At 47.5% G+C, this 51,240-nt stretch overlaps 3 protein-coding genes and 1 pseudogene across 6 annotated transcripts; all 4 read right to left on the reverse strand.

The window, feature by feature from the left end:
• Positions 1 to 217: 217 nt before the first annotated feature.
• On the reverse strand, positions 218 to 5,832 carry CFP (complement factor properdin). Its single transcript, XM_032842925.1, is given in 10 exon segments — positions 218 to 449; positions 1,886 to 1,997; positions 2,153 to 2,344; positions 2,551 to 2,611; positions 2,613 to 2,725; positions 2,923 to 3,114; positions 3,247 to 3,417; positions 3,855 to 4,030; positions 5,485 to 5,635; positions 5,716 to 5,832. Coding segments are annotated over 10 exon segments (1,395 nt in total). The 5' UTR covers positions 5,777 to 5,832; the 3' UTR covers positions 218 to 283.
• A 5,539-nt stretch (positions 5,833 to 11,371) lies between these two features.
• ELK1 (ETS transcription factor ELK1) lies at positions 11,372 to 24,865 on the reverse strand. Of its 3 annotated transcripts, none has more exons than XM_032842882.1 (6): positions 24,725 to 24,865; positions 16,437 to 16,680; positions 13,535 to 13,984; positions 12,465 to 12,911; positions 11,694 to 11,795; positions 11,372 to 11,608 (listed from the first exon to the last, which is right to left on the reverse strand). In XM_032842882.1, the coding sequence occupies exons 2-6, from the start codon at positions 16,644 to 16,646 to the stop codon at positions 11,510 to 11,512; spliced, it is 1,308 nt and encodes a 435-aa protein (XP_032698773.1). In that variant the 5' UTR covers positions 16,647 to 16,680; positions 24,725 to 24,865; the 3' UTR covers positions 11,372 to 11,509. The 3 variants fall into 3 exon arrangements, with proteins under 3 accessions (XP_032698773.1, XP_032698772.1, XP_032698771.1); XM_032842881.1 differs by having other exon boundaries at positions 16,437 to 16,710; XM_032842880.1 differs by lacking the exon at positions 24,725 to 24,865 and adding an exon at positions 17,317 to 17,447 and having other exon boundaries at positions 16,437 to 16,710.
• A 1,213-nt stretch (positions 24,866 to 26,078) lies between these two features.
• Positions 26,079 to 33,928, reverse strand: UXT (ubiquitously expressed prefoldin like chaperone). Of its 2 annotated transcripts, XM_032842959.1 has the most exons (7): positions 33,864 to 33,928; positions 33,580 to 33,686; positions 32,503 to 32,584; positions 32,296 to 32,363; positions 31,937 to 32,044; positions 26,398 to 26,461; positions 26,079 to 26,178 (listed from the first exon to the last, which is right to left on the reverse strand). In XM_032842959.1, the coding sequence occupies exons 2-7, from the start codon at positions 33,675 to 33,677 to the stop codon at positions 26,125 to 26,127; spliced, it is 474 nt and encodes a 157-aa protein (XP_032698850.1). In that variant the 5' UTR covers positions 33,678 to 33,686; positions 33,864 to 33,928; the 3' UTR covers positions 26,079 to 26,124. The 2 variants fall into 2 exon arrangements, with proteins under 2 accessions (XP_032698850.1, XP_032698851.1); XM_032842960.1 differs by lacking the exons at positions 33,580 to 33,686; positions 33,864 to 33,928 and adding an exon at positions 33,138 to 33,314.
• A 13,180-nt stretch (positions 33,929 to 47,108) lies between these two features.
• On the reverse strand, positions 47,109 to 47,993 carry LOC116858278 (annotated as a pseudogene).
• Between the last annotated feature and the right edge of the window lie 3,247 nt (positions 47,994 to 51,240).

A 51,240-nucleotide genomic window follows, 5' to 3' on the forward strand; every position in this document is an offset into this window, starting at 1 on the left:
TTCTGCAGAGGGACGTGCTGGGCGCCCCGCGGCGACGCTGCGCAAGGGGTGGGGGTGGGGGAGGCAGACCCTGGAGCTAAGGCAGCGGCACAGGGACTGATACTCCACTTCACTTTTGCCAAACTATGACCACAGTGGAAAATACTGTTTTCCACAGCAAGCCACTGTGACCCTGCTTGTGCTGTACCCTTTGGCCTAGAAGATGCTATTGCCCCACTCCTGGGGAAGTGGCCCATTTATTGAGGTCTGGGAGGGCAGGGTGTCAGAGTGGGAGAGGGAGGTGTTAGAGCTTCTCATCCGCAGGGTCTTTGCAGGCAGGCACGTGTAGACATGGCCGTTCCTCCTTCACCACCAGCCTCTGCCCCTGCAGAGGTTCGCACCGCGGAAATGGTGTCCCCCAGAAGGTCACGTTCTTCTCACCCTGACCTTCGACCACGGTAATGGTGGGCCTGGGGCATTAGAGGGGGAATGGAAGGGAGAAACTCAGGGAAGGCAAGAATGCATTCGACAAACTCTTATTGAGTGCCTACTGTGTCCAACACTATTTGTTAGCTATGAGATACTGGGCAATTTCTTTTCTTCCCTGTACTCATCTGAAAAATGGGAATAATTGGAAGAATAATAAGACCCAGCTTACTGGGCTAAGTGAGGATAAGCGAGTTCATTTTGGTCAAGTGCTCAGGGTGGTGTCTGGTACACAGTAAGTACTCAATAAATGCTAGTAATTGTTATTAGTTAACAAGAGCTACCTTCTCCTACCTCCAAATCCCTTTACATCTCTCCCTATTGCTCACTGGGGAAAAAACAAAACAAAACAAAATGCCTTGCCCTGGTATTCAAGGCCTTGTTTTGGGGCCCACATGCCTGCCCCAAGTCAATCTTTCTCTCTTCCACTCTATCCAGACTTAATCCCACATCCAGAATGGTCTGTGCCTGGCTTGTTCCTCCCACGAGACAAGCATTCCATTCATTCACTCTCACCCCTGTTCCCTCAATCAAATCCATTCATTTCTCTACTCTGTCAAGTGCTTCCTGCCTCCACTCAACACCTCTAACTCCTCTTCAGGACCCAGTAGAAACCCCAGAGCTGGAGACAATTTCCCAGATGGCAGACCTTCCATGAATTGAAAATCTCCCACTTCATCTAGTGGCTTGACGTATGTGGAAATAAAGAAGGGAGGAGTGAGTGTTTTTCCGCTCTCTAACACCTGGGCCACCAGGAAACTAGCTTTGGGAAATGGTCACCAGGGTCCAGGACTCTGCTCACACAGTCTTGACACTGGGAATGCCTTTCCTGACCCCTTTCTGCAGGGTGAGACCCGATCAGCTTCCTGGCTCTGGAGCAGGGTGTCAGCCCCTTTTCCCTGTACCAACTCTCCGCATCTGCCTTCTGGCAGGGCCCTGCCAACCAGGAGCCCTCAGGGAACCCACAGAACCTGGGTTCTCTGTGTCTGCAACTGTCTCGGAAAAGGCCTCAAGCGTCTTGGGGTGGTGAGACGTTGAGTGAGATGCGGGGGTACTGAAGGAATGAGGCCTGAGTGACCGAAGGAGCAAATGGAAGTGAAGTGTGGGTAACCGAGAGGGCCAAGTGCATGGTCACAGGAAGGACTGAGTGAGTGGCCGTGTTGGCTGAGGGACTGAATGAGAGACTTCCGGAAGGGCACAGAGGCCACCCGTTCTCCCCTCAGGAGCCTCTTTCTCGGCTGCTTCTTTAGTGTCTCTCCTCTTGGGCAAGAGGAAGATAAATGATACTTGTCAAGGCAGGCACCTTAGACCCAGTGGCGGATGTCCTGGTTGTGGGGAGCTGAGCTGACTCTCCCACCCTCCCTGCTCACATACGGATCTTGTGACCCCCTTCCTGGGCACCTTCTGCCCCCTGACTCACGCGAAGTTGGGGAGCTCGGCCGTGCAGCGGCGCTGGCGGGTGCGAACGGGGTTGGGTCCGCACGGAGGAATGCACAGTCCCCAAGAACTCCATTCCGACCATGAGCCTTTCACTGCAATGAGTCAGAGTGAGGTCTCAGTGGGGTGGTGAGAGGGAGAAGGAGAGAGGTGGCAGGGACCCGGTGTCCAAGGGAGAGGCAGAGCCACCCCCCCCCCACCACTACACAGGCTGCCCCATCCTCACAGTGGAGTCGTGGGGGGCACTCACATCTACAGCGCTGGATGTCATAGCAATGACGGATGTCTTGCTGTTCCCCGGGGCACCGCCGGCCACCAAAATTACGGCCCTTGCAGCTCCTCCAGCGTGACTGCTGGCCTGGGATCTCCATACAGTTTATACTGTCTATATTCCTACGGGTGCAGGGGCTCCACTCCTCCCAGGAGCTCCACTCTCCATCCACTGCAGAGACAGGGAGCCAGTGAGGGGATCTGGAGGAAGGAATGACGACTGGGGGAAGGGGCGGCAGTGAGGAGAGGTGGGGGCCGAGGCATTGGGGCTGGGAATGGGGGCATTTGAGGCAGGAACAAGGCATCAGCAGTGGGAACTGGGCAGCAGGGGTGGGTGAGGGGCTTAGGCACAGAGACGGCGCATCTCGAGCTACTGACCAGGGCAGGACACGGCTGTGTTGCAGATGTGGGTTCGAGTGGCCTCACCAGCACAGGGGGGGGCCCCCATGCTGGGGCACAGGGTGATCACACTTCCGGCTTTCCAGGGTCTGGCCCAGGCCACAGGTCACAGGGCAGGAGGTCACGGGACCCCATGCCCCCCAGCCCCCAGCCACTGTGGGGGTGGGGGATAGGTGTGAAAAGAAAGGCCACCTCCATCCCCCACCCCCCTCAGCCCCTAGACCCTTGAGGCAGACTGCCCCAAACTGAAGGGTTCCATGGTCACATGCTTGAAGATCTCTGTCCCCTGAGACAGCAGAGCATCTGTGCCCGAATCGAAAACAGAGCGTCAGGGGCCTCATCCCTGTGTACCTGGGCAGGGTGGCAGGCTGGAGCAGGGCCGGGTGTCGTGCTCCGACCCTGGGCATGGCTTCCCAGGAGGCTCCTTGGAGGGCTCAGGTGCAGAACACGTGCGGCTTCGTCTCTGGGTAGGTGCTCTGGGTCCACCATTGCAGGACCCCGAGCAGGGGCCCCAGGGACCCCAAGCGGCCCATGCCCCATGTACTGTAGTGGGATAGGGGGTGTGGGGAGACACCAAGTATGGTCACAGTGTGCTGAAGTCCTCCCACCCTGGAAGTTCCCTGCCGTAACCCCCCAGACCCGTCCCCGGTGCCCGCATTAGTGGCTTTCACTCACTGGGGCAGACCTGCTCAGTATCACAGGCCTCAGACTCCTGTGGCGTTCCTGGGCAGTGGCCCCCACACTTGGGGGCAGGTTGATTACATGCTCGCTGACGGGTCCGGGTCCCTTTGGAACAGGTGACAGAGCAAGGCGTCCAGGGCTCCCAGTTGGACCAGCCACCCATCTCTGTGGGAGAGAAGAGAGGGGACAGGAGGGAAGTGGGACCATCATTCAGGGGTCCTTGCTTCCTCGTGTGCCCCACGTCCTTTGCCACACACAATCCACCACCATTGCCTTCCCGCTGGTCCTGTTGCTTCAGCCCTCACCACAGACCATCCGCCCTCCTCCGGACAGTGAGAGGGATCTGTCACACCTAGAGTCAGATCACATCTCTCCTCTGCCCGCCAGCACCCAGTAAAAGCCAGTGTCCTCACCATGGCCCACAAGGATGGGGAGCGGGGGAGGGGGCCTCTCCTTGGACCTTGCCTCCCACCTCTCTCCTCCAGCCACACTGGCCTCTTCCTCAGCACTTCGCAAGCGTCAGGCAGCGCTGTCCTACCCTCTGGGCCCCTGCCCTGACTGTGCGTTCCCAGGGCCAGCCAACCCCTGCTGAGCCTCCTCACCAGGACAGCACGGCTGGTCCTCGCAGGCCTGCAGCTGCCACTCCAGGGTCCCGGGCTCCACCTTCTCGGCACACTGCCCACCGTGGCCTATGCAGCGCCGGTGCCGCAACTGAGATCCCTCGGTGCAGGTCACCGAGCAGGGGGCCCATGCAGACCACGGGGACCATCGTGGGAGCCTGTCGAGGGGAGCGCACGTGTGCTACCCTAGCCTGAGCTGGCCGGGGCTGTGGGGGGGGGCGCGGTGTACGGGACCGCGGGGTGAGGGCAGGCATAGCCAGATGTGCAGGAAAAATGCACGTGGAATGGATTGATCAGAGAACCTACCCCTCAGGGATGCTGGGGATCGAATGGGAAGAGGAGGGCACACAGTAAGTACTTAATAATACCACTGACCTTCATGATTGGGGACCTGGAATCCTTCGAAGTCCCCCAAGGCTAGTGATGGACATGCAGTAAGCAAATGTAGGACTAAGGGCCCAGAACTGCTTCAGAAATCTACCAGGCCACCACCATGCTTGGTAGCTGGCAAATGGAAACTTCTTAATAGGAGCCATGGTCCCAGTGAACTTAGAGACCCCGTCAGAGATACCCCAGGTCTGGGGCACCTGGGGAGGCGAGGGGTGGGTGTCTCAGTCAGTTAAGCGACCAACTCTTGATTTTGGCTTGGATCATGATCTCAGGGTTGTGAGATGGAGTCCCGCATCAGGCTCCACACTGAGCATGTGGAACTCTCCGTCTGCCCCTTCTCCTGCTCTCTCTCAAGAAAAAAAAAAAAATTTTAAGAAGAGAAATACTCCAGGGGCGCGTGGGTGGCTCAGTGGGTTAAGCCTCTGCCTTCGGCTCAGGTCATGATCCCAGGGTCCTGGGATCGAGCCCCACATCGGGCTCTCTGCTCAGCAGGGAGCCTGCTTCCCCCTCTCTCTGCCTGCCTCTCTGCCTACTTGTGATCTCTGTCTGTCAAATACATAAATAAAATCTTAAAAAAAAAAGAAGAGAAATACTCCAGATCTCTCCCCGGCTCCATGCACGGCATAATACTAAATATTGTCGACTGTTGACCTTACTAGGGGCCCGGGGCTGCCTTCCAAAACCCTCAAGCTCCCCACTCCCATGGTGTATCTGGGATATATGCTAAGCTGTGGGAAAACATGTCTGGCATACAGTAAGGGCTCATTACATGTAGGCTGGCATCATGATTAGGAGCCTATAGCCACCCTCAGAAATCCTCCACCTATCCCTGACCTCTGCAATGCTTCCAGTAGGCAGGAGGGGCTCAGTAAATGTTTAAGTTATGGCAGTGGTTCTCAAGCAGGGGTGACTCTGCCCCAGAGCAGGGTGGGGGGCGGCAACATTTGACAATATCTGGAGGATTTTGGCTGTCACCATCAGTTGGGGGGGAGTTGCTCCTGGCATCTAATGGGAGGCCAGGGATGCTGCAAAACACCGGCTTTGCAAAGCACAGGTCAGGCCCCCACAACAAAGAATTTTCTGGCCCTCAATGTCAGTAGAGCCAAGGCTGAGAAACCCCAAGCTCTGGTCACAATCAGAGCCTTGGAGTCACCCTTGGAAAACTCCAGAGAAGGAGAGGGCCCAATTCTGGGTGGCCTTTGTACCCCAGGCTCCCCCTCACCTGCATGCCTGACAAAGCTTGCTGCCGGGCTCCTGGAAGCCATAGGCAGGGTTGAGACAGCAGTCTTTCACACTGACACCTCCCCCCAGGAGGCCCTTGCACATGCCGGAGGACTCCTCATACTTGGTGTAGCAGAATACGGTGTTTGAGCCTGGAATAGGGTGGGGGGCACATCAGTGGTGTGATGGGTCCCGGCGCCCCTGCGGGCCAGCTGGACCCTCCTGCACTCACCTGTGGTGGGCAGCAGGATGAGCAGCAGCAGCAGTTGAGGAACGCGTCCCTGGATGCCCATGTCGAGCACTGCCACCCTACCGGGGAGGAGGCCTGGCTTTGTACGGGCTGACCTGGCTCTGGGATCCGTGGCAAAGAGGAACTGGACCAGGAGGAAGTGGGCGGGTAAAGGGCAGCTGGGAGTGGAGGGGGCGGGGGAAGGCGGTGCAGAGGGCGCCATGCAGGGTCCCAGCAGTTCCGACTTCTCTCCTGGCACCTTTGCCCTGAAGCCTTCTGCTCCCTACCAACTTCCTGTCTCACTCCTGGCCCGATCTTGCTTGTCACTGTATCCCCAGCAAACACGCCCTACCCACCCAATCTTTAGCACTCAATGTGTTCCCTGGGCACATTCTTACTGAGAGGAGATGGAGCATAAACGGTCCAGCTGTGTGACCTTGGGCAAGTCGCTTGAACCTCACTGAGCCTCAACCCCCCCCCCCCCCCCAGAAATGCGGTCTCTACCACAACGATGGGGTCAACCTCACAAGGGTGAAAGGAGCTCAGTGCGGTGCTCCTGAGTGAGTGGGGCAGGCACTGCTTCATCCCCTTTCCTGAAAGTGAGGTTGACTGCGGTCAGCAAGGGCAGGGGAGGTCAGCAGCAGGGGAAATGAGAAGGGGAACTGAAAAGAGTGTGGGGAGAGGGTTTGAGAGTGAATTGGGGATATCGGCTGGCTGTCCCAGGGCTCCAGCTGGGAACACCCCCTCCCACTGGCCTGGGGGAGGGAATCAGCTTGGCTGTGTTCTTTCAGAGTAACTGGGGATAGGGGACAACCCCCCCCACCCCCACCCCAGCCTACAGCACAGAGTTCGTTGCAAAGATTGGGAGTTTAAGGTTTTTTAAAAGTCCTCAGAACAGTGCCTGGCATGCAGTAGGTGCTGTGTGTTAAATACCTTCATTCAATACTTGCTAGGCCCCTACTGGGTGTCAGATGCTGTTCCTGGCACTGGACGGAACAGAGGGTAAGACGGTCAGAAATCCTGGCCCTCGAGGGGCTTATGCTCTAAAAGAGACAGACACAGAATGTCCCCTCTCTCAAGGCCTTCCCCAGCTACGCTTTTTGTATGGGACCCCTGTCACTCTGTAGTGCAGGGGCTCTCAAACCTTAGTGTGCCTCAGAATCATCTGGAAGGTATGTCCAATCACAGAGTGCTGCCCCCGACCCCCCGCTTCTGATTCTGTAGGTCTGGGGCGCGACACGAGAATGTACATTTCTTTCTTTTCTTTTTTTTTTTTTCCTAAAGATTTCTAACAGGCTCCTAGGGGACGCTGCTGCTGCTGGTCTGGGAGACACACTTCAAGAGCCATTCTAGCCACCAACACCTCTTATTCTTCGTAGATGTCATCCGTAAAGATGATGCTAAGTGCTCCTTCTTTTACTGTTCAGTCCTCTTTAGCCCCTTTCCGTGCAGGTAAAACCAAGCTCCACGGACCCACTCTTTTCTTTTTTTAAAAAGTAATCTCTACACCAAACATAGGGCTCGAACTCACAACCCCCGAGATCCAGAGTTGCACGCTCTTCCGACTGAGCCGGCCAGGAGCCCCCTCTTTTCTTGTTTCTTATTAGCCCTGATGAGTGGAACTCCAGAGCTCACTTTAAAACCAGGAATCTCTTTAATGAACAAAAAGGAGTCAAAGAAAGTTAGGAAGGCAAGGTCTTGTTTCCTCTGCATTCGTGGAGGGTGAGGTACTGTTCTGCAAATTAGCCCAGAGTAATAGACTTTGATTTGGTCAGGTTGTTAAAAGAGAATTTTTTCAAGAATGTTGGGTCTGTCGTTATGGGGCGATAAGGTGTGTTGACATCTGTATCCATTACACATGTACTGTTTCCTGATCAGACAGGCGTGTTTTTGAAAGTACACTTTGAACAAAGGGGCTTTGTTAAGATTCCAAGACTTTAGACCTCAGCGCTGTGTTATCCTGTGGAAAGAAATTCCCCCAGAAACCTGTGATTCCGGTTGGCTGTTTTTTCTAATTACTGGTTGTCCCGGTAATAATGTTATAATCAATACTTCCTTTGCGCCTAAACAGTATACCCCGAGAACTCCCCGTGGGAAGAGAACTGTTGGCGCGCGCTTTCCCTATGCTTGCGCAATGAAATGACTGCAGCTTTCTTATCTAAACAGCATGAGCCAAGTCTTTTCTCATGAAATTATTGCACTGATGATGACATACTTATCTGTTTCTTGTCCATTGGCCTCACTAAAACACCTGCTTGCCAAAGGGCAGGGGTTTGTGTCTGGTTTGGTAACTGCTGGGTCTGCCAGGCTCAATAAATAAGCACTGGACGGATAAACCACTCGTCAAAATTCTAGAGAGATTCCGATGCGTGCAACAAAGAAGAGTCTGGGTTGGAGGTAAAAAATGTGGGCTTCACTGGTGGGGGGATTAAGTTGTGTCTCAAGTGCTGGGACTGGACCGGGAAGAGAATCCTAGGTGAAGCCCTGGGAAACTCCAGAATTTCAAATTTTGGAGAACTGGGAGAGGACAGTCCAGGGGATGGAGGAGGAGAGACCAATGGAGGAAGTGGCTTCTTTCCCATGCCTGGCACATTCGATCTGTGGTCTCTCATACAGTCTCATTTGGTCTTGGTCATTTTCTCTTACTTTTCTTCCTTAACACAGTTACACACACAATTCTGGACCTGCAGCCTCTACCAGGAGGCTTAGGAACAGGCTCATATACATACTCAGTCCCACAGCCTCTTGGACTGGCCCTCAGTCACACGCTCATGGTCATTTTCTCTGTCATGGATTCCTGGTCTCCTACTAATAGTGTCACACACACACACACACACACACACACGTCTTAACAGCCTCCCTCATTCAGCCACGATCACTAACATCTCTTACCAGTTTCTTACATGCACACAAATGCAGTCACGCCTTTAGATGTTTTTACCACGCAGTCCCTGATTTACAGCCCCTGTTGGTCTCTCGGGAACTTTCTCACACACGAACTCAATCACCACCTCTCCTACTCCTTCTCACCCAGGCCCCCATCTTGCACACCCACAGTCCTGGTGGAAGCTAAGACACACACGCACACACCATCACACAGCGCCTCAGACGCTGCTCCAGTCACCTCATCTCACATCTCAAGTGGCGCAGCACACCCAGGCCTCATTTATGGCCTCTAAGTGTCTTGCAGAGACGTTCACACACACCCCCACACAACCAATCTCTCAGCCACTGCCTCGGTCGCCCATTCACCACCGTCGTCACTTTTCCTCAGTCAGCCTCTGCCACCTGTGGTCACTAATTCCCAAGCGCTCTGAGGCTCTCAAAGTGTCACACAGTCTTTCCGGCTGGCCTTGGTCCTTTACGCCATCGTTTCCTCAGCAGCAACACTTGAACACGACTAGGGCCTCACCCACTTCTCCCACACACCAATCCCCCCAATCCCAGGGTCTTGTCTTCTCTGTTCTTCCCACACATAAGGCGTCCCACTGAAGTCCCTCATGACATGTGTTGCATACCTGCACACGTGCCCACACTGCTCGGCCCTTGGTTCTTCTCTCACGTGGCATCATGCTCCTCCTTGGCTCTCACTCAGACACTTACGTGGTCTCTCATACTGTTTCGGTCACTCGGCCTTGCCATCCTTTTCTCTCATGCTGTCCCAGACCCTGAACCTCTGGGCCAGACTGGAGTAGTAACTGTAACCAATCTGCCACTGGTCTCAGGTATACACACACACACACACACACACGCTTACAGACTCATGCTCCCCCTGTCAGAGCCAAATTTTCTTCAGTTTCTCACACAGTCTTTGCCAGTCTCACATGAACGGTGTTCACACACACAGTCACGCATTCTTGATCTTGGGCCTCACAGCCATTTTCTCTCACACAAACAGCTCTTTTCCACAAGGCTTCTAGGACCTCAGTCACTACAACAGCCTTGCACGAAGTTTCACACACCATCCATCTCCCAAACGCAGTCACCTGCTTATTTATAGGCAACCTTCTCGCTGGCACTCGGTCCCTGATCATCTGTCTCCACCACACCTTCATGCCCGTACGGGCTCACATGTTGTTCAGGTCATCAGTCTGTCTTGCTCACCACCATCAGCCTGTCAGACGGTGTCAGGGGTGCTGTTCTCACTGCCTGTGCCTAAACGGACGTCCCGCATACCTCCAGACTCTTGAACCTTAATCGGCACTCGGTCTCACAATGATTTTCAGGCACAGGGCCATCATTTCTTACATAGGCCTGGTGTCATTTGTGGTTACAGCTGCCACTCACAAACACACGCGACTTCACACACACATACGCACACGCGATCGTAGCTTTCCACACCTTCTCTCTTCTTTGCACGCTGGGGCTACCCATCTGCAGTCTCCCATGCACGCCGTCACGCTCTCTCTCACGGTCAATTTCACACCCTCGCTGCCTTTCACAGAAGCTCACGCCTGTCACAGTCAGTCCCAATGGCTTCAGGGGAAAAAAGGCTAGCAGCCTCCAGCATCACCTTTAAAAATATATATTTACAGGAACAATTCCCCATTCTCTGGGACTCTTAGAAAAAAAAAAAGATCCATTTTTGGGAAAGTAAAACAAACAGTGGAGACAGGTGTAGCACCGTCCCCCAAATCACCAACCCCCAGGTCCCCAGGCCCGGGCTGGTCCGGTGCTGACAGGAGGTGAGCCCGGGAGTCCTGTGAACCCACCCTCTCCAGCCTGGAATTCAGATAGGACAGGATTTATGTCCCCCATTCCTCCCTCCCAACTCCAGGGACACTTAAAGGGTCCTTTGTACCCGCCCGCAGGAAATTGGGGGGGCTGGGAGGGAGGGAGTTGAAAATACACGTTTGGTATCAAAAATAAACACTTGGGGGTGGCAGGAAGACCCCCCCCCAATCCCTTCCTTCCCACCCACCCCATCTCAGATATAGGAAGAGATGCTCTCCTCTCCCCTATTGAAAAGCCCTGTTTAAAAATAGATTATACTATCAAAATGGCAAGGGGTGGGGGACAAGAAGACCTGGAGCACTGGCTGGAGGGGTCCCCCAGACGGGAACCAACTCCCCAAAAAAACCCTCCATTAGGAGGTAACAGGCAGGACCCCAGGAGTTTGGCAGACACAGGAATGGCTTCTCAGGGGAGGAGAACAAAAGGGGCATTCCTCCCCGGCCGAAAAGGTGGTATCTGGGAGAAAGGGGGGGGGGGGGGGGGGTTGGAAATCCCTACTTCAAGGGTGTGAGTCTTTCCTTGGCCAAGATTCCCAAACTGCTGAATGGCACAAATTCTTCCTGGGCCATTGGGTGTGGCCAGGAATAATAAACAACAACAACAAGCTACCTTTTTCACTCACACCCCAAAATGGAGACAGGGCTCCCTCAGTTTCCAAGGGCCGGCTGAGAAATAAATAAAGAAAGGTCCTTCTCAAGCCAGACCCCGATTGTCTCATCTTGGGAGAAAATGTGGAGATGGGGGAGATGTCCTCACCAACCCCTCAAAAGGGTTGGGCCAGGCTCCTCTCAGTGGCCTTCAAAAAATAAATAAATAAACCGTCCCCACCACTGCTGTAGGAGACGTGTAAGGGCGGCCACTGGGGAACTGACCAAGAAGAGAGAAGTTGTATGTTTCCTGTGGAAGGGTTACTAAAAGATCTTTCCTAAGAATCCCTACCCCACCACAACTAGAGCACAAGTCTGTCAGCTGAACTATGTTTCTCCTTGAGACGGCTGGCTGGAGAGAAGTTCAGGGCCATGGATGGAGTGACCCCAGAAGGGGGTGGTGGTGGTGGTGGTAATCATGGCTTCTGGGGCCCTGGGGAGAGCACCACGGGGGTTGAGAGGCCATCCACGCTGATGGAAGGGATGTGCACCTGGGCGCTGCCACTGGACGGAAACTGGGGACAGAAATAGGGAAAGATCATGCATGGGGGCCATGCTAGGGTCTCTCACCCTCTCCGACATGGGGGAAGGGGATCCTACCTGGAAGGAAAGCTTGGCTGGGCTACGGGGTGCAATGGGACTCAGGGTGCTCCAGAAGTGAATGCTGGGGGGCAGCGAGCTGGGCGTCAGCAGCACCGGGGTCTGTGGGGAAGGGGTGGTTGGAGCTCAAGTGAGTATATAGCAGGTGTGGGAAGATGGAAGGAACTTGGCTCCAGTTCCATCAGATTTCCCACTCAGCCTTCTGAGCTCACCCTCCCAAAGTGTACAGGCTTACCCCCGACTGCTAAGATCAAGCCCATGACACCTCTCCAATTTTACAGACAACCCCTCCCAGCTCCTGAGAGCCCACCTCCAGCTTCACTGGGCGAGACCACCTACAAGACCCCATCCGCATGTTGTTCTCAAACCTCATACGGCACCATCCCATCAGCTTAGGATCTGCCTCCAACTCTTAGATCCCACCAACCCATACACCTCACAGGAAACCCACTAAGGAAATCCCAGCCCCAAAAGCCCCATGCAGGATCCCCAAGCCATGCCCCAACCCAGAGAACAGTTTTGCCCTGTCCAAGGCCTCTCGGTTCCTGCCCACAAACCCCCCCCCCCCACCTGCCCATCATTCCAAAAGCCCACCCTTTGCCCCAGCACCAGGGCACCAGAGACCAGCTCGCCCTCCCCCGTTAATCAAGCCCTGTCCCTCCAGCCAATGGCACTCGGAGGCTCCACCCTCCCGCTCACCCAGAGATGACCGTACTGGCCCTTGCAGTCTAGCTCCTCCCTTGCCCGCCCCACCCCTTCACAGGCACTCACCAATGTGTGCGTAGGTAGCAGGGACGGGGTCAGCGCTGGCCCCGGCGCCTGCAGCCCAGAGCCAGTTCCCGATCCTGGAGTCCGTTCGGGTCCTGGCCCACCCAGCAAGCTGGGGCTGAGTGGAAGCTCCAGGTCCCGGGGCTTCCGGCCCTTCTGAGGCTGGGCAATCTCTGTGCTGGAAGCAGTGGAAGCCGGGAGGCCGCCCACCGGCGCTGCAGTCTCCATGACAACCGCGGGCAGCCGGGCTGGCACGCCCTCCGCAGGAGGGACTTCCGGCCCGGCCTTAGCGGCTTCCTGCACAAACCCCGCCTCCCCACCGACTGCGGCTTCCAACTCTTCCTTGGGCCCGTCCACTTTCACTTCCGGTGGCAGTGGCCTGCCCGACCCGGGCTCCACATTCAGCTCTTCTGATTTAGGATTCTGGGCCTCGGGTGGGGTCAGGATGACCTGGGAGAGGAGGGGGGGGGCGGGCAGAGGGGGCGCGTAAGGATTGCTGGGCTAGTGAAGCCAAGGACTTGTCTTGGAAGGACTTGTCCTTCGTACGGGGTGGGGCATGACTACACATCAAGACAGGTCCACCAGCAGGACGTGACGCTTTGCCGAGGATGTGAGGCTGCTTCTGGGGAGGCTTCTCTCTGCGGGACAGGGCTTCCCCTAAGGGTGGGCCTCCTGGGGATACTGCCCTCATTCATGAAAGCCATGGTTCTCAAAATTTTGCTTTAGGGACTAGCAGCATGTGCCTCATCTGGAAACTAGTTTAAAAAAAAAATTCTCGTGCTCGTCCCCTGATCCACAGAATCAGAAACTCTAGGGGAGGCGGATGGGCCCCAGAAATCTGTCGTTTCAAAAGCCCTCCAGGTGATTGATGAATGCTAAGCTGAGAGAACCTATGCATTAAACAAATACGTTCTTAGTACTTGCATGGCTCTCCTCCCCAACTCTTTCTCCTAGGGAACTTGTGTGTCCCTCCCTCCATGGTATCTAAATAGAATGTCTACGTCCCTTCTGCCAGCAGCCCTCCTCATCTGTATACCCGCCCTCCTACTGAATTTCCATCTTCCAGTCCTTACCTGCAGAGGGAGGCCAGCCTCCTCCGCCTCCAGGCAGGCCTCCAAGGGGCTGGGACTGGTGCTCCTGCTCCCAGACGGGGGCACTGCTGCTCCCGAAGGGGCGGTGCTGGGGAGCACGGAGGCAGGCCGAGGATGAGGGGGCGGCTGTGGCTGTGGCTGCAAGGACTGGATGGTGAAGGTGGAGTAGAGGCCCGAGCGCATGTACTCATTCCGGCTGCTGCGCGCCAAGCCCCCGGGGCCTGCCATTCCTGCACCCTTGGGTGTGCCTGGTTTCCCAGAGGCTGTGTCCCCGGGGGCAGCATGTACAGCAGTGGGGGCCACATTTGCCACAGTAGAGGTGACAGACACCTCGGGCTGGGGCGGGCAGTCCTCAGTGGAGCACCTTGCGACTTCAGGGTAGGACACAAACTTGTAGACAAACTTCTGGCCGCTCACTTTGCGGATGATGTTCTGGGAAGGGAGGAGATAGGATAAAGGGCCTTAGAATTCTGAAAGGGCTGCAGTGGAGGGAGGGTATGGAAGAGGGGGCACAGGGGTGTCTCCTAGGGTCTTTCTTGCCCCCTCCTGGCTTTTTACATATACACCATTCCACTAACACATCTGCCCCCAAGTAGGCACCCCCCCCAGCCCACTTCTCACCCACGTCTTTCCCAATTTGGGGGCTCCCCTCTTCCCCTCCTTCTGTTTCTACCTCTCTTGCCCATTGTGATTCCCCTCTCTTGTAGTTTTCCCAGTTTCTCCCCTTTCCCTCTTCTCCCTTCCACAACTCTTTCTTTAGTCTACTGCCCTTCCCTCCATGTCTCCTTCCCATCCATCCCTCTCCATGTCTTCCCGTCACTCTTCATCTCCATCTGTTCAGTCCCCACACTCCCTCCTCAGACACACACCCCCACACCCTGTAGCACCTCTCCACAAGAGGCCCCACCTAGGGGAGCCAGTGCAGGGACAGGCTCTTCTCCTGGCTCCCGGAACCGGGAGAGTCTGTGGGCTAACAGGGCCAGGCCTTGGGAGTAGCTGCCAGGACAGCTGGGGAGTGTGGCTGATGCAGTAAGACAGGAAAATGAAGTAACTGATGTAAATACTGGAAGAGACTAAATTAATAGAGAAGAATGTAGCAGTGAATTATTAATAAAGAGGATTATTTAAAGCTATCGATAGAGAGGTAGAACCAGGCAAGGTCACTAGGGAGGACAGGCTGAAGAGCCTCATTCTTTTTTGTTTTGGGGTTTTTTCTGAGCTGTCATAATTTATTTCTGGACTTAGCTGTAACTGAGGAGCCTCATTCTTAATACTGTGGTACAGGTTTAAGGGGTGCCTGGGTGGCTCAGGTCATGATCCCGGGGTCTGGGGATCGAGCCCTGCATTGGGCTCTCTGCTCAGTAGGGAGCTGGCTTCCTCCTCTCTCTCTGCCCCCCACCCTGCTCATGGGCTCACTCGCTCTCTCTCTCTCCCCCGCTCACTTGCTCACTCTCTCAATAAAGAAATAACATCTTCAAAATGTTAAAAAATATTGCAGTACAGGTTTAAGCTAAGGCAATTAGAAAATGAAGTGACTGACAGCAACCAGAGAGGAGCATTAAAATACTGGTATAAGCACTGGAGGGAATCTCAAGGCTGGCTGGGTAGATCGCAGACCATGTCTGAGATATTTCAGGATAGGTCTGGAGGGTCGCAGGAATGCTGCGGTGGTCTCAGGGCACAGAATGAGGTGGCCTCAATATTGTTTTGGTGGTTTCAGCCAAAGGAATAAAATATGAGAATGGAATAAATGCTATGATGATTTACAGTGTGCAGCATAGGTCCAGGACTGTTCTGGGGGACAAAAGGCATCTGGGGGGCACCAGGGCACCCTAGAAACATCTTAATGCTGGTCAGGTATGTCACAGAGTGGGTTTTTGTTTCTCAGAAAATGAATGAAAAGGGAATATTCATTAATATTGCTTTGGAAGTTTCAGATAAAGAAGAAAATGAAATACCTGGTCTATTGTGAGGGATAGGAAATCCAGCACTTGTCTAAGAATCTGAGAGGATAAGGAAAATGTAAAATTTTAGCTATAGGCATAAGAGGATAAAATAATAAAAGCTGGGGTGGGGTGGGCCAGTGTTGCTTTGGGAATGCATGAGAATGGAGTGTGGAGCTGGCATTATACATGTTGTTCTGGAGGTCTGAGAAGAAAAGAACTGACAAAAGTGTTCACTATCCTAGAGGATGAGATAAGGAAAAGTTAGTATAATATTGCCATGGACGTAATGAAGCCAGGAATAAGATTATTCTGGAGTTCTTATTCTGGAACAAGAGCAGATTATGAAATAACTGAGGAGTCCAGGACTGGTCCAGTTCCAGGAGACAGGATAAGGAAGTCATTATTATACTGTTTTCCAAATTTTTAGCTAGAGGAATAAGGCAAGAAAATGAAACGTTGTGTGGGGGGTAGTGGAACAGCATGAACTTGGGGACCTCAGAAAAGGGGTGAGTAGGGGTATTAGTATTACTATGAAGGTTTCAGCCTTAAAGCAGTAAGACAGAGAAAATACCTTAGACTGGGGTGCCTGGGTGGCTCAGTTGGCTAAGCGACTGCCTTCGACTCCGGTCAAGATCCCAGGGTCCTGGGATCGAGCCCCGTGTCGGGCTCCCTGCTCAATGGGGAAGTCTGCTTCTCTCCCTCCCCCTGCTCATGCTTTTTCTCTCACTTACTCTCTTTCTTTCAAATAAATAAAGAAAAGAAAAAGAAAATACCTGAGATAAATATTTGGGGTGCCCAACATTCGTCTGAGAGTATGAGGGTAGGGTAAAAAATAGTAAATTCTGTTTTCAAAGTTATAGCTATGACAATTAAGACAGGAAAATGAAATAACCGATATAAATGTTGGCAGCTTCCAGTCCCAGTCCCAGAGGCCTTACCTTGTCATAGTAGTAACGCAGGGCCCGGCTGAGCTTGTCGTAATTCATGTTGGTCTTGTTCTTACGCAGCCCCCACAGCCGGGCCACCTCCTCAGCATCCACCAGCTTGAACTCACCGCCATCCCGTGAGGTCCACGAGATGATGTGGCCGTTTCCCTGCTCTCTCAGCAGCTGCAGCAGAAACTGCCACAGCGTCACAGAGGGGTCCATCGCTGGTGGAGTGCTCACGCCATCCCAGGGGTACCTGGAGGGCAGACGGCTCAGAGCTGAGAGGCTGTGAACACAGGAGGCAGCAAAGGTCAACAGGAGTAGGAGTCCTTTCTTTCCATCTTGTCTCCACTTCTGTTCCCAAAGCAACATCATTCCCTAAACACCATCAGACTAAATTCTATGTGCCCTCAGCCTGGCTTTGGATGACTCCCCATCATGGAAGGAGACTTCTGGGGACAAGAGGATGGTGTGAATGTAGTTTGCATGTGAGACAAACGTGAATTTTGGGGGGCCAGAGGTCACACTGTGGTAGGCAAAATAATGCCCTCTCAGAAACGTCCACATCCTAATCCCTGGAACCTATGATATGTTATGTTATGTCCATGGCAAAAAGAACTTTGCAGGTGAACTTAACTTTCCTGTAGTTTCCTCATATCTGCAGGGGATACGTTTCAAGACCCCCAGTGGATGCCTGAAACTGTGGACAGTACCAAACCCTATATATACTATGTTTCTTCCTATACATATACACACAATAAAGTGTAATTTATAAATCAGGCACAATAAGAGATTAACAATAACTAATACTAAAATAGAACAATGATGGCAATATACTAGAATAAAAGTTCTGTGAATGTGCTCTCCCAATATCTCATTGTTTTGTACCCACCCTCCTCTTTGTGATGATGTGAGATGATTAAATACTCATATAACGAGATGAGGTAATGACGTAGGCACTGAGACACAGTGTTAGGCTACCACTGACTTTCTGATGACAGGTCAGGAGGACCATCTTCTGCTTGACTGCGGGCAACTGAAACCGTGGAAAGCAAAGCTGTGGATGGGGGGTTACTACTGTACGGACCTTAGGGAGATTGTTCTGGATGATGTGAGTGAGCTGAATCTAATCACAGGAACTCTTACTAAAAAAAGCAAGAGGCAGAAAGAGAGCTCCAAGAGCTGCAATGACAGAAGAGGCAGGAGAGATTCAAAGCATGAGAGAGACTTGACTTGCCATTTACTGGCTTTGAAGATGGAAGAATGAGGCTCAAGCTGGGGGAATATGGTGGCTTCAAAAAGGTGGGAACGACCTTCAGCTGATTATCAGTAAGGAAACAAGGACCTTAATCTTATAACCTCAACAAACTGAATACTGCCAGCAGCTTGCATGAGCAGGAACCAGATCCTGCCCTGGAGCCTCCAGAAAGGAATGCAGCCCCACCCATACCTGGGTGTCAGCCTGGTGAGGCTGGGCTGGACTTCTGACCTCTGGAGTGCCAAGATAATAATCTGCATTGCTTTAAGCAGTTCTATTTGCAATAATTTGTTATAGCAGGAGTAGAAAACTAGCATAGTTTCCCTCACCTGAACGTTTTCATTTGCAACCTCTGCCACATTAAATATCAAGTTTTCCAGGAGGTTCCTTCTGCAAGCCCCTCGCAAAACCTGTTCACGCCTTGTGGGGCTGCTCTCTTCTCTCTAGAAGTCTTCCTCATCGTTCCAGTCCCAGCCATCGTTCCAGTCCCAGCCACAGGAGCCTGGCCTTTCTGAGGCTTTCCTGAAACTCAATGCCTGCTTTCTTCTGTCAACTTTGCACTCCTTGGGCCTGTTACTGTCCCTTTGGGTCCTCCTTCTTGGTAACAGCAATAACTAACATTTGCTGAGTTCATAAAGCTTGGCTGGTATTGTTCCAATCAGGCAATATGGCCTACCAGACAATCACTCAGGCTCTAGAACCAGACTACCAGGACTGGAATCCTCATTCTGCTACTTATTAGCAGTGTGGCCCTAGGCATATGCTCTCTTTTTTTTTCAAAGATTTTATTTATTTATTTGACAGCGAGAGAGACAGCGAGAGAGGGAACACAAACATGGGGAGTTGGAGAGGGAGAAGCAGGCTTCCCGCTGAGCAGGGAGCCCAATGCAGGGCTCGATCCCAGGGCCCTACAATCATGACCTGAACCGCAAGGCAGATGCTTAATGGATTTAATCACCCAGGGGCCCTGACCCTGGGCATATTCTTTAGCTTCTTTGTGCCTCAACTTTCCCATCTTTAAAATAGGGATAATAACATGCTCACCTGTAAAATAGGGATACTAATAATACCAAGTTCACAGAGTTATTCTACAGATTAGGTATCACATGCTTGGAGTATGATAAGCTTTTAATAGAATCTAGTTTCCAATTTGTTCATAATTCCTTATCTGTTATTCCAAAATCCCCCAAACTCTAAAAACAGAAAACTTCTTGGGGTGCCCAGGTGGTGCAGTCAGACAAGCACCTGACGCTTTTTTGGTTTTGGCTCTGGTCATGATCTGGTCTGGTCATGATCTGGTCATGGGATCCAGCCCTGCATCGGGCTCTGGGCTCAGTGCAGAGTCTGCTTGGGGATTCTCACTCTTCTTCTCCCTCTGCCCTCCCCTCTGTGCACGTGTGAGCTTGCTCTCTCAAATAAATAAATCTTAAAAAAAAAACACAACCCAAAAACCCAAAAACCCAGAAAACGTCTTTATCACCCTTTGGCAGCAAAACCAGATTGGAAATCAATGAAGTCCTTTCCAGTCTTTAGTGATCCTCACTTAGTGCTGACTGTTCCTACATTCTGCTACAGAAATCTGAATGTGGCTGATTACTGAGGGCTTTATGTAACATTTTGTATGAGCACCTTGTTACCTTTCTAAAATCTGAAAAATCTGAAATTCTGAAACACATCTGGCTCCGAGGGTTTTGGATAAGGGCATGCAGACCTGTACTGCTATTTTTATAGGTACTGACTCATGTATCTTTCATCACAACCCTGGGAAAGTAGGCGCTCTTTATCATCGCTAATTTACAGAGGAGGGAGCCAAGATACAAAATGTCCAGATGACATCCTATGGGCCATGGAGCCCAAGTGGCACAGCCAGGATTTGGACCCCATGCAGTCAGATTCCCGTTATCTAAGCATGTAAACTGTTAGGCTAAACTGCTCTGACGTTGTTCCCTCAGCACGTCCCCACCCCCAACCCCAAAACTGCCCTCTTCGCTGAATTGGAGGGTGAACTGGAAATGAACACGGAGCTTCCTATTCCTTAAGGAACAAGCTTTCATCAATCGACTGTTCACGGGCTGGGACTGTTGGGTTAAGAATAAGACCTTCCAAACCAGGTTTTAAAGAACCATCCTTCATTCTTTAATCTGTAATGAAATATAGAATATGATCGGCATGAGTCTCTCTTGTCTGAGCTCTTTTGAAGTTCACTGGGCAGACACAGTTTTAGGCCATTATACAAGTCACAAAGCCATGAAAGTGTCCACATTTGAGAGTCCTGTCATCAGAGGCTTTACTGAGTTGACTTCAAAGACCTGCTTGTCTCAGAGGCACAAAGAGTCCAGTGTGACTCCTGGTGGCCAAGACGGGCAATGTTACCAGATCCTCTTCCAACCGTGATCGGACCTACTAATTAAGGTAATATCTGACCGTTTCCTCCAAGCCATGACAGCACACAGGGTTTCACGTTTTGTTTATTGTATTTCCCACCTGACCCCTCAGAAGAGACCTAGTAATCTGCCTCACTCAGGAGTGTTTACGTCTCTTTGTCTCATTCATTCAGCAACCGTCTCTTGAGTGCTTACTGTGGGCTGGGGGCTGGGTGGGGATACAGCAGTGAACAAAACAAAAATTCTCATCTCAGTGGGGAAGACAATTAAGGAGGAAGATAAATGAGTCAAAGAGTAAGTCAGATGGTGAGAAGAGCTATGAAAAAAGGAGGTAGGGAAGGAGCGGTTCTTTCTGAAAAGGGTAGTCAGGGGAGGGTAGGCCCTGAGCAGGTGACATTTGAGCAAACACCTAAATGAGGTGAGCGAGTCAGGTCAGCGATGACCCAGGGAACAGGGTGATCCAGGCAGAGGACACCGCTAGGGTGAAAGACCCTGAGGCAGGAGCGCACAGGGCAGGTAGAGGAAGAGCAAGGAGTCAGGCAAGATCAGAGAGGAAGGAGGAAGGGTACAAAAAGTAGTAGCGAGGTGAGAAGAGAGGGGTTATGGGGGCCAGGCTGAGTGAGGCTTTTGTGGGCCCTGCCAGGACTGTGACTCTGAGAGAAGAGCCACATGAGGGCTGTGAACAGAGGGGCAACAGGCCATGACCTGGACTTTAACTGGATCCTTCTGGTTATTGTGAGGAGAACTGGCTGGAGGGCGTGACGAGGCTACGGTGACCGTCCAAGTGAGTGATGGCCGTGGCTGCAGTGGAACTGGGAAGGGATGGCTGAGTTCTGGACGAAATGTGGAAAGAGAGTGAGCAGGACTTGCTGATCAAACAGTATGGCGGTGGGGCGGTGGGGGGGCAGTGAGAGAGACACCACCAAAGGTGATTCTAGGTGTGTGGCCTGAGTGTCTGGAAGCTGGGACCCTCTGAGATGGGAGCACAGCAGGAGAGCAGGGTTTGGGGCAAGATCAGGAGGTCAATTCTGGAGATCTCAGAGGCCTGTTAGATACCTACATGCACACTATGAATAATGATGTGAATTTTGAAAATAGTCATACAACCCTTACTGTGTATATCACATACCGTTTTCATCATTTAACTCATGTAATCCTCACAGCAACACTGTGGGGGCGGGCGTTATTATGATCCTCCCATTTTCCAGAGGAGGAAATAGGCGCAGACTTCAGTCACCTGCCTCACATTATGCAGCTGGAAGTTTGCAGACTTGGGGTTCAAGCCCAGGCAGCCTGGCTGTAGGCAGTGGTCCCAGTGCTTTACAAGAGCAGCTCCTTATAAAGTGAGACAGAAAGGCAAGACCCTCGAGGGTCTGGGGGATGGTGTTTCCCATGGGGTGAGCAGGGAGGGTTCCCCAAGGAAGTATCATGCTGGCAGAGACCTCAAGGAGGGGAGGTAGCAAGCCACGTGAACATCTGTGGGAAGGGCCTTTGTATGAAGACTAAAGTGCCCATGAGCTTGGCACCCTGCATCATGGGCACTGTGAGTTCACCCAGTTCCCATCTCTGAGGACACGCACATACCCTTCCCCCTTCTCACACCTGAGGAACTCTTTATTATACGATCCTCAGGTTCTCCTATCTCCCGGGCAGAATGAATTCCTCCTCTGTGTGATCCAGTGTGCCAAATAAACCTGTCTGCTCTTGCAAAGCCCTTCTCTCTGGCTCTCTGGTCTCCTGCTCCTCTGCCCTGTTCTAGCTGTCTGACCTCGGGCGAGTTACTCAACCTCTCTGGGTCTGTTTCTGCATCTGCAAAATATCCTCCAGATATAGGATTCTCAAAGGCTTTTGTGAGGATTAAGTGCCAATATATGTAAAGGACTTAGAAAAATATCTCTGGCATGTGGTAGACACTCGACAAATGTTAGCTCTCAGCTCATGTATTAGCTGTTTCCGTCCCCTCACTCTCCAACCTTATGTATTACCATAGCCTACACCATCTGGCTCCCATCACCGCTCTAACCTTGTCTCCTGCCTGCCTCCCTCCCTCCACTCTGCCCCAGCCACACTGGCCTTCTCCGTGTTTCTTGAATGCACTAGGCATAATCCCACCTCAGGGCCTTTGCACCAGCTGTTCCTTCTGCCCCTAGAACACTCTTCCCCTAGACTTGATGACTTCCTCCCTGATCTCCTTCAGGCCTTAATTCAAGAGTCACCTTCTAAAGGAGGCCTGCACGGTGCCTAAGATTTCAACCACCCCCATATTCTCTCCCTGTCTTCCCTACTTCATTTTCCCCCTTAGCGCCTGTCTAACATACTATCTAATTTTACTTACTGTTTTATTTATATAGTCCATCTCCCCTACTTTTAGCAAACGTCTGCTCCACAAGGACAGGAATTTCTGCCTGTTCTGTTCCCTGCCATATCCCCAGCACCTAGAAGAGTGCCTGGTACTCAGTAGGTGCTAAGTGTTTGCTGAATGAACAGTCCCAATTAGCTTCTTTAACTAGCTCTCATATGCCCTCTTCATCTCCATCTTCCCTCCAACCCTGATCTGTCTAAAATAATATTTTTCACATTCATTCATGTGATAAAGTCCTACTGGGCACCTACTATATACTAGGTATATCTACCCAGCAATAAATAAGTGGACAAGAAACTGTAAGCCCTCATGGGACTCCTGTTCTAATGGGGAGGGCCAATAAACTGGTAAACTACACGGTGTGTCTGATAGCGACCGAGGGCAAAGGGACCAGTCAAGCCAAGAAGGGACCTGAGGCCTGCTATATACGCAGGTTCAGATTGTCAGGGACAGGCTGACATCTGACAGAGCTCTAAACTCAATCATGCAAAGATTGGGGGTAGAGCGTTCCAGGCAGAAAACAGAGCAGAAGCAAAGGCCCTGAGGCTGGACTGCATTTGCTGTATCTGGGAATGAGTGAGGAGCTCAGTGTGGCTGGCACAGAGGTGGGAAGATAAGGTGCAGGAGGTGAGGTCAGGGAGGTGACTTGTTTTATTAACTCCCCGGGATGCTTCACACTGGAGGGGGTTCTGGTTCTGATTCCTCCATTTTAGAAATGAGGAAGCGTAGGCAGAGAGAAAGTGGTTAAGTCACTCAGGTCATAAGCTGCCGTGATTGGGGGTGGATGGGTGCTGAGACAAGGTGTGGAATGGAGACAGCTCTGCAGTCCCGGGGATAACGGCAAAAACAAAAGCTTGGAGATGGCAAGTAATTTGGTGTTTGAGGAGTGGGGTCTCAGGTGGGATGGGATTAAGTGAGAGAGGGGAGCCTCGAAAATTAGTCTGTGTTCTGAGGGGCAGCCTAACTGTGTACTTACCTCCAAATGGCGTATTGAACCCCCTATGCTGAAACTTTCCTGGGTACCTATCTCACAGGGTTGTGGTGAGGATTCAATGAGCTCACTGATACAAAGCTCTCTGCCAGGTACCTAGTAGGCACTCAGTAAACATTAGCTCCTAAGGGCATTATCACTATCTCTGATGCACCCACTTATCGGAGGGAGGCAGACTGTCTTAGGGGTTAATGATGTGTACCAGGGGGGTGTATTCTAGAGTAAAAAAGCCCTGGGTTCAACAAGCACAAGGGAAGAGCCACTGATTGGGGGGGGGGACGACAGGGAAGGCATGGACTGATCCATCACAAGGAAAAGAGGGGCAAAATAAAACCCCCTCCTGGAAGAGGGATTACAAAGCACACTGGCCTCAGGGGAGGGCATGGGGGTGTGTGCCTGAATGCAAGCACATGGGTAGCAGGGAGGCCAATGAACAGATCCCCTGCAAAGGCGGGGGTGGGGGAGTGCAAAGGTTCATCTTATTGGGGTGGTGCAAGGGGAACAGAAAGGCATACTGACTGTACCACAGTAGATGGGGTGAAAAGCCATCACACAGACCAATTAAAAGGAGAAGAGAACGAGGCCATGAACTGGGCTACTGAAAATGGGAAGATAAAAAGCACTGATCTGACCCACTATTAAAAGGAAGGGAGAATCCCAGGGACTGGGGCAACAGTCTACAAAAAAAAAAAAAAAAGGTTAGGGCAATGGGCTGATGACCAGGGCGATGTGAGTACAGGCATTTAGACGGGTCCACCGTAAAACAGTGTGATAAAACCGTGGACTAATGCGCTGGGGGACTGGAGGAGGCAGAAATACAACTTCACAGATTAACTCACTGTTAAAGGGGATGGGGGGTGTACAACGCCATGGATTGATTCACTACAAGGAAAAGGAGTGGCGGAACAAACAAGGCCACAGACGGGGCCCTTGAAAGTTAAGGACGGGAGAAAAACATTCATATGCACCTACTGTCAAATAATCGGACAATGCTAGATACTGCTCCCCTATAAGTGGGGGTGGGGGCAAGACCATGGACGAGTCCACTGTACGGTGGGGTGGGGAGAAAATACAAGCCCGCAGACCGATCCATTATAAAACAGGAAGGGGGGTCAGGCCACGGTCAGATCCACCACAAGGGGCGAAGGGAGGGGACAATACCACAGGCAGGTCCACCAGCCGTGGTGGCGGCGGTGGGCAGTCGAACACCAGCAGGCCACGGGCCAAGCCACATCCCTCGCGCGGGGGCGGGAAGGATACGTGGGGTCACGGACGGGCCCTCCACCCTCCAAGCCCCGGGCTCACCTGTGTGTAGCGCAGTGGCAGTATTGGCAGCTCCGGGGGGCGGGGGCTCCATGCGCAGCCCCACCGCCCCCCAGGCCCGGGCTCCGAGGCGGCGGCGGCGGCGGCGGTGGCGGCGGCGGCGGTGGCGGCGGCAGCGGCGGCGGCAGCACCTAGAAGCCGCCCCTGCGTTTCCTCACCGCTCACGTGGGCCTACGGGGGAGGAGCCGAGCATTCTGCCACTCGTTGATTGGACAGAGCGCTTGGCTCGACCGTGACGCTTCCAGGGTTGGGAGGCTGGTCCTGCCCCATAGAGCTGTGCCGTGATTGGTTCAAGGGGAACTGATGGACCGCAGATGGCTGCTTGCATTCCGAGCGGGCGAGCGGGGACCCGCCGGTGCTTCACGCTGATTGGCTCAAGCCTGACAGCCCGTGGGCGATTGACAAGATCCTGCTCCTGCCTCACAACAATTGGCCTATACGGAAGACAGCCTCCGAGGACAGGGGCGGATGGACTCTGCTTCCTGCTGATTGGTGGATGAGGGACTCCAGACAGCTGCCAAAACACCAACGGGGCGGTGCTGCACTCCACGCCGCTCAGCGGAAGCTGGACTTGTATGGAAGCGGGCGGAGCAGCAGGCAAGCAGGGGGTTAGGTCTGGGCTGTGCGTAGGTGGGCAGGGTTACTCTATCGTGATTGGCTAGAAAAGACGAGTTTAGAACCGAGCCCAGGTAGGTTAGGACAGCCGCCAGGCACGCAGAGGAGCGCTGAGCAGCGGAAACTAAATGCCTACGAGAAAGTCCGCGGTGAGCAGCAGCCAGTTAGAAAGGGGCGGAACTTGGCTCTGTGTTGATTGGCGAAAGCTGGACTCAACCTAAAATAGGGGCCGGACCGAGGAGGGCGGGATGCGGTTCTGCAGCCCTTGGTGGAACCTAAAACTATTTAGAAGCGGGGTGAGGCCAAAGTTGGGCCGAGGCGGGCGTGGGTGTAACCTAAGGTACCCCAGTCACGATTGGGGTGGGTGAGAGGGATAAACCTTTGGGCCAGGAGGGAAAGGCTGATTGTCTTGGTTACAAACCTCCACCCTGAAATCGGCCCATTCTCTATGACAAGTAAGAGTTATGTCCAGGAAAAGAAATAGAAAAAAGAGACGGTCAGGTGGGAGGCCCAGATTGCCAAGACAACGGAAGAGAGGGCAGAGTGGAAAGTCAAGTGGCAAATGTTGCTAGGCAACAGGCTGGAGGCGGGACTTCAGGGTTACTTTATAGGTTCCACACAGAGACTGTATCTCTAGGGCTCCTGGTAACTTTGTGCTTTAGAAACTGGGCACCTTCAGCAAACAGCAGGGGTTGAGGTAGGGAAAAAAGGGCCATGTGACTCAAAGGCATTCAGGCTCTTTAATGTCTGAGGAAGCGGGGAAGAAGTCAATGGTGAGGTGTCTCCGGGAAATTCTGCAGGCCTTGTAGTTCTCTAAGCCCCTGAAAAAGAGGACAGAAGGCACTGAGCAGAGACTGGGTCTGGGCCTCCACACAGGCTTGCTGCAACCTCCCCTCCCTCAGAGCCCGCCTGGCTCCAGCCTGGCTTCAGCTTAGAGAGAAAGATGGTCCTTCCAGTCCCTGGCTCTCTCCCTTCCTCAGGTCACAGCACCCTGAACACATCTGGAGACAGAGTCTGGGAGTGGGCTGAGCTGCTCTCACCTCTAGCAACATGTGGATATGGGCCTTGATATTCATGGAGTCCTTGGTGAGGCTGTCGCTGAGCCTGGAGAAAAGAAACAAGAAAGGGCGAAGTGGGCCCCACTTAACACTCATGAGAATGATGCTTCCGCATCACTTCGAGAACTACCTACCTCCTGTGACAGGTGGTAGGACACGTTGCTGCCCGACATGCTCCTGTGCACAAACACCTAGCCACCCTCTGGACTGCACTGATTTGGAGACATTTACTGAATCCCTACTCTGTGCCAGGCAATTTTAGGTACTGGGGAGAGAACAGCAAACACAACAGACAAAAATCTCGGCCTTCCAGAGCTCGAGCTCTCATTAAGAGGGACGAATGATGGAATATGTTGGATGGTTGTAAGCAGAATGAAAAAGTTAAATGATGAGAGAGGATACGGAATGCAGAAGTAGGGCCTGCTAATTCTGAGGGTACTTAGAAACGGCTGCACTGAGAAGCACTTGAGTCAAGACTTAAAGAAGTGAATCATGTGGACAGATGGAAGATGAAAGTCCCAGACACAAGGGCCGGCACATGGCAAGATGCTGAGGTGGGGGTGTACGTGGCATGTCTGAAGCACAGCAAAGAGGCTGGTGTGGCTGAAGAAGAATAAGTGAAGGGGGCATAGTAGGAGGTGAGGTCAGAGAGGTAAGCTGGGGAGGCAGATCAGGTGAAAGCCACAAGGCTCTGACTTTTACTCTAAGTGAGATGGGAGCCAAGGGAAGCTTGTAATCAGAGAAGGGATGTGAACTGACAAAGTTGGGTGGGTTTTTTTTTAAGATTTTATTTATTTATTTGAGAGAGAGCGCATGAGCAGGAGGAGGGGCAGAGGGAGAGGAGGAAGCAGACCCCCCCACTACACAGGGAGCCCGATGTGGGACTCATTCCCAGGACACTGAGATCATGACCCGAGCTGAAGGCAGACGCTTAACCCACTGAACCACCAGGGGTCCCGCTGACTAGGGTTTTGGTGGATCCACCTGGTTGCAGTATGGAGAACTGGGGATAAGGAGAGCTAGTGTGGAAGCTGAAGTCCAGTGAGAAGGCTACTGTAATAGCCTGGGTGAGAGATGGAGACTCAGACCAGTGTCAGCAACTGAGGTGATGATCAGTGACTGGATTTGGAATATATTCTGAAGGCAGAATCAACAGGATTTACCAAACGGTTGGATGTCAGGTATGAGAGAGAGAGAGACGACTCACGAAGGATGCCTAGGCAACTGTGAAGCTGGAATTGCCTGAAACCATTCTGGCCCGTGACTGTTGAGTAGAGAAACCAGTCAGTTCCTTATATCTTCTGGGCCGACTGGGATCAGTCTCACCCAAAAGAATCCTAATTGCTAGAAAGGATCAAGGAAGGCCCTTCTGATGAACGAAGAATGAGTAAGTAATATAGTAAGATAGGGTCTTTTCACCAAAAAGGCCAAGATGCAGGAAAGAGCAGTCAGGAAGTCAGAGTGTTAGGAATTAAGTGAATGGTGGAAGGAAAGTGGTATGAGAGAAGGTCCGAGGGGTAGGAAGTGGCTGGATTGTGCAGGGTCTTGAAACTGTGATAAGGAATGCATATTTTATTTTGCTGTACTATCCATCAAAGTAGAAATCAGTTTTAGGCAAACTAGATAAGGAAAGTAGAAGGTAACAACACAGAAGATTAAACTGGGGGGGGGGGGGAAATACAGCACTATGAACCCGTTTATGCATCACTATCTCCCAAATTTATATTTTCAATCCAGACCCCTCTCCTGAACTCCTGCCTTGGGAGTTTTAACTACATCTTCAAAAACTCCACTTCAGCATTTAATAAGTGCCTCATACTTAACGGGTCTAGGCTGAACTCCTGGGTCTTTCTCTCTAAATCTGCTCCTTCTCTATCATCTCCCTCTCAGATAATGGCAGCTCCCTGCGTTCTATTTAAAATTACAACCGCTTCATCCTAGGCAGTGTTTCGTTTCCTTTTTAAAATTTTTTTTAAGAATTATTTATTTGAGAGAGAGAGAGTGGAGGAGGGGCAAAGGGAGAGGGAGAGAGAGAAACCTCAAGCAGACTCCCCACTGAGCACAAAGCCCGATGTGGGGCTCGGTCCCAGGACCCTGAGATCATGATCTGAGCTGAAATCAAGAGTCTGGCAGCTTATCCGACTGAGCCACCAGGCACCCATCCCTTTTTTAATTATTAAAGTATAACTGACATGTGACATTAGTTTCAAGGGCACAACATAATGATTTGGTACTTGTATACACTGTGAAAGGATCATCACAATAAGACTAATTGGTAATGGTCATCATACAAAGTTACCAAAAATTTTTCCCAGGCAATGTTTCTTCTCTCTGTTCCCTGCTGTTCTCTGTAGCACTGCCAACCTGTGACATACTACATCATTTACTTATTTTTTATTGTCTGGCTCCCCTGCCTAGAATGTAAGCTATGTAAGGGCAGAGAACAGAGACTGGTCTGCTTCGTTCCCTGCTGTATCTCCAGGACGCAAACTGTGTGTGGCCCATAGTATGCACCAATGTATATTGAATGAATGACTGAATGGCTACTCCATGCAAAGGTGCCTGAAGTCCTCAGGAGATGGTTGAGTATATGTTTAAAGACAAGAAACCAGTAAAGCATGGTATTGTTACCAGAGAGCAAGAATGCTTTCAAGAATATCAGGGTTACTACTCAAAGAACAGAGTAATGAAACTGATCAGCTTCTAAGGGCAATCGGAACATCCATAAAGAGAACAAAATTAGTTAATGGTACAAGCCTGGTCTAGGAAAGGCTGTGAGCTGCAACACTTTTTAAAAAGGAGGAAAATACAAAGTCCACCAAAGGCTAGTTGTAACACAAATGAGAGATGTTTAGTTTTTTGCTGCTTCAATATGTAAGGCAGTTTTAACAGTCAAATGGTTACTGTCTCTTCTCTCTCTTTTCAAAAAGATTTTATTTTTAAGCAGTCTCTACACCCAATGTGGGACTTGAACCCACAACCCTGAGATTAAGAGTCACACGTTCCACCTACTGAACCTAGCAGGTGCCCTTATTCTGTCGCTTCTACAGTTACACATCTGTGGACATGTACTCTTTTCTGTGTAATCAGGAAAGAATATACACACAGACCTGATCCTCCCACTCCCTAAAGAAATATGCTAAAAATAAGGACTGACAGTCTTTTTGGTTGCATAAAATAACCTGAAAGAAAGTTAGTTCCAAGTGTGTCCCAAGGAACAAAGTATTTTTTTAAAAGATTTTTAAAAATTTATTTGACAGAGAGCACTAGTAGGCAGAGAGGCAGGCAGAGAAAGAGAGGGGGAAGCAGGCTCCCTGCAAAAGCAGAGAGCCCGATGTGGGACTTGATCCCAGGACTCCGGGATCACAACCCGAGCTGAAGGCAGAGGTTAAACCCACTGAGCCACCCAGGCGCCCGGAACAAAGTATTTTAAAGAGGAGAGTGAGCTACCCAGACTCAAATCTTCATCTCCTAGAAAGATTAAGCTTCTAGGAAGCCCTCCTAATTATAATAAAATAATAAGAGATCCAATCACATTTCTCATGACACTAGTAAACCAGATAAATATATCAAAAAGATCAGACAAGGGAGGCAGGCACTGACAATGTAAATATATTTTTGGGAAATACATCAAGTCTCAAAATATTAAAATCTCAGGGCGCCTGAGTGGCTCAGTTGGTTAAGCGACTGCCTTCAGCTCAGGTCATGATCCTGAAGTCCCTGGATTGAGTCCTGCATCAGGCTCCCTGCTTATGGAGAGTCTGCTTCTCCTTCTGACCCTCCCCCTTCTCAAGCTCTCTCTCTCATTCTCTCTCTCAAATAAAAAAAAATCTTTAAAAAAATTAAAATCTCTATCTGAAAGGCTCAGGAGTCCTGTCATAGAACAAGGAAATTTTGTTATAAAAAATGAACCACTAGTTCAGAACTCTGTTGGCCCATGAGGGCAGGCCCCTTGACCCCCTCACCAACTGGTCTGATCACTGAGATTTAGAAATCTCAGCAGATCTGATGCTCTTTCGGGTCTCCCAACACTGAAACCTTGGAGTGGTTTGAAAAGAGAAGAATTACTAAAACCATGAGAGAGGCAAGTCTGGAAGAAATGAATGTAGGAAAAATTTAACCCAGAAGGCATTTTAGATCAGTGGTATTCACTCTTGTAAGATGGTATTCATCTAAGTATATTACTCGGTGTTCCCTCTCCTGGCATGTTTGCCTCTCTTAGCAATTCTGCAAATGTGGCAGTCACACGTGGTCCCCTTGCCAGAAATAGCCCCACGGCTTGTTCACACAACCAAGAGACTCAAATGTCATTTCCCCCTGGAAAGCTTTCCCTAACTACATTTCAAACCTCTCATCCACACTCCCAATTTCCCTTCCCTGCACAAAGCCTTAAACTCAACTGGAGCTCACACTTTCTCCCCACATTACCTTCCCCTCCACCACCAGAGATCTGCTTCAATCCCCCCCTTCCATCTGGTTCCGGCATACCCTTTTAAATTCATTCAATAAACACAGAATGCCTACTGTATGCTATGTACTACTCTGGTCTCTTGGAGATATAGACAAACTATTCCCCTTTATAAAGCTTATATCCTAATGGGCGAAGGCAATGAATTTTAGAAAGAACTAAATTATACAGTAAACATTAAGAGGTCATAAGTAGAACAAGAGAGAGGAATGAGCAGTGCCAGGGGTTGCAATTTTTAAAAAAGATTTTATCCACTTAGAGAGAGAGAGAGAGAGAAAGTGAGTGGGGAGGAGCAGAGGGGGAGGGAGAGGGAAAGAATCTCCAAGCAGACTTCCCACTGAGTCCAGAGCTTGATGTGGGGCTCTATCTCACGACCCCGAGATCATGACCTGAGCTGAAACCAAGAGTCGGATGCTCAGCAGACTGAGCTACCCAGGCACCCCCAGAGGTTGCAATTTTCAAGTTAGGTTACAGAAGGCCTCACTGAGGAGGTGACATTTAAGAAAGACTCAAACTGAGTTAGAAGAAAGGAAGCCATGTATGCACTTTGGAAAAATGTGTTATTGGCAGAGAGCACAGCCACTGCAGTCACCCTAAGGTGGGATCATTCTGAGGGTGTTTCAAGAAGCCCGGGAAGGTCAGTGTGGTGAGAGTACGGTGAATGAGCAGGAAAATTAGTAGGAGGTGAATTCAGAGGTAATTTGTTTTGCTGTTACTGATTTATAGGCCAAAACCTCCTGGATCTGGTCAAAATTAGACCTTCAAGGAACCCTTCTGTCTTGTTCACTGCTACCTCCCCACTGCCAAGTACAGAGCCTGGCACAGAACAGAGAGCCAACAAATGTGGTGAACGAACAATACAAAGACCATTTATTGAGTGGTTACTATGTGCTATACTTGGGGCTAAGCTTTGTGTCTCCCCTTTCCTCAGCCCTAGCCCTGAGGAGGAGGGGAAATGGCCCCTGAAGTCTCATCTCAGGGAGCCATGGGGAAAGGGAGAAGGGTGTTGCAAATGATGGCATTTTAGACACTATCCTCATAGGATGGACTTACTCTGTGAGGAGATTGCTCTTACGATCAATGAACTTGAGAGCTTCTGCCAGTGTCAACTCCAAGAAAAAACCATATCCAAGGGCCACGTAGATTCGTGAAGTGTCTGAGCTGAGGAAACAATCGTTAGAGGAAGTGGGGGAAGTCCTTATCACTGTTTAGCATACCATATAGCCACTCCTCCCACCTTACCCAAATTGGAGCTCTGGGAGGGTGGGGATTTTGTCCTATTTGATTCACTGTCGTATCCCCAGCACCTAGCGCAACGTCTGGTACATAGCAAGTACTCAAAAAAATATTTGTTGAATGAAGGAAGGGGGAAGCTGAGCCCTGTGGGCTCAGAGGGGCAGGTAGACACTCACACAACTGTGTCAACGAAGAAGTTACAGCCCAAATCCACCTGCATATATAACTCCGAGGGCTTAGCTTCCTGTGGGGCCAGGGAAAAAGAGGTAGGGGTCAGTGGTCAACTTTCAGGTCAGCTGACAGGTTTTGGTCTGGGGTCTCTCCTCCCATCCCCCTCCCTTGCCCACACACACCAAAATGGTACCTAACCTTGGTGTTTTTACCTGAAGTCGCTCAATGACATTTCTCAGTTGAAGGTATTTGGCCAGCTGCTCATATACCTTGTCGCGATGGTCCAGCACTTTTCTGATGGGACAAGAGGACAACAGTGACCAAAGGGAAGCCCTGGCCCTTTCAGAATACCTCAATTTATCACTGAGATCTTCATGTTGCCGTGCCCTAAAGAAGCACTGTAGTGCAGAAGTTAAGATTTGAATTGTGGGTCAGACTGCCTGGGTTTGAACCCAGGGTCCCCCTTTTTTACTAGTTGTGTGACTTTGGCAATTAAATAAGCTCTTTAAGATTCAATTTCCCTATCTATAGGAAAGGGATCACAAGTATTACCTCAGAGGCATTAGGAGAATTAAACAAGTGTTTACTACAAAGTACTTATAGGAGTGCCTAACCAAATAATAAGCTCTATGTATTAGCTATTATTTATTAGTTCTATTATCACACTCTACTCCCAATGCCTCCCTCCAATCAAAAGGTCCATTCTCAAAAAAAAAAAAAAAAGGTGTCCCATTCTTACTGTAAAAAAAAAAAATCTTCCATCCCTTTTAGGATGTTCATTATCCTACTTCTGAACACTCTACTTCTTGCTCAGATTAATAATGATAGTAATAATTTTCATACTCACTGAGCCCGTAGTATCCATGTTAAATCCTTTACAAGCACTGAACACATTAAAAACTCAAAACCACCCCATCAAGAAGGTTCCATCAATTTTCCCATTTCACAGATAAGAAAAGTGAGGCAATGAAAGGCGAGTCAGGGTACAACGTCTTCACATGGATGGCGAAATGACCATGGATTCGAACCTGAGAACTCCCGCTTTGGGCTCTAGCTCAACCTGTAAGTGAGGTGGGAGGCCGTCCTTGCGCGGACGCACCCTCTACTGAGACCGCCACATCCCAGCCCAAGTCGCACCCCGGATGTCGCCCCTCCTTCTCGCCGGATCCGCGCACGGGGCCGGGCTCCAAACGCTTCCCCCACCAATCAGAAGGCTAGGCCCTGACTTCGAACGCCCCGCCCCCCACGTGGGACGTTCCATACGCCAGGCCCTCCACGCTGTCACTCACCGCAGGTCCCGCTGTAGCACGTCACAGATGAAGGCCTCGTAGCGCAGCACTTTCTCCCCCGTGGCTTCCAGCGCCCGCCGTTTAGGGGGCGTCGCCATGATGGGCTCCTGAGGAATGGGGAGGGGGTAGACCACGCTGACCACTCTGTTTGGCCTCCGGCACAGTACATCTGCACCCTCTCAACAGCGGGAGTGGGCTCGTCTGGCTCCTGTCGGGGGTTCTGCCTTCTGCCCCTCCCAACACTGGAACTCGGCCACCCAGGGACACCCAAACGCGGCCCTCACCTTAGAGCCGCCGGCAATAAGAACGGTTGCTATAAACCGTGGCTTCCGGGTGGCGCGGGAGAATGACGTATGACAAGGGCGCTGGCCAACCAAATAGCCAGGTGGGGAAGGCGGTTCTAAAGGGCTGAGCGCGGATGAGAGAAGGGCGGGGCTTCAGAGAATCCGAAGAGAGTCCGCGCGACCGCAGATCGTGGGAACAGAGAGACGCGCGGAGCTTCTGGGGATTGCGTGGCTCGCGGGGGCGGACTTTATTGGGATCTGGCAGGTTCTGGGCGAGGCGGATCGCGCAGGTAGAGGTAAAGAAAGTAAAGCATTTAGTATTTAAAAGAGCTTCGAAAGCAGACGGGCAAAAATTGATTATGATTCTGGTTTGTAAAAGGGAGAGTACCTCCCTGTGAACTATCGCCGTGGCTTTTGATTTTTCAGGCGGGAGATTTGGGTTTGACTCCCGGTAATAGGAATGAATGTGAGCATTAAAAAAAAATTTTAAACGGAGACAGATTTCTTGAAACTCATCTTCGATAACTCCGGTTTTGCAGTTTGCAATCCATAACTAAGTTCCAAGCAGATACTGACAACGCACTATGTCTATTACCTCGTTTAAGAAAGGCGGCGACTGGAGGGTCGCTGAAGTCCTCTGCTCAAGATCGCTCAAGTCCTCTGCTCAAGTCCTCTGTTCTGTAGTTAGAAATAGTTCCTATGTCATTATTTAAATATCTAAACTTTTTATTTATTTGTACACACTCAAGTTAATGAATTTATTTTCCCATGTTAGAATTTTCAAATAATAGCATCAAACCCAGGAAGTGGAGGCTGAGTCTGAAGGGAGAACCCAGATGGCCAGATCCCTCAAATGCTGTTCCGCTTACAGGGCCTAGAGAACACCTTTCTACCAGTGAAGTCTTCTCAGATAATTTGTGTGTTTCCCATGTAAAATCAAGTTTTTCTTTCAAATGCTCAAAACCTAAGCAAGTCAAGCTTTTCTTTGCTCTTAGAACAAGATACTTGTAAAGGAAACGTGATTTTTTAAAATATGTTTTTTTTTTTTTAAATCTCGTGTTTCAGGGGCGCCTGGGGGGCTCAGTGGGTTAAGCCTCTGCCTTCGGCTCAGGTCATGAGCTCAAGGTCCTGGGATTGAGCCCTGCATCGGGGTCTCTGCTCAGTAGGGAGCCTGCCTCCCCCCCCCCCACAACCCTCTCTGCCTGTCACTCTGCCTACTTGTGATCTCTCTCTCTCTGTGTCACATAAATAAATAAATAAATAAAATCTTTTAAAAAATCTTCTCATGTTTCATATAGTTGAAATTACATTTGTTATGACTGAAACAGACACCAGGTAGGTAGACAATTATTATTGAGTTAATCTATACCATTTTCCTGTGGGGGAAAAAAAGTGTTATGTTTATTATCTTTATTTAACACAAAAGAACACAGAGTTCTGATGAGCTGGAGATGAGTCCGTGCAAGCCTATTAACTTACATTTCACAAAAACATTTTTAACTTTAAAAAAAAAAGATTCTATTTATTTAAGAGAGAGAGGGAGGGAGAGAGAGAGAGAGCACCAGCAGGGGGAGGTGCCAAGGGAGAAGCAGACTCTCAGCTGAGCAGGGAGCCCAACTTGGGCTCATGACCTGGGAGTCATGACCCTGGGATCATGACCTGAGCTCAAGGCAGATGCCGAACCACCTAGGTGCCCTCATTTTTTACCTTTTAAAACCATGTACACTATTTTTACATTTTAAAACTACAAAGAAGTTGGCAGTGCATAGAGCCTGCATTTAGACTCAACAAATGTTAATATTTGACCGCATTTGCTTTCTCTCTTTGTGAGCCACACGATAATTGACATGGCTGCATCACATTCCATGTTTTGGATGGCCTCAGATTTTTGAGCCACTCCTCTGTTATTGGATGTTTGGATGTGTCCCAATTTTTTTCATTGTTATAATCCGGGATGGGATAACAGTCTTTGCTTTCAGATTTTTGTGTACCACCGTGATTATTTCCTTGTAATAAATTTCTAGACGTACAATTACTGATCTGAAGGAGGTCACTGCATTGACAATCAAGCATTAACAATGATACACATATTCCCAGTAACAAACTTCCTCATCTAAGCTCTGCATCAAGGGTTTCTGACCTTTTTTTTACAGCCTGCAATCTAAGAACATGGTTTTCCCTATTTTAAATGCTTGAAAAAAGTAAAAAGAAGAATATTTTGTGATGTTTGAAGAGAATATAAAGTTCAGACTTTAGTATCAAATAGTAAAGTTTTATTGGAACACAGCTATACTCATTTGCTTATTTATTGTCTGTGGATGCTTTCGTGCTTGTTACTGGCAGAGTAGTTGCCAAAGAGACCAGATAGCCTGAAAATCCTGAAGTATTTACTATCTGGGCTTTAATAGGAGAAGTTTGCCAGCCCCAGTCATGTCAGATCTATACAACTCTGTCAGTCACCAATACATACGTTGGTGCTCTAAGCATGTGGGCTTCCCAAGCTTCCACTGGTGACCTCTCACCTGGCTCATGGGTGGGCGTTTCCAGCCTGGTGCTTCTGGGAGAGGTGAGGCAGACCGTGTCTCTCATCTCCATTTGTATTTTCTCTCCCTCCCAGCCAGCTTCCTACCTACAGGGAAGGAAGAGCAAGAAATGACTGAGGCCCAGATGAATTAGAGCTTACGTATTCATTTACTCCCTATTTTATTTTCCACTGGATACTTGGAACCTGGTAAGAATACATCTCATAAAATTGAAAAATAAAGGTAGGATCACAAAAAAACACAAACAGATAGAAAATTGACATCAAGGAAAATTGGGATGTTTGTATGAAATTCACTTGTGTGCTTGAGAATTTGTCTCTGATTTTTCTACAACAATAGCAGAAGGGGAAACGGAGTCAGTTACATGATTTGTATCGTCCACGGGGAAAACATACCAGTTCATCAGCAGAAGGAAATATTTCATGCCATTCTCCAGGAAACAATAAAATTAGAACTCTCCTTTACTTCCTACACTAAAATAAATGCCAGGTGGATTAAAGATTTAAATATAAAAATGGAACCATCAGTGTGCGAGAAGGAAAAAATGGGAGAATATTTATTATTATCTTAGACTGAAGTCCTTTCTAGTGATGCCATAAAATTCTGAAGTCATGAAAGTATTGATACACTGTGTTCATAAAATTACTGAATGCTCAATTAACCTTAGAAACCTTAAAGCCAAGTGGCAAGTTGCAAAGAAAAATTTGCAACAGATGCAATCAATAACGTACTCCTGCAAATCAATATAAAAGCCCACCAGTTTAAAAGAAACTGGACAGAGACAATTCATAGATATGCAAATCACTTCTAAATATGTGACAATATGTTCATCCTCGGTCATAGTAAAATGCCAAAGAAAACCTGTGAAATGCTGTTTTTCATGTATCAAGTTGGAAAAGACCAGAAGGATATGCAATACACTGTTGGTGTCACAGCTTAAGTTTCCAGGAAGAAGATACTGACATGGAATTAGAAGTGCAGGTGTATTGGGAACCTGTGAAAGCAAAGGGGGGAAGCAGGATTGAGCAGTGGGAGCTTCAGACCATGATGTCAACCTGACAGACTTGCCGCTAGCCCAACATAGAGCTCCAGAGCAAAGGTTCACTGTTAGAGGAGTCCCACCTGGCCATTTGAACCCCCTCATTGCTCAGTCATAGGCTGGAGACAGCCCTGAGAATAGCAGGCCCTTAGCGCTAAAGCTGAGATGAAGCCCAGCAGAGCTAACTGGAGACTCAAGTAACCACGCTTCTTGCAGCCAGGCAATGAATCCTTTCTAGAAGAGGAATCTGAGAGGCTCATCTCCATTGGGCTGGAGTTGACAGGTATGAGGGAAAGCCAATATTGGGGAGAAAATATGGAAGTATCTTTTTTATTGTAGTCCTTAATTTTTATGTATTTATTATTTTAAGTAGGCTCCACGCTCAGCTTGGAGCCCATTGCGGGACTTGAACTCACGACCCTGAGATCAAGACCTGGGCTGAAATCAAGAATAGGATGCTTAGCCGACTGAGCCACCCAGGTGCCCCTAAAAGTAATGATCGTTTGATTTTATAAAGTAAAATATTTCGGATTACTGCCAAACCACCTTTGAAAACAAATTTGTTTATGGATGATATGAAAGGATTATTTAGAATCACAGGCATATAGTGCAATGATGATTGTGTATCATATATAGTAGAAATATATGCTTTCTGAACTATTATTAATTAGTCTGCTGAATTCATGCTAATCAGGCTAAATTATGACTGTATCTGTATAACTTGGCTCTAATAGATAATGGGCATAATTTAGTCAGGTACTATATAGAATGTTAGTAATGAAGCCATATATTTAATGTATGGATTTAAATATTCTAAACAATCCTCTGTGGTCTTTTTTCTGTAAAAGAATGAGAGAATAAATATTTTAGGCTTTGCAAACCATTAAAAGACATCGGGTAATGGAATGGATAAAAAAAGCAAGACCCATCATTTCAGACCAAAGACATCTGCACATTGGAAGTGAGGGGATGGAGAAACATCGCTCATGCAAATGGATGTCAAAAAAAAGCAGGGGATGCATCTGGGTGGCTCAGTTAGTTAAGCATCTGCCTTTAGCTCAGGGTCCTGGGATTGAGCCCCACACTGGGCTCCCTTCTTCCTCCTCTGTTTCTCCCCATGCTCATGTTCTCTCTCTCTCTTTCTCTCTCTCTCCCTCCCTCCCTCCTCTCTCAAGTAAATAAATAAAATCTTTATTTTTAATTATTTTTTAATTTATTTTTTATTACATTATATTAGTCACCATAGAGTACATCATTAGTTTTTTTAAAGATTTTTTTATTAATTTTTTTATAAACATATAATGTATTATTAGCCCCAGGGGTACAGGTCTGTGAATTGCCAGGTTTACACACTTCATAGCACTCACCATAGTACATACCCTCCCCAATGTCCATAACCCCACCACCCTTTCCCTACCCACCTCCCGCCGGTCACCCTCAGTTTGTTTTGTGACATTAAGAGTCTCTTACGGTTTGTCTCCCTCCCGATCCCATCTTGTTTCATTTATTTTTTTCCTACCCCCCCAAACCCCCCACGTTGTATCTCCACTTCCTCATATCAGGGAGATCATATGATAGTTGTCTTTCTCTGATTGACTTTCGCTAAGCATAAATACCCTCTAGTTCCATCCACATCGTTGCAAATAGCAAGATTTCACTTCTTTTGATGGCTGCATAGTATTCCATTGTATATGTTATATCACATCTTCTTTATCCATTCATCTGTTGATGGACATCTAGGTTCTTTCCATTGTTTGGCTATTGTGGACATTGCTGCTATAAACATTTGGGTGCACGTGCCCCTTTGGATCACTACGTTTGTATCTTTAGGGTAAATAACCAGTAATGCAATTGCTGGGTTGTAAGGTAGCTCTATTTTCAGCATTTTGAGGAATCTCCATGCTGTTTTCCAGAGTGGTTGCACCAGCTTGCATTCCCACCAACAGTGTGGGTTGTGGGTTCCCCTTTCTCCGCATCCTCGCCAGCATCTGTCATTTCCTGACTTGTTAAATTTAGCCATTCTGACTGGTGTGAGGTGGTATCTTATTGTGGTTTTGATTTGTATTTCCCTGATGCCGGGTAATGTGGAGCACTTTTTCATGTGTCTGTTGGCCATCTGGATGTCTTCTTTGCAGAAATGTCTGTTCATGTCCTCTGTCCATTTCTTGATTGGATTATTTGTTCTTTGGGTGTTGAGTTTGCTAAGCTCTTTATAGATTTTGGACACTAGCCCTTTATCTGATATGTCATTTGCAAATATCTTCTCCCATTCTGTCAGTTGTCTTTTGGTTTTGTTAACTGTTTCCTTTGCTGTGCAAAAGCTTTCGATCTTGATGAAGTCCCAATAGTTCATTTTTGCCCTTGCTTCCTTTTCCTTTGGCGATGTTCCTAGGAAGAAGTTGCTGTGGCTGAGGTCGAAGAGGTTGTTGCCTGTGTTCTCCTCAAGGATTTTGATGGATTCCTTTCCCACATTGAGGTACATCATTAGTGTTTGATGTGGTGGTCCATGATTCATTGTTTGCATATAACACCCAATGCTCCATGCAATACATGCTCACTTTAATACCCATCACTGGGGTAACCACTTCCCCCAGCCCCCTCCCCTCTAAAACCCTCAGTTTGTTTCTCGGAGTCCATAGTCTCTCATGGTTCATCTGCCCCTCTGATTCCCTCCCCCTTCATTTTCCCTTTCCTTCTCCTAATGTCCTCCATGCTATTCCTTATATTCCACAAATGAAAACAAGTTCCAAAAGAAAGCTGGGGTTGTAATCCTTACTTTGGACAAAATAGACTTTTTAAAAAAGACTCAACAAGAGACAAAGAAGGACACTTTATACTTAATAAGGGGACAATCCAACAAGAAGATATAACAATTACAAATATTTATGCACCCAACCTGGGAGCACCCAAATACATAAAACAGTAAAGGAACTAATAACAAAAGTAAAGGAACTAATCAACTGTAATACAATAATAGTAGAGGACTTTAACATCCCACTTATATCAATGGACAGGTCATCCAAACAGAAAATAAAAAAGGAAACAATGGCTTTGAGTGACACACTCTACCGGGTGGATATAACTGGCCCATTCACAACATTCCATTCTAAAACAGCAGAATACACATTCTTTTCAAATGTACATGGAACATTTTCCAGAAGATCACATATCAGCCCACAAAACCAGTCTTAACATTTTTCTAAATATGCCTCCTAAAACAAGGGAAATAAAAGCAAGAATAAACTATTAGGACTATGTCAAACAAAAAACATCCATACAGCAAAGGAAATAACCAATAAAACTAAAAGACAACCCATTGAATGGGAGGAGATACTTGCAAATGACATATTTGATAATGGGTTAGTATCTAAAATATATAATGAATTATAAAACTCCACACCAAAAAACCCCCCACCAAATAATCCAATTAAAAAATGAGCAGAAGACATGAACAGACATTTCTCCAAAGAAGACATATAAATGGCCAACAGACATGTGAAAAGATGCTCAACATCACTTACTAGTAGGGAAATGCAAATCAAAACTACAATATCACCGCACCCCTGTCAGAATGACTCAAATCAACACAAGAAACAAGTGTTGGCAGGGATGTGGAGGAAAATGAACGCGCACTGTAGGTGGGAATGCAATTCTGATGCAGCCACTGTGGCAAACAGTATGGAGGGTCCTCAAAAATTAAAAATAGAACTACTGTATGATCCAGTAATCAGCCTACTGGGTATTTACCTAAAAGATACAAAACCACTAATTCAAAGGGATGTATGCATTCCTGAATTTTTTGCAGCATTAGTTATAATAACCAAATTATGGAAGCAGCCCAAGTGTCCACAGATAGAGGAATGGATAAAGTGGTACACACACACACACACACACACTCATGTGCGTACATGCACGCACACACACACACACAATGGAATAGTATTCAGCCATAAAAAGAACGAAATCTTGCCATTTGCAATTACGTGGATGGAGCTAGAGAGTATAGTGATAAGGGAAATAAGTCAGTCAAAGAAAGACAAATACCATATGATTTCACTCCCATGTGGAATTTAGGAAACAAAACAAATGAACAAAGGAAAGAAACAAAAGACAAACCAAGAACCAGACTCTTAATTATAGAGAACAAACTGATGGTTACCAGAGGGGAGGTAGGTGGGGGAATGGGTGACATAGGTGAAGGGGATTAAGAGTACACTTAAACTGATATGCATTGAGTAAATATGGAACTGTTGAATCACCATATTGTACACCTAAAACTAATATAACACTGTATGTTTACTACACTTAAATTAAGGTAAAAAATATAAATAAGTATCAATGTGAACCATGATGTCTTTTATGGTTAAAAAAGTACTTATTTCCTAGCTCTGTTTATGGAAAAGACTTAGAAGCAACGGTCAATGCAGTGGCATTGAGCATTCCCAGTATTTGGATGGGAGCCTATATATACCATTACTCACTAAAAGCAATCAGGGAGTGATTTTATGACTGTAAAAGGAAGTGTATAAAATGATATCGGACCATCATGTTATTCCAGCTGGCTAGGAAGCTTTCAAAGACTACTATTGTCATGTCAAAATAACTCAGAAACCAACTGAAGAAGCTTCCACTGGTGAAAGATGGGACAATTTGTGCATCATTAGGGATAACTGCAATGGTTCAAAGCACATTAAATATGTTTTAATTCAGGAGTTCATATTGATATAAAAATAACTCCTATGTCACAATTGGAAATGCTCATAAACCATTTCATTAACTTAAAATTTGCTTAAATATAGGGAAAGAATCAAACATTTATTCTGCTTTTTTGTACCATTTTTGATCAGAGCTAACAGTTGATGAGAGAAAACCTTTCTTCATAAAAGTACTTTTCTAAAAAATGAAGAAGAGTGATAGAATATCATTATTTTGTAAACCATTGTGAGTTAGTGTTATTAGGCAATAACCACCAATTACTAATAAAATCACAAAAAAATGACAGACAACCTAACATCTCAACCTGAAGAAAGGACGTTGGTCACACCACCTCTGAAGCATAAATAACATAAATGACAAAAATATTGAATCAGAATCTTATCAATAGATCTACCCACCAATTGACCAGAAATGTAGAAAACAGAGGAACATATAAACTAATACTGTGGGGTGCATTTGGAAATTCATTCCAAATACATTCATTGAAGGTCTTCAAAACTATCTCTTTTCATCAACAAATACATACAAGGTGGGATAAAAGAGGTGGATAAGGAGTACATAAATTAAGAAATTTAAGAAAGGGGCGCCTGGGTGGCTCAGTGGGTTAAAGCCTCTGCCTTCAGCTCAGGTCATGATCCCAGGGTCCTGGGATCGAGCCCTGCATCGGGCTCTCTGCTCGGCGGGGAGCCTGCTTACCCCTCCCCTCTCTATCTGCCTGCCTCTCTGCCTACTTGTGATCTCTATCTGTCAAATAAATAAATAAAATCTTAAAAAAAAGAAATTTAAGAAAGATATCAACCAACTATAACGTGTGAGACTTATTTGCATCATGATTCAAACCATTCATTTAAAAATGTATGATACAAATGGGGACATTTGAACACTAGATACTTGCTGATAATCTGGGATTGTAAATTTTTTAGGTGTGGTAACTATATTATTTTCAAAGGTGTCCTTATTTGGGGGAGTAACATAAAACATAACTAAGAAGAAAGTATAGGGTGTCTGGAATTTGCTTTGAAATAATCCAGGGGAAAGAAGGCAGGGATATAGAAAAAAAAAGTTCGTACCTTGTACTCAGCTGTTATGTTTCCAGTCATAACAGTTTCCTCTCTTTTTTAATGAAATTGATTTTGTAGAGAATTCTGGTTATTAGGTCTAGTAGAATGTCCCATAACCTGGATTCAACTGATTTTTTTCGTCATGGAGTCTTTGAATTTGTTTTTCCATTCTCGGTATTTCTTGTAAATGTGACCTAGATCTGGATGCTGGATTAAATTTAGGTTAATTTTTTTTTTATCATGCTTCATGTGTGGTATCGTGGGCTTCCTATTGTCTTGTATTCTTGTTGACAGACATAATGTCTGTTATCCCATCTTTAGTGATGCTATGACGTTAATGTAGATTCAATGATATCAGCTAGGTCTTGAATTAATGTGAAATTGTTTACAATATTCTATACATCTTTTTTTTAAAGAGTTTATTTATTTATTTGACAGAGAGAGAGAGATCGCAAGTAGGCAGAGAGGCAGGCAGAGAGAGGGTGGGGAGCAGGCTCCCTGCTGAGCAAAGAGCCCGACGCGGGGCTCGATCCTAGGACTCTGGGATCATGACCTGAGCCGAAGGCAGAGGCTTAACACTCTGAGCCACCCAGGCGCCCCCATACATCTTTTTTAAAAAAAGATTTATTTATTGATTTATTATGATTCGACAGAGAGAGAGAGAGATCACAAGTAGGCAGAGAGGCAGGCAGAGAAAGAGAGGGGGGGGAAGCAGACTCCCCGCTGAGCAGAGAGCCCAATGCGGAGCTCGATCCCAGGACCCTGAGATCATGATCTGAGCCGAAGGCAGAGGCTTTAACCCACTGAGCCACCCACGCACCTCTCTATACATCTTTTAAAGTAAATGTTACATGTAGTTATTTCTCCCTTTTCATTTTATTTTCAGGTTGATTTTTCTCTCCCTTTGTTCAGAACGAGCTCATTTTTCTTTAAATTTTTTTTAATAAGGGATAATCTCAAACATACATCAAAGTGGAGAAAATAGTACAATAACTGTCTTGCACTTACCGTCCAGCTTCAACAAGTTTCAACCTTTTGCCAATCTTTGAACTGAATTGGTTTTTTTTTTAATCCTTCTCTCCCTCTGTCTCTCTCTGTCAAATAAATAAATAAAATCTTAAAAAAGAAAGAAAGAAAGAAAAGAAGAGGGTACCTGGGTGGCTCATTCGGTTGGGCGTCTACCTTTGGCTTGGGTCGTGATGCCAGGGTCCTGGGACTGAGCCTCACGCCAGGCTCCTTCCTTGGTGGGGAGCCTGTTTCTCCCTCTCTCTCTGCCTGCCACTCCTCCTGTTTGTGCTCTCTCTCTCTCTCACAGTCTCTCTCTGTGTCAAGTAAGTAAATAAAATACTTTTTTAAAAAAGATAAAAATTATTTAATTTGGAAGCATTTTAGATTTACAAAAAAGGTGCAAAGATAGTAGGAAGTGTTTCTGTGTATCCCTTACCCAATTTCCCTCATTATTAAGATCTTGCATTTCCATGGTATTTTTCCAAAAATGAAATAATTATTCAACAGGTGAATGGATAAAGAAGATGTGATACACCCACACACACAATGGAATATTACTCAGCCATCAGAAAGGATGAATACTTACCATTTACACTGATGTGGTTGGAATTAGAGGGTATTATGCTGTAAGTGAAATAAGTCAGTCAGAGGAAGACAATTATCATATGGTTTTATTCATATGTGGAATATACAAAACAGGGCAGAGGACTGTAGGGGAAGGGAGGGAGAACTAAATGGGAAGTCATCAGAGAAGGACTCAAACCATGAGAGACTCTTAACTCTAGGAAACAAACTGAGGGTTGTTGGAGGGGAGGGGGGTAGGGGGATGGGGAAACTGGGTGATGGTTATTAAGGAGGGCACATGATGGGATGAGCAGTGGGTGTTATATGCAACTGATAAATTATTGAACACGATATCTGAAACTAATGATGTACTATAAGTTGGCTAATTGAATTTAAAACAAAACAAAACAAAAAGCAAATAAACCAAAACTGATACACTGCTAGTAACAAAACTCAAAACTTTATTTGGATTTCACCAGTTTTTTCCACTGATGTTCTTTTTCTGTTCTAGAATCCAGTCCAGGTACCATACAGGATTTAGTTGTCATGTCTCCTCAGTCTCCTGTGGTCTGTGACAGTTTCTCACTCCCTCCTTGTCTTTTATGACCTTGACAGCCTTGTGAAGTACTGGCCAGATGTCCTGTAGAATGTCCCCCAATCTGGGTATGTCTGACGTTTTTCTCTTGATTAGACTAGATTATGAGTATGAGGAAAGGGATAATAGTAAGAAGGTATTTTGGGGGTTTATGGGGTTTTTTGGTTTGTTTTTAGAAATTTTATTTATTTATTTGATAGAACAAAAGAGCAGGAGAGTGCCAGCAGTTGGAGCAGCAGAGGGAGAAGGAGATGCAGGCCACCCACCGCAGAGCAGGGAGCCCCATGTGGGACTCGATCCCAGTACCCGGGGATCATGCCTGGAGCAGAAGGCAGTCGTTTAACCAACTGAGCCACCCAGGAGTCCCAGTAGAGGATATTTTTGGCAGAGTGACTCTTTAGACAGTTAGTGTCCTGCCCCCCTCCATCTTTAAAGGAGACTCAAGTTCTGTCCTGTGCAGATGGGAAGGGTCAAGAACTATCTGGCTCCAGCACCTCTCAGTTAGGGCAAGTCGAAGTAGACCAACATCAAAAAAATCTCTCCTGGTATTTTGTAAAACCATTACATTCTAGTTCTTTCTAATGCTTTGGGGATTTAGGTTTTTTTTTTTTTTTTTTTTGAGCAAATCAGGTCTCAATTTATAGTGCTCTGTGAGATGGTTATTTGTCTTTCAGCCCTGAAAGATATTTCTTTATCTTATCTGGCTCAGAATCAGTCCTGCCTCTCTATACCGATACTCTTGGACACCTCACTCCCTCAGCCTGCTTTGTTTTTCCAACAGATTTAACACCACCCAGCATATAATTTGCAATCAGTCCAATTTCTGCCGTCCACCAATAGAATGTAACTTCTCCACTTTTGCTCTGGTTTGTGATCATTCCCTGATGAATCCTCAGTGCTCTATGTATCGAGATAGCTGAATAGATAGCTGAATGGATTTAATAAATGAGTGAGCCAGAGATAGAGGCCTAAATGCAGGCCGGCCGGGGCGGGGCGCTGGGCGCTGAAACACAGGTGTTTTGCCAGCAGGAGGAGCTCCAGGATATTTGAGTGGAATGGAACATTTCATTTGCTAGCCCTTTGCGGTGCACAGAGGAATTCCAGCCAATGCTTCTCCAACCCGTGCACCTGAAACCCCCGAGGATCTTTGTTTAGGATATTGCTCGTCTTTATTCAGGAGGTCTGGGTTGGGACTCAAGATTCTTCATTTCTAGCATGTTCCAAGGTCACGCTGTTGGTTCGCACAGCACACGTGGATTAGCAACACTGTACGACTATCTCCCAGGTGTATTAAGGAATAACATCATCCCCAATAATTCCAAAACTTAGCTTTTTTTTTTTTTTTCCAGAGAAGCGTAGTGCTTGGGAGAGTTTAGGCTTTGGAGCCCGATCGACCTGCATTCAAATCCCGACTCAGCCACTTTCCCACAAGTCATGTTAATAACCCTGTCTTAGGTTAATATCATCTCTGTGCCCAAGTTTCCCCAGCTATTACGTGGGAGAAATAATATGCAGTTGGCAGAATTATAAGAGTTAAATGGACAAATGCAGGTTAAGTTCTCAGAGGGATCTCTAGCACATAGCAAGTCCTCAGGTAATGACACTTTAAAATAATATGAATATAGTAGAGTACTTGACTTTTTTTTTTTTCGACTTTTACAAACTGTTTATTTTCCATCAACCTTATTTCCATTTTGTTTGCCTTTGTGGAAGAGCAGCTTAAGACCACTCAGTGGTTATTTCTACCCATTCAGTGGCCCGAGCAGTGGGCGCTCCAGTCTTCAGAGGGGACTGCTGAACAGGCACAGAGGGCACCTGTGCGACTTCAGACCAGTCCGCAACTTCAGGCTGAGTAGCCGTGAACTCAGGAGCTGGAGTCGCCCATTCACCCTGGAGTTCTTCCTTGGTCACAGCCTTTTCAGCCTCGGCCTGCTCTTCCTCTTCAGTCTCTTCGGGATCTCTGTAGCAGTAGAGATCAGGCATGACCTCCCACGGGTGTTCAATGGAAATGGTGCCACGCAGGCGCAGAACTTCCCTGGCCAGCATCCGCCACATCAGACCCACTAAGTGAGCTCCCTTGTTGTTGCAAGGGACGGCAATATCCACATAGCACCGAGGAGAGTCTGTGTTACACAGAGCAATGGTCGGCAGGTTAACATAAGACGCCTCTGTGAGAGGCTGGCGGTCAGCCCTGGGATCAGTGACCACCAGAAGTCTGGGCTCTCAGAAGGCTGCATGGATCTGGTTAGTGAATGTTCCAGGAGTGAAGCGGCCGGCAACAGGAGCGGCTCCAGTAGCAGCAGCAAATTTCAGCACAGCTCGCCGGCCAGTATTCCTGGACGATACGACACTAACATCAGCTGGGTTTTTCAATGGCAACAATGGCACGGGCTGCCAGCAGAAGCTTCTCGCAGGTTCTCCTCAGATATATGGTGTAGATACCATCACTTTTCCTTCTGTAGATGTACTCTTCCATCTGGAAGTCAAGGTTGGTGCCACCTAAATGGGTTCCTGCTGCAAGGAATTTGAGGACATCCTCCTTCTTCATTTGCAGGACATCAAGTGCTCCGGACATTGTGAAAGTTTCCCTTTAAGTTAGGATGGGAACCCAAAACCACTCTGTATGGACCCTTCCCTGGGTAGCGTGGAAAAAGCAGTATTTTACATTTTAAAAGGCTTTCCTGTGTGTAGCCAAGAGGTTGCATTACTACTGACTGATGATTGGTAGCAAAACAAGAGGACAGATACTACCACCTGATCAAGGTGAGGGATGGGGTGGGGCGCGGGGCATGAGGTTGACCCGACAGCTATATATTCTTAATCTGGAACTGTTAATCTCTTCCTCATGGACAGCAAGACTCAGAGTCCTCTTTTCTGACGCTGGGTGAGACATGACTACCCTGAATTCTTTTTTTTTTTTTAATTAAAAAAGGTTTAAGTTAATTTTTAATTTTTAAAAAGATTTTATTTGTCAGAGAGAGAGAGAAAGTGCACAAGCAGGGAGAGCAGCAGCAGAGGGAGAAGCAGGCTCCCCGCTGTGCAAGGAGCCCAATGTGGGGATCGATCCCTTAGCCGACTGAGCCACCCAGAGGTCCATGGTTAATTTTTTAGGGTGGGGAGGAGGGAGAGGAAGAGAGAGAGAAGCCCACCAACCTGAGATCATGACCTGAGCCAAAATCAAGAGCTGGATGCTTATTTGACTGAGCCACCCAGGCATCCCTCCACTGTTCTGAATTCTTATGACAGCAGTGTGTGACTGTGTAGGGAGAGAGGAAGAGCTCAAAATTAGTGTGTGGCAGCACCAGGCTTATGACTGTGAAATGTGGGAAGCCTGAATTCTCTTGGCTCCACTGTCTCAGCAGCCCATCTCCTGAAAAAGACACAGGGGAGGAAATAATGATGTCTGGGTTGATGACAAATCTGTGGCAAGTGAATAAGAATTTGATTTCTCTTCGAAAGGTAGACATCAGGTAGACATTTCTCTTTTGCCTGGCTGGGAGTTTCCTGAAACAGACTAAAGCAATCGCTGCCTGAATTCCTGATCATGTTTTGCCAGGCCTCTGGGCTCCTTGCGGGTAGGGAGGGACTACAAAGAAATGCTCCCATTCTTTCTCCTGAAAGAGCAGGACATCAATCATGCAAGCTCAGCTTAATCTCAGAGAGAGACCTATTTATGTTCTTTAAATTTAACATTTTCGTATGGGCTCTCAATCGATTTCTCCCTACTGGCGATTTCTGAGAAAAATTTCTTTTTGTTAACCTCAGTCTCAATTGTCATAGAGTCATTGTTAGTAAATTACCTAAAATGTCTCCACCTTATCCCTGTCATTGTCAATATGCCCATACAGCCTAGGTTCTCCAAGTCGGTCTTTGCTCATGATTGTATTTTTTCCCCCAATATAGGTTCTGTATTCTGAATTTGGAAGAAATCTATATTGGCCACACTGACTTTTTTTTTTTTTTTTTGTGCATGACATCCCCATGACTTAATTATTTTATAACTGGAAGTTTATACCTTTTGACCCCTGCACTGACTTTTGAGTTTTCATTCTGGCATTTCTTTTTCCGTGTTTTAAATGTTTGTCAGGTTTGTTTCAGATTGAGGCTCTCCTTAAGCACCCAGGGTCAACCTCTCGGCAGGACTTATTTAGGAACCAGCCATGCAATGACCTGAACATGGTAAGAATCACATGCAGTGATTCTTGGTCCTTTGCATTAAGAGAATACTGGAAAGGCCCTGAATTAGAAAAATTCATGTTTGGCTGCTTCCCCCCCCCCGCCCCCATCAAAATCCAGGTGCTAATTCCTGGAGCCTGTGAATGTTACCTTAGATGGTAAGAGAAAGAGGAAGAAAGAAAGAAAGAAAGAAAGAAAGAAAGAAAGAAAGAAAGAAAGAAAGAAAGAAAGAAAGAAAGAGGAAGGAAGAAGAAAAGAAAGAAAAGATTTCGGAGATGTGGTTAAATTAAGAATCTTGGGATGGAGAGAATATACTGGATTATCCCCACGCACCCTAAATGTAATGACCAATGCCTTTATATGAGGGAAGGTGAGGGAGATTTAACTACAGAAGAGGTGAAGGTGAAGTGATGACAGAAGCAGGCATTGAAGATGGAGGATGGGTCTGTAAGCCAAGGTATACAGGCAGCCACTACAAGCTGGAAAAGGTAAGAACAACAGGTTCTCCCCTCAGAACCTCCAGAAAGAATGAGCCGTGCCAAAACCTTGATTTTAGCCCCAGTCAAACCAACTTCAGACTACTGACCTCCACAACTGTAAGGTAATCAATTTGTGTTGTTTTAAGCCACTAGGTTTGTGGTAATTTGTGAAAGAGGCAACAGGAAACTAATACACCCTCTAAGAACTGGGGAAGTCATTTAAGCAAGTGGAATTCACTCAGGAGAAACCAGGAAATATACTATGAGTCTTATAAACTTAGCTTAAAACACATTTTTACTGAAAATTCACATATGTAGTTCCATTAATTTGACACAGATATTGAGTGTTTATAAAATAATTCAGCCATAAACAATTATAAAATCTCTGTATGAAAATAATGGGCATGATAGAGCTTTATTGCAGAAGAATTACCCTTTCAACTTGGAAAAAAATTTAAGGCAGGAGCCATATACATGCAGAGGAAATCATTAAAAAATATAATGTCCATCATAGACATAACAGCAGGACAGAACTCCAATGAAGGTAACGAATAGAAGAATGTCTCCAGTTATCACTCATCTCTTCATCAATAGGAGAGACTGTTCTGAAGAGAAACCCAATGAATATAATGCTTTTTGAAGTTTTCCACATGAGATCTAACTTCACTCAGTACAAGAGAATAAATACCAGGGTGAAGGCCTATGAAAATGCCATGAATTTGGGAAAGCACGAAGATTTACACTAGATAAAAACCTTATGAGTATAACTGACATGGAACAGATTTCAGTTTGAGGGCTCAGGATTAATACACACTGGGGAGAAACCCTATGAATGCAAAATTTGTGAGAAAAACTTTGGTAATTCCTCTTCCCTTAGGAAACACAGGAGCACTCATAAGGGAAGGAAACTATGGATGCTTTCAATTCCTGTTGCACATGAGAATTTAAAATTGGAGAGAGACCTTGTAAATGTTATAATGTAATTTTTTTAAACAAATAAATGTAATAAATGTAAAATATAGATATTCAGATATAAATATATATTTATATGTTATATTTATTTTATATATTCATATAAAAATATCTACTATATTCACATATAAATATATTATATAAATTTATATATAATATATATATAATATATATATAAATTTATATATAATATATAAACTTATATAAGTTTATATAATATATAA

This window comes from Lontra canadensis, unplaced genomic scaffold (genome assembly GCF_010015895.1).
Source record: "Lontra canadensis isolate GAN:19392208 unplaced genomic scaffold, GSC_riverotter_1.0 scaffold134, whole genome shotgun sequence".
NCBI classification, from domain to species: Eukaryota; Metazoa; Chordata; class Mammalia; order Carnivora; family Mustelidae; genus Lontra; species Lontra canadensis.

Excerpts from the sequence above, each read along its gene's own strand:
- ELK1 (XM_032842882.1), bottom strand. The coding sequence starts at position 16,646 with ATGGACCCCTCTGTGACGCTGTGGCAGTTTCTGCTGCAGCTGCTGAGA. Across the intron at positions 13,985-16,436 it reads TGCGTTACTACTATGACAAG|AACATCATCCGCAAAGTGAG; the intron begins GTAAGGCCTCTG and ends CTCCCTTCCCAG. Across the intron at positions 11,796-12,464 it reads TGCTACCTACGCACACATTG|ACCCCGGTGCTGCTGACGCC; the intron begins GTGAGTGCCTGT and ends CCTTCCCCACAG.
- UXT (XM_032842959.1), bottom strand. The coding sequence starts at position 33,677 with ATGGCGACGCCCCCTAAACGGCGGGCGCTGGAAGCCACGGGGGAGAAA. Across the intron at positions 32,585-33,579 it reads GTGCTACAGCGGGACCTGCG|AAAAGTGCTGGACCATCGCG; the intron begins GTGAGTGACAGC and ends TTGTCCCATCAG. Across the intron at positions 32,364-32,502 it reads ATGTCATTGAGCGACTTCAG|GAAGCTAAGCCCTCGGAGTT; the intron begins GTAAAAACACCA and ends CTGGCCCCACAG.